Source organism: Tiliqua scincoides, chromosome 8 (genome assembly GCF_035046505.1).
Source record: "Tiliqua scincoides isolate rTilSci1 chromosome 8, rTilSci1.hap2, whole genome shotgun sequence".
Classification (NCBI taxonomy): Eukaryota; Metazoa; Chordata; class Lepidosauria; order Squamata; family Scincidae; genus Tiliqua; species Tiliqua scincoides.
Genome location: NC_089828.1, coordinates 28,294,713 through 28,363,826, shown reverse-complemented (window position 1 = coordinate 28,363,826; position 69,114 = coordinate 28,294,713). Strand labels below are relative to the sequence as shown.

Sequence of the window (69,114 nt, the reverse complement as noted above, 5' to 3'; positions counted from 1 at the left end):
CACAGAATGTGCCTCTTGGGGATGGAGTGGTGCTACATGTTTCCCAGTTGATTATAGGCATAATATAGCCATATAGCCTCTCAAGGCTATATTAAATATAGCCTATAGAAGCTATAGTCGAAATAGCCTATCAAAGCAGCTCTTGAATACAATCCACAAAAGGGTACTATCAGTAAGGGATACATGGATGTTTTTTTCATGGAAGTCCCTTCTGGCCCCAGTAGCGGGTGCCACCATCCAGGTTCCAAGCAATTTTTCCCTTCCAGAAGAAGCTGCACGTGGCCTTCAGGTGATGGTAAAGTTGTCAAAACCCAGAACCAGTTCTTCTCTTTGATGTGCTTTTATTCTTGAATAAAACCTTTTGACCTCCTTCCAAGGGAGGCTTAGTTTCTATAAGGTGCAATTAGTTCACATTACAAGCCTGATTTCATATCAGATAAATAGGGCAAGGCCATTGGCTGACTGAGGGCCCAATCCTATCCAACTTTCTAGCTCCAATGCAGCTGCAATGTACCACCATAGGATGCAGCACATGTCCCATTGGCATGGCTGCATCAGCGCTGGAATGTTGGATATGATTTGGCCCTGAGATTCTAGCACACTTCTCCACCACACTTCCTCTTCTATTCCCCTCCTTCCTTTTTTAAGATAAGGAACAGCCAAGGTGGCAGCTGGTGAATTACCAGGTAAGGGGGGGGGGCATTTGGCACAAAGACTCAGGTATCAGAAGTTATTGGGCTGGCCCTGAAAATAAAGCAATTTTACAATACTGTGTAACTACAGGACGTGCCTTATTGGCTACTGCAGGAGACACAAACTAGGACTTGTCCTTTATGAATGTGGCTTCAGCAGCAGAACTGAACAAGAAGGAAAATGTGAACCTTGCTTTAATCCAGACTTGGATGCTGGACGTAGGCTCAGAATAAAAGACACCCACATTTGCATTCTTTTGTGTCTTGAACACATGGTATGCCACAAAACACCTTTGAGGTCTAAAGGTTTCTGAAAACATTCGCCTATTTTTATTAAAACATTTATGTACCACTTTTCAACAAAACAAGTTTACAAAGCGATAGAGAAAAAAATTATTTATTAAACAGTTTTCATCCCACTTTGTTGATCCAAGTGGGTCTTTGACGTGGCTAAGGGTACAATCCTGAACTACCCTCAGGCCGATGCAGATCCAAGCAGCCCCACTGTGGCTGCTGCCACATTACCCAGGGTAAGAGGAATTAATTCCCCTTGCCCCAAGCTGAGCCTCAGCCAGTCCCCACCCTGTGCTGAATACGATGCAGGCCAGCCAGTCTGCCTTTTCCGGCTCAGGTGAGGATTGAGCAGATCCCTGTCACAAAGGAAGCAACCCATGAATGAAATGCAAGCCCGTATTGCAATGAGAACATATCAAAACAATCAGAAATGAAGATCAATAAAGCAGCAACAAAACTAGAATTTAACACCAATAGCGATAAATCAATAAAATGCAGCTCCAGGGACAGACTGTCAAGCACCACCAAAGCCAAATGCACGCTGAAACTATCGTATCTCAAATTTTATTTCTAGAAACAGGTAATGTGGGAACAAACTTCTCAGGGCAATGATTTTCCAGAGCTTGGGCACCACTCCCATGCACCACACATGGCAGTGGAACATTTATTTGGAGCTATTCTCAGGAATGGTATCACATCTCTGGCCTGACACAGTCCAAGGACCACACCACTGATGAGGCCCACCCATGCTTGTGCCTGGTAACTTGTCTGCTACAGCAGCTGTTTCCCACCTGCCCTCCCACACCACCTGGTAAGCATCCTAGGCTTACTGAATGATGTGGGGAAATAGCCGCACCGGTCTGTCATCCTTCCTGACACCAGCCATTTTTTAATTGCCAGATGTTCCATCCCCGATATAGCGTTGGGGGCTGGAACGCCTTGGAATTTAAAAATGGCTGGTTCCAGGAAGGAAGATGGACAATACAAAGGTTGCTCCCCTCCACCTCTGACTGATAAACTGCCGGATGCCTACCAGACAATAGGAGCAGGAGAGAAACCTTCACAGCAGAGGAGGATACCCCTTCCAATGCTTGGCTGGCTGGCTTCTGAGCAGGCAAAGGGGAGGGAGCTGGGACAGGCATGCATTTAAAGGGGGCCCCCAAGCATGACTTGCGCCTGAAAGCCCCCACAAAACTGATACTGACCCAGGTTAACTTGAACCTGAATTGAGGCAGCAGATTGGCAGAGGAGCCTGCCCACCCACTCCTCCTCTTTGCACTTCTTGGAGTTGAAGGAAACAGAGCAGAAGAGGAAATGCGGAGGAGAGGAGAGGAGTGTGGTGGGCTAGACTGTCACCAAATAAAGGGGAGGAAGACATTTGGCATATTTCCGCAGGCACTGAGAGGTCTTGGACCATCCCTAACCCTACAGACTTCAGAAATGGCGACTGGTGCAGAACACCACAGGCTGCCTCTGCACAGGTGTGAGAAAACTGGAACGCATCCAACCGCTATTGTGTCAAAAGTCAACTTCATGGCCCTGCAAATGGGATTCAGGAGGCTCCAGACAGTGGAAGCTCACACCACACAAGAGGGAGGCATCCCTCACTTGCCGGAGGAGAAACAAGCTCCAGAGGCAGTTCTATGCATGGTTTCAAGTCTATTTGAATGAGAAAGCACTGGAAGCCTTTTGGTGGGACTTTTACAGCATCTGTTTATTTAAAATACATGCTTATGAAGGCTCAGATAGACATCCCAGCATTATTTTCTCCCCAAAGCAAGCAGCATGCTCTTGGAGCTCCCCAAATCTACTGCAAAACTCACAGCTGTTTCTTCCTGGTTGGTAACATTGCTTCGCCTCACATTGTAATCTCTGCCCTGCATATGAAGCAGAACACTATCTGGCTGCAAGGCCACCTGATCCATCAAGTCACCTGAAACAATAATCTCAAGCAGCATATTGGCAGGGAACACCACCTCTACTCCTCCTTCTCCTACCACTTATTGATTCAAAAACAAATGAAAAAGAAGCATGAAGGAGAGGAGACTCTGACATGCTAGTCCACTCCTCTCCTCTCCTCCATATTTCCTCTTCTGCTCCATTCCCATCTTCTTTTTTCAATCCAGGGAGTAGGAGGAACATCCTACACGGGACAGCCGTGTGTATTAGCACACTGACAGCCAGTGTGCTAATAGGAAAGTGGGTGGCATTTGGTTTGCTATCTCTGGCACCCAGAGCTGCCTTGAATGGGCCCTGCTGCCGTAGTAGATCCTAGTTTGTTCAGTTCAAGAAACCTTTTTTAGCCATCCATGTCCACCAACAGTTGATCAGCATGGGCCCAAATCCTAGCCAACTTTCCTGCACTGGTATAGCTGTGTCAATGGGACATGTGCTGCATCCTGCAGTTGGGTGGCACTCATGGAGGCCTCCTCAAAGTAAGGGAATGTTTGTTCCTTTACCTCAAAGTTGCATTGCCCTTACACTGGTGCTGGAAAGTGGGTTAGGATTGCACCCATGGACTCTTAGCAAATAATCAAGTATACAGAAGATGGTAGGTGATCACCCCCTACATTCAATGTCTTTCTCCTCAGGTTGTCACAACTTTTAAAATGGTTCGGTTTCTGGGTTGTTAGCAGATGATTAGTAGGCAAGAAGATATCAGATGCCTCTGCCAGGTGATGAAAGTTATGGTTCATGCTAAGTTTCCATCCACAGAAGTCATTGTTGGGAGATAACTTCCTTGGTTCTTTGGGAAGCCTTGTCTTGGATGACAGATGGATGTGAATAAGCTTGGACATGTCTCAAACCGTCAGAAGAGGAATATTATTGATCTGCTAAAGACCCAGATAAGTCACTGAGAAAGGAGAGCTTGTTTTGCTTGATGGATGGGACAGCAAATTGAGTAGCACAGGAACATCACTGTCAAAAGGATCCCAGAAATAAGACAGGAGTTTTAAAACTGCAGTTATTGGAGGGAGTGAAGAAAATATGCTCCAGGAAAGCAATAAATGGAGCTAACTTTTATTTATTGGGCACAATTGTGGAAGGTCTCCAAGGGATTACCCCAGACCTTCTGATGCCCAAGCACTGCACCAAATGCCACTTCCCCTTATCTGACAGTGAGACACTCTGGGCCACTACTCTCCTCTTCTCCACATGTTCTCTTCTGCTCTGTTCCCCAATTCTTTTCTGAATCCAGGTAGAGAGAGAACAACAGTGGAGTGTACAGAGGCAAGTGCCACCTTCTGCTGTGTGAGGCAATCACCTCATGTGTGGGCTGGCTCCAAGTTCCCTGACACAAGCCTCACTGAACGAATGGGAGCGGGCTACGAGTAGTTCCTTCCCAATCACTGAGGTCGCCAGGTGCTGCCTTACCCTGTTCCTTCTTTTATGCACGTTTGCCCAATTGGAACTGAGGCTGAACTTTTTTCACAAGCTTGTGGAACTCCCTGCCCAAAGATTTTCACCATATGCCCATCCTGGACAACTTCCCTGACAGATAAAGACATTTTAATAATTTCATCACACTTTCCACTACACTGATGATCAGCACCACGTCTGTTTTTTATCCAAGTAGTGAAGGTGGTAGTAGTAGGAAGTACATACCTTATGTCAAACTATTTTGACAGCTGAAAGTCCCGCCCCTTTTTACCAGAAATCCCGCCCCCTAAGGGGTTCATGTGACCCCTCAAACAACTCTCCCCGTTCCCCTCGACCACTAGAGAGGGGTTTTGTAGCACCCCAACATTTGGTTTGGTGGGAAAAGGAGCCCCCCAATAAAGTGTTGGAAAGGGGTTCATGTGACCCCTCAAACATCTTGCCCCATTACCACCGACCACTAGGGAAGGGTTTTGTAGCACCCCGACATTTGGTTTGGTGGGAAAAGGAGCCCCCCAATAAAGTGTTGGAAAGGGGTTCATGTGACCCCTCAAACATCTTGCCCCATTACCACCGACCACTAGGGAAGGGTTTTGTAGCACCCCGACATTTGGTTTGGTGGGAAAAGGAGCCCCCCAATAAAGTGTTGGAAAGGGGTTCATGTGACCCCTCAAACAGCTCGTTCCATCACTGTTGACCAATAGGAATGGAATTTGTAGTTCTCGGACCACCATAGGGACCAATAGGGAATGGGAACAGGCCTGGGCATGCCCTCTGTATTTTAAGGCCCTGGCCTTCGGGGGGAGGGAGAAAGCCGATCAGCCTGATGCAGCCATGGCCTCCCCTCTGAAAAGCTCACCCGCTTTGCCTTCTGGGACCGAGACTCCCCAGTTGGAGTGCGAATCCCCTGCTAGGGAATTGACCAAGATGGAGAGCCCTGAAGAAGAGAAGGAGAACGTGCTGCCTTCTGAGGGGGGGGGGAGACCCCGGTCAGACCCGCGGATTCTCAAAACTACGTTCGCAAGCTGTTCAAGTTGGAGAGCTGCGATGAGCCGGAGACCCCAGACAGACCCACTGATTCTCAAAGCCTACCACAGGCACCTATGAAGAAGAAGCAAAAATGTAGGCATTATGAGGAGGAGGAGGAGGAGGATGACGTGTTACCGTTTCCATCTTTGAACCTGGTTTACCAATTTGCAATGGAAGAACCACCTGTACCTAGAGAACCTGAAGGAGAGGTAAATTATTGTGCTTGAGTGCATACGTGAGTGTGTTGCCTGAAATGTAAAAATCAAAAAAATACTTATTTGTGTTTTTTTTTCTGTAGGCTATTCCAAAGAAGGACGCTTTCAAAACGTTACGAAACCTATGTCTGAAAGTAAACCACAGAATGTGGAACACCTTCTAAATGTCATCAATTGCCATGACCCAACTGAAATCTAACCATAAAGGTGCTCTCATGATTACATCATCTTATTCACTGACAGGTGAAGACAGCTCTGAAGTTCAAAGCAGCATTAAGTATAACTGGAAAATGGGTGTATAATATTCTGTTAAAATACTAAATGGCAAGGTGTTGTAAAGTAATAGCAGCAGCTAATAAATAATGTGTCCCCATCCAACATATTAAACTGTCTTATACTCAGTCAGACCATTAGTCCAGTATTGTCCACTGTGGCTTGCTTTGGCTTTCTAGGGTTTCAGTCCTCAGGGTTCTCAGTCCTGACTGGTATGGACAGGGATGAACCTTGTACTGTACTGCTGAGCTGTGGCCCCTCCTCCCATCATCACAACACTTCAGATTTATCCAGGCAAATGAAATAATTGCAATGTATGTTGATCAGGTTTACCTGAATATTTTATTATTACTTGTAAGGGGCAGATATTGTGGTAGTCTCAACCTTATAAATATTATTTTAGTATGCATGATGTTTTCTTCAGCTTTGAAACTAATGGAAATTGTGGCAGTAGTTACAGGTTAGAATTTGACCCCCAGGTGGGAAAAAATAATGTTCTAAAGCAAGGGTGGCCAACCTGCAGCACAAATGCTACTAGTGGCACACTGACTCTTTCTGATTGGCATGCATGAAGTTGCCATATATTTTTGAAAAACTTTTAAATGATAACAAAGAATTATTACAAAAAATAGCAAAGAAAGAAAACTGCAGTTTACAGTTTGCTTGCTTTCTTTGCTACTTCTTACACAACAAACCTTCAAGTTTCTAATGCTGCAGTGTGCACACTAAGGGTGGCCACACCTACTGTGCTTGACTTGCTTTGACTGAAAAACAGGCAGTAAGGTCAGAAAAGAATTTTGAATAGGAGAGAAAGTCAATAGGGCAAATGCTAGAGAGCTGCATTTCACTAACAGGCATGTCACTTGCTTACCCAAGAAGTCTTGGGGTGGGCTGTGGAAGGCAGCAGGGGACAAGCGGGACAGCGCAGAGATGACCAATGAGATCAGCAAAGGCCAGATGGCCCAGCTGTGTGGAGATACTATCTTTGAGAAAATCAGTCACAAAGAGGTCCTGGCTAAGTTATCATCTTTGATAACAAGAAAGTGAGCAAGCAGAGGGGGGCTGGGCTGTGCAGAAGGGGAGTGAATACATGTTATATAGACTTTGGAATGGGTTCCACAAGGCCAGACTAAAGGTCCATGCAAGCTGTCTTTCTGGCCTCATCAGCAGTCAGCCAGGTGTCTTTGGAAAGCCCCAAATAAGCAACAGCATTCTCATGTTTTTTTGCTCCGTACCATCTGGTACTTGGAGACATACTGCTCTTGAACTTGGAGGCTCTATTTAGCTAGCTTGATAATCACTAAAAAAAGACATTAAAGTGGAGTGACATGTTCAAGATTTTCTACATAAAAAGTGGCACATCTTGTGCTGCGGGTTGGCCACCCTGTACTTAAGATTACAGTGTGGGTTCTTTGTTTCCTCACAAAATGTTAATTTCCACCTACTGATTAAATCTCTGCCTACTAGTTTCCTTGTATCTAGAGTTCCTCTTTTTAAATTTCTGTTGCTGCTTTTATATTATGAAATAGCTGTTTTATATTTGAATCTACTCTTATATTTTTAATTTTAAGTGTTTAATTGTTAAATATTTTTATTCAGATGTTTTATCTTCTACATGTTTTACTTTGATGTTGAGTACGAGAACAGTGGTATATAAATCTTTTAAATAAATATCTGTCATTGTATTTTTAATTATTTGTATCTTTTTTTGGAAAGCAATCCCAAACTGACTTGAACTAAGTATTTGCTGAAGTTCACCTGTGGCTCACTATTCTCTTTGTATCTCTCCGTATCTAATGAGAGCATAAATATGAAACAAAGCAATAACTTCCCCTCGCCTGAACTTGTCTCCCATGCCATGACACACATGTTGATTACATGTGATTTGACTGTGCCTTCTGACAAATTAATAGCAGGGCTTCATATTACAAAATGTGACACAGATTTGGATGCAACACAGAAGCCTATAAATAGAACGCACAATGCTAAAACATGGTTATATGCCTGATTAGATGCAAACCTTGGACTCAGAGGCTCCCTCTTCCCTTCTGCTTGGCTAGCAGGGAGGTTTAAAGCTTCTGATTTGATATAGAAACATGATCAGACATGATTATTTATTCATCTACATGATTAAATATTTGTGGTTATCCTCTAGTTTATGTTCATATCAATATTTGTATAAACAAATACTGATGTATATAAAGCTGGCACTAGAATGGCTGGGAACTTGTTTTGTTCCTCTAATACAGTGATTTTCATCCTTTTTCATCTCATGGCATTAAAATTGTCAAGCCACACCCATCAGATTTTTGACCATTTAGAAGGTACACCATGAGCCACAGGTGAACTTCAGCAAATACTTAGTTCAAGTCATTGGGGGGCTCCTTTTCCCACCAAACCAAATGTTGGGGTGCTACAAAACCCCTCTCTAGTGGTTGAGGGGAACGGGGAGAGTTGTTTGAGGAGTCGCATGAACCCCTTTCCAACACTTTATTGGGGGGGCTCCTTTTCCCACCAAACCAAATGTCGGGGTGCTACAAAACCCCTCCCTAGTGGTCGATGGTCTTGGGGGCAGTTGTTTGAGGGGTCACATGAACCCCTTAGGGGGCGGGATTTCTGGTAAAAAGGGGCGGGACTTTCAGCTGTCAAAATAGTTTGACATAAGGTATGTACTTCCTACTACTGGTGGTTCCTGATTTGTGTTGTTGTGAGTGTTTCATCATATTAATGGTTTTGTTATATTTGTATGTTGCTTTGAATATTTTCAGTAGGAAGTCAACACATTAATGCATCGAGACACAGACAAAAACAAAGAGCTACCCCATGAAGTTGGGAAGGACAACTCGACTTAACAGAGTGATTGACACTACAATCCTATGGACGCTTTTCTGGGAGTAAGTCCCACCGGGCACAATCACATTCACTTCCAAGTAAACAGGCACAGGATTGTGCTGTAAGACTCTTCCATAGGGTCTGTTGGTGGTGGGTACATTCCACAAAATGCGCGTGAGGGTGCTGCTGCATCTTAACTTCAAAGGGTGCTTTTCCTGGCTATATGAAAAGTTTCTATTTTTTACAGTGAAAGGTGGGATAAACATGGGGGGAAATACATTAGAATACCAGGGATTTATATCTTTCAGCCTATTATACAAGCTTATGTGCCTGGGATTCATTTCCGTGGACTATACACAGGGAGAGCTGCTGGAGAGCCAGGACACTAGCTATAATGCCACTTCTATAATGCATAACGGGAAGCAACATTCCTTTGTTTTGAATCTGTCCCGAATTATTTCTTGGTACAAATCTCCCTAGCCTCCCTGGTCCACCTCCTCTGTTTCCTGTAGGCATAAATGCAACTTTCTTTTCCAAGATAATTTTAATAAGCATCTTGTTTGGATGTCCAAGTGATGCCCCAGGTGGAGCAGAAAGGGAGGTTTACGGATGGGACTAGCTCACTGGTAGAGAACACATGTGTTCTGTATAGCTTGTTCCAGGTTAAGTCTCTGACATCTCCAGGTACGGCTGGGTCCTAGAGAGCTGCTGCTAGATTGTGCAGCTTTAGAAGAACTGGAGCAGTATAAGGCAGCTTCTTGTGTATCTATCTACCAAAGAAATGCTTCTTTTCAGAGCCAAAGAGGTGCACTGTATAGGAGCATGCCCATGCTCAGACCATGGATCCATCTAGCCTGGCATTGTTAGCACTGACTAGTAGCAGCTCTGCAGGATTTAAAACAAGGATCAGCTGGACAACTACTCTTCTGCGGAGCTACAGTTGCCCCCCTCCAACATCATTTTACAAACGGTATTTCAGAGAGATTTACTGTTGACTCTGCTGGAGAAGAGCACTCCTGACACTCAGAGAGCAGGCACTGCTTCCAATCTACATGCAGGTGACAGAGCAAAGTCAGTCTCCCCTCCTTTCTGACATATTGTGATTTGAGACCTCTCTGGCTCCACTGTTGCAGCTTCTGTCAGTAGTTGCAATATGAATCAGCATTTCTGAATGGATTTATAGTTCAGGCCATAGGAACAGGATGACAAGCAACAGATCCTTGGAATTGCTGATGAACGAAAATGTCTTGTGGATGTAATCAGGAAAGAAGAAGAACAGCAGTGTCTTGTGTGCTAGGTAGGGAGGCAGTGCTTTCCACTCTGCCTCAGGTATCAGGAAGTCTTGGACCAGCTCTGGGTTCAAACCCATATAGCGGGGGGGGGGGGGATGCTGCACTTCCTTACAAGGGATGCTGAACACCATGCTGTTTTTGATTACACTGATCTCCATTTTGGAAACTGAAACTCAGAGTTTGGACCCTCCTGCCTAGGCTGCAAACTCTTCATTCACAGCTGCAGAGCTGGCTTCCTCACTGTCAGAGCACTGCCCCTCATTTTCCTTTAGTTCAGGGGTCTTCAAACCCCGGCCCAGGGGCCAGATGCAGCCTGCAGCAAACCACTATCCGGCCCGCAGCCAGCCTCTTGTCCCCTGAATGCCTCTGGCCCACTTGGCCAAACGTGACAGGAACTATGCTCTGGTTGTGTCTGGAGGGTGTTCTAAGGGCCAGAGAGGTTGAATGAATGAGCCCATTCGTTCATTTATTCACTCATGTAAGTTTGATCTCTAATTTATTTGTATAAACTTTATATTCAAATTTTTTTTCCGGCCCTCAACACCGTGCCAGGTATTTGATGCGGCCCTCTGGCCAAAAGGTTTGGAGAGCCCTGCTTTAGTTGAACACCCTCCGCCTTTTTTTTTAGGCAAAGAAGCAGTGAGTGGAGTTTTCCAAAGTGTGTGTCTGGGGTTTTTTCTTGTGATTCCTTGTATTTAGGTTGGTCTTTTATGGGAGGAAAATGGTATGCTTCAAACAAATTACAACAAAAATAACAGGGACACATACAAACAATAAGCGTTTGTTCCCCTTTAATTTGTCATACACTTTAAGTAAATCATATCACCAGAGGTTGAGTGATGTGCATTTTTCTAAGTTGAAGTCACTCAGAGTAAAAATCAGATGATGTGTCCCAAAATAGCAGCCTTCCCTCATTTTGATTGTGGTGGTCTTTCAGAGCAAGACAAGGCATGTCTACTCAGAAGTAAGTGTTCAGTGGTTCTTACTCCCAGGTAAACATATTTAAGATTGCAGCCTTTGGATATGTAGATCAGCAAGCCTTTTGGAACATAACTAACCACATATACTTTCTTGTTGCAATTAGTTTGAGGCAAAAGGCTAAAATGACTGGGCTCATTTGGAATCAAGCGGTTTGCTGTGAGTGGCCTGACAAGGGACTCAGGCAGCTTCTCCTTTCTCAGCTCTGATGCTGCTGCAGCAGCTCATCGATCAGCCTGAAGAAGGGGCCTCTCTGGAGAGCAAACGCCAGCCTGTGAGCGATGGCAGCGACAGGCTGTCAAGAGGAGATTGACATGAATGAGACCAAGCGAAGCTGCTGGTGGAGGCATCAGCACATCAAGGGCTCAGCTTGTGGCTTCAGAGAAGGGGAGCAGTTGCTGGCAGGCCCACAGGCCTGTTGCTGTGGCCTGGCTTCAGCCTGCAAATGGGCCTCCCCACCCCACCTGGTTACTCCAGGAGCCCCACTCAGAAGCTGCTCACTTCGACCTTGCCACCGCCTAGCCCAAAATTGTGTTTGCCCATGTTACATGAGCCCCCGCCCTGTACAGCCTTCAAGGCGGCGGCCTCGAGTTAATTGTCCAACTGCTGGGTCAATCAACAATGCCAGCAAGTTCTAAGGTAACTTTACTAGCTCAAGCAACAGGAAATTATTGGTACAAAATATCAGCAGAGAAGCGCAAGCTCAAATACCTGGATGGCTCCTTTATAGCTTTGAACAGCCCCAACCTGATAAGGCTTCATGGACTCACCATCCTGAGCCCTACTACAGAGGAATAGAGAGACTGCTATTGAACTGGAATAGCAGTTGTCTGGGGCAGAAGGGATCAGAAACAAAACACATAAGCCAACTATTTCTTTCCTTCTTGACCCTTGAACTAGAGTCTAATGCCACATTTTCCATGACAGGTTTCCATGCCTTTTGTGCAAAATATTTTTCTTGCCACAGAGATGCAGTGGTGGCATTTAGATCTGCACCTGTCTAATTTCTGCCTGCCACTCAACCCCAAAGCCACTGTCTGCAGCCACTGAAGCAGAACTGCATTCTCTTCCAGCTGTACTGAACTTTCTTCTCCATCACCTCAACACAATTTACAATTGCGATTGTTGTAAGGCAGGGGTGCCCAAACCCTGGCCTGGGGGCCACTTGCAGCCCTCGGCAACTCCCAATCCAGCCCGCAGGGAGCCCCCAGTCTCCAATGAGCCTCTGGCCCTCTGGAGACTTGCTGGAGCCCACACTGGCCCGATGCAACTGCTTCCAGCGTGAGGGCAACTATTTGACGTCTTGCATAAGCTGTGGGATGAGGGTTCCCTCCGCTGCTTGCTTTTTTACATCTGTGATGCAGCAGTGACAGTGAAGGAAAGGCCAGCCTTGCTTTGTGCAAGGTCTTTTATAGGCCTTGAGAAATTGTGAGACCTTCATTCATTCATATAAGTTCCATCTCTAATATATTCTTTTATGTAAACTTATTCAAGTTTGAAATGTAAATTAATTCTCTTTTTTCCTGACCCCCGACACAGTATTAGACATGATGCGGCCCTCCTGTCAAAAAGTTTGGACACTCCTGGGCTAAGGGACAGGGAGAAAATGAGAAAAAAATTGCAGGTTGTAGTCCTGCCTTTTTGACAGCAGATGGCAGTAGTAGCCAAAAGGAGCCAGTCTGCCTCCTAGGAGGAGCGTTTTGGAAGGAGGTCACTGAATTTTTCTTAAGCAATCCTACAGACAGGAGGAAACCAGACATATACCTTGCTTATGGATCCTTCCCTGACACATTCAGCACTTTTACAGGCATGGAAATGCACTGATGGGAAAAGCTGGCTCCACTGCTGTGATAAAAGAGCACCCTTGAAACAGAACTAAGAAATACATTGGAAGTAAAATCTGAATCAGACCACAAGTTACGCTGAGAAGTTGTTGCTGGGACATCAAATGGCAGATCCTGATTTATCAAAAGGACTGAAAGGGAGGCAGTCCTGTCCCCTGTACAGCAGAATCTACGGGAGGTTACAAAAGGAGAATATTTACCCAAATCCTAAATATTTGGTCCTAATATCCCAAATATCCTTAATCTCAAACCCTAAAGGGAAAACATCTAGCCTCCTACAAGATTAATTGCCAAGATGGGAGTTCAAACTTCAGTTGTAACAGCTGAGCTTAGATTTGGTTTGTCAAGTAAGAAAGTACATTGTCTGTCTACAATGGTTCTCATTCTCCTCACTCACCCCCACAAACATGATTTCTTAACATCACACAGAAATATAACAGAATGTGCCTTAAGAGACCAGGATAACTGATTGCATTACCTGGAAATTCTGTGTGATCTTAAAACTTTTTGCCCTAGAATGGCATCTTCTAATGCTGCTATTTTTATTCTTTTCATTGTAGTTTGTATTTGTCTCATATTGTGTTTTTTATTGTTGTTTCATACTTGTAAGCCACTCTGAGCTACAGTCACGTAGCAGCTAAGAGGTCTGAGAGCTGTGAATCAGAACTTCCCATTTCAAAGCTCACTTGTGCCATAATTCATTTAGGTAGCCTTAGGCAAGCCACTCCCTTTCAGCCTAAGGTGCAATATAGGAATAATACTTATCTTACAAGCTTATTGTAAGAATTACATCAGGATAATTCATGCAAAGTGCTGTGCAAACTCAGGAAGCAACACACAAATGCTTATTGTACATATTAACATTACAAAAAATTATAAAGATACAGAAAAATATGAAGATAATTTGTGGGTGTGTTGTAGAGTGTTAAAGGTGGAGCAGCTAGTGGCTACACTAAGGGTGTACTGATGTGAAGCCTTTCCTACAAGCTAGTTAGTAAAATTGTCCCAGGTGACAGAACTTGGTGGATTGTTGCTGTATTGTAAACCATTTTTTGCCAAGGGAAGAATGGAAGCAAAAATTCTCCATGTTTAAAATCAGCAGTAAATTCTGCTCCAGACATTACACTTTCCAGCTGTAACAATAGAGGGTCAGGCTCCATAAAACTCCTCACAATGAATCACCATGTTACAGAGGCTCTGGCTAACCTGTGGTGAGCAGGAAACGTTTACCAACAGTATTGTTATTAACAATGTATGAGACACTGGCTCTTGGGGAGATTTAACTGTCTAAACATTTCATTCTGTGCCTTTTCTGTTGAATTATTTAAAACGACCTCTCTATTTAAGCTATGGATCTACATTAGGAATGCTATTGGAAGTAGAAAGACCCAAGCTCCATGTAGGCAGAGATGCATTTCTAATTGAGTTTTCTGGTTGCAGAATAGAGCACTCCTACAGTCCAATCATATGCACGTTAATTTAGAAACAAATCCCAACAATGGAACTTTCTCCCATGCAAGGTGCAACATGGTGGATATAATCACAGCCAAACCCTCATTTTTCCTAAAGGCACAACCCAAACACTGTGCGCTACACGCCAACTTTCACAATGCAGCTGGTGTAACTGGCTACTTTAGTGACTCTCAACCCAAATCCTGCCCCAAGTGATGCAGACCAGCATGAGGAAGCAGAGACCAGGACCAATAAGTCTGCAATTGTTCTCCTACTTTGAAATAGGGTCAGGGAACCCTGGTTGGAAGATTACTGTTATGTTGTAATTTTGTAATTACTGTTTGATTATTTTGTACTCCCTGTGTATAAAATGGACAGGGAGAACAGGCTAGTTCTGTTGCACAGAGCTCAGTTGATGAGCATTTCTACGAACCTTGTAAGTCTTGCATTGCAAGACTGTTCTAATAGAACAGGGTCTCTTACTGAGCAGAGAGAAATCTTCACTCTTGGGGCATTTAAAGAAAAAGCCAGACAGGCATTTATGGAGAACGCTTGCAACAGATGCTAGTCAGTCTCAATAAGTGTGCCATTCTGGAAAAGCCTGAGCTTTTTCCCAATTTTGAAATTTGTTTCATTGGCTTCTTGTCTTGTAAGTTAACTTATGAGAATGATCAAGACTCAAATGCATAATACAGGAGATGCAGGGGCAGAGGCTAGCATTCAGTGCTCTCCAAGCTGAAGCAGCAGGTTCTGTAATCCAGGTCAGCTACAATTAATTTATCTGTATATTGTAATTATTTTACAGTGTAAACCATTTTGAGAGTGTATCATGGGTTAATGAGCAGGCTGTAAATTTTAGAATATATTACTGGGCATATATGAATTGCCATCTGCAACCACAGAGTTTTAAAGGATGGAGTCTGTTTTAATTTTAAAAAATCAATAGAATGATGTAAGTTCTTTCCAATTCATGGGGCTATTTTTAGACCAGATGAGGCTGGTGTGCTCTGAGCCTTTTCAGATTTGCATTAAGTCCTTCGTGATTCCTCCACTGAAAGTTGGGCATATGCTGAGTCTGTGTGAGGTGTCACCAGTGGCGCTTGTCAGAAGAATTAAATCCCTCTAGAGTTTACAGCTCTGCTCCTGTCATAATATTCCCTTGAGCTTTCTGGCTAGATGGGAGTCTCTTTCTCTCTCCCCCCTCCGTCTTCCTGTGAAAGATTTAATTTTTTTGTTTACGTATGTATTTATGCTCACAGGTGCAGAAAAGAAAAAACAAATCACCACATCCAGATGTTCTGAAGCCTCTGTTGCATACATACAGTTCAGATTAAGGAGAAAAATTGCATCAGATAAAAGCAGCACTCAGGATGCTGTTTTCTGCTGAGTCGTTAATAAACCTATCATGTTTCACTGACAAGGATCTTGGATTTAATTTTCAGGAGGCCAGAAATATTTTTACACAACCCTCGGCTGAACTCATTTGTTATCAATCTTGCACAATGTTTCATCCAAAGTGAAGGTGGCCCAATTACATCCACTCCCTTTTTGAATTCTGTTTTTTTAAAAAAGCTTCAGCCGGAGACATTACAGTTTCAGGCATTGGTACAGCTACCATGTATTGAGCTGTCTCAGCTCATTACTGAATTAGTTGGACCTTGGGGAGCTTGGCTGAGGCTCTGTCTCATGCCCAGAGACTGATGTGGTGCTGAAACAAAGAAAAATGTGCCATGTGCCACCGAACGGAGCTCAAATATTTGGAATTATTGTCTGGTTTGCCAGCAGCAATTATACAAGTGAGCTCTCTAATCTCCTCTTGTTAAGCACAACGTTCTGATTTGTCTTTTTTCACAGGAGGGAGGCCATGACTGTGGCAGAGCATGTTGATGCAGCCCCAGTACATGCTATTCCTGCTCATTTCAATGGGCTTTGCACCAAACCGGTCCCAGTGAATTGTGCCCTGGGGATCAGATCTGTCTCTCCTCCAGCCTGCCACCCTTCATGCTGCCCAAAACCAGTGTCAGAGGATGCTGCTGTATCTTGCTACCCTGCAGGTCATGATGGCCCTGCTCACAGCATGCAGAGAGATGGTGGAAGGCACTGTGAAGTGCACAGATCTGTCCGCCACCAAGGCACATGATCCTGTAGGGTAAAGCAGAGACCTGTACCATTCTAGGTCTGTTTTTGTGTAAATATAAAAAGGGACAGTCAAGTTCTGGACTCTTGCAGAGCTTCAGCAAAACCTGTTGCTGTTAATCCTGACCAGATTGTGTCATTTTCAGGGAGGTAAGCCAGGGTACCTGTAGTTAGCCACTATGCTGTCATGAAACACATAGGACTGTTTTGAAAACAGGACTACTTGAAATGCATTGAGGTGACTGATGGAAACCATCTTGATGAGAAGGCTTTGGGCCAAACTTGTAGCCATTTGCAGACATTCACAGCATGGTGCAATCCAGTGACTGAAAACCTCAGTTTAAGTAAGACCATTTTGTGTTGGCAAGGGCTGTTCAATGCAGGGATAAAGTTTTTGGGCTAAACCACCCAAAAACAGGTCTATATGAATGTACAGACATTCATTCTTTCAGTCTGTGACCTGATCCAACTACTAGGAATGCCATGCAGTTATTTTAACTAAGGAATGAATCATACAGGGAGGGGGGTTTGAAGTTTTACAGGGAGGAAGTTTCATGCGATTCCAGTGCTAAACAAACTTTAACAGCATGTTAATTGTCTGTTCACCACAAGGCAATTGTTTAGACCAAGTCCATGTAACTGGTTAGTCACTTATAGGAAGTCACAGATAGGAGGAACATCTTGGAGCTGGGGAAAATGGGAATCTTCTACCCTAGGTGAAGGCCTTGACTATATCCAAAATGGAACTGGCTTGGTTGAACTGGTTCACTTACCCTCATGGTCACCTAATCCCTCGCACCTTCATGTCAAGAACTCTGATATTACTTTTAGATTGCCCAACAGGAACATGGACAGCAAAATAACTGCCTAATATAAAAACGCTTTAGATAATGGGCCAGAATGACATCAAAGACACCTCACTGGGTCATACCTGCTCATTGCTTATACACCCAACTGACCAGGGCTAGGGGACACCCAGAAGATAGTTTTCCTGACTTAGGACTAGCTAATGAGAAAGGCTGAAACTCTAGTGGCAATGAATCTACCCCAGCCCCCCCAGGGTCAGAATGGGACATAGCAATAACTGGTGCCAGTCGCTGTTGTACGCCCCAGTCTCTCCTTGAGGCACCTAACGGTCCATGGGAAAATGTGATGAAATGGGGGTGCATCTTTCTCCCCCATCATCACAAGGGCTGATGTACCTTGGCTCAAAAAGTCATCTGCTCAATAAACACATCAGATTGAATAGTGTGCCTACACCTTTCTGCTGTGGTTAAGCCTGAAGACAAGTTCTTAAACATGGCTTACTCTTTGATGCTTCAGAAGAAATGCTGAAGCATATTGAGAATACTGCTGAACACTAACCAGTGAACTTTTCCATAAATACATACACAGGACAGCAAAATAATCCATCATTTTCTTGCAAATATTTACTTCAAAATTATGTACATCAGTGTCTTAATGAATGTACAAATCATTTAATGTTGATTAAAAACAAACCTGAACAAGTCAAAATCACCTAAAAGATTCAGACAGAGAATTTTAATTAAACTCATTGATACTAGAAAGCAAGCTACTGTAAAATCAAGTTATGCATTCCTTTAACTACATTTCAAAATTATTTTCATGCCAAACCCCATCCCACAATTTCATTTCAGATTGTTATACAATTCACACTTAAAAACTGTTCAATACCTGATTTAAATGCTTCTCAGTTCTTTTTTATGTAACAGTTTCCACACTTCTAATTCAGTTCTGGATTTCTCCCTTTCTACACCCACTCTGGGTTTTCTGGGCTTGCTACCAATAAAAATACCTAAAAGTAACAACCCTAAAGATACAGTTCCATGAAGTAACCTAGTTTACACAAGTAGTGTGTCAGATTTCTGCACAGTTTGCACACTGGGAAACCCACAAATATATTTACTTTTGCTAATAAATTCCACTTTCACTGAAAGTTTAAGGTAAGTTTATAATCTTGTAAGATCACTCTGGTCCAGAGGCACAGAGTACCATACAGTCCTTCTGACATGCTGTGATGGGACAGGAATATAACATCCACTCTGGAGTTCACACTTCTCCAAACTGACAGTGGATCAAAAGCACCAAACAATGGAGTGCCAAATATTGTGGCTTTACAGGGACCTTATTCAGAATAAATAACTCAATATTTTTTCCTCTTGGCCTCACAAATTAGATTGCAGGCAACACTGCCAGTTTCTACCAACTTCTTTTACCTTACAAGGTCTTCCGAGATTATATGATAAGCAACAAAGTCCGATGCACAATCCACACCCATATAAGTGTATCCCACAACAACTGGTTCAATGTGTTGCTGCCTTTCTGGATACCATGATCAAATGAAGGCTATTCAGCTTCAGCTTGTTTCATCGCTCTCCTCTGTCTGGCTCACAGATGCCTCCACTTGCATAGGACTGTTCTCTGCAGAACCAGCTGCATCATCTGCTTGTTCAGAACCTAGCCCAGCTTTCTTTGCTGAAGGTGCAACTCCACCTTTCTGAAGAATCTCGGTAGCTTCATGCTCAAGGACCTCTGATGGAGTCAGAGGCTCCAGATGAACACTGCCTTGCTCGCTTGCATCAGAACTTGCAGATTCTGGTTCTCCTCTTCTCCTCAAAAACTGTTCAAAACTGACACCTTCCTCTGATGTCAGGTTGGAGCTTTTTTCATTCATGTCTGCAAGTCTTTCATCTGCATCAGGCACTTCCACAGCCTGACTGGAGACCTCATCATCTGAACTTTGACCACTTTTTGCTTCAAAGTCTGTGGGTTTTTCAGAGTTTTCCTCTTCTACACCATCATCGTCATCTGAATCACCACATTCAGTCCTTTCAGATGAGGCTTGGGGCTCTATATTAGAGTTACTCAGTGGTGAGGCAGGTGTACTTTCTTCACGTTTATCAGCTTGATCTCCAAGGTGGTCCTCCGTTGCTGCTTCTGCAGAGACTTTTGAACAGACTCTGAGTTCTGCAGTGGTGGCACTTTTGACGCTCAATGAGACTCCTTCACTTTCAGGAACTAAAGAAACTTCACTTTCAAGACTATTCCCATTTGCTTCTTCTGCAGAGTCTATGGGCTCATTGGGGCAGACTGCAGGTCCTGGACTGCTTTCTTGTATGGATCTGTTTTCTGCAGCTAAAGAGATTTCATCACCCTGATTTCCAAGGCTGCCTGGATTTCCTTCTTCTACAGAGTCAATGGGGTCTTTTGAGCAGAGTTGGAGCCCTGGACTGGATGCATTTTCTAAAACTGAAAGGGACTTACTTTCTTCACATGGGGCAGCCAAAGGAACTTCGCACTCTTGATTTTTAAGATTATCTGCATTTTCTTCCACAGAGTCTTTTGAACAGGTATGCAGTTCTGAAACGGAGGGATCTTCTACAGTTGATGCAGATTCATCCTCTTTGTACTCAGTTAAAGCAGCTTCCTCATTTTGATTTCCAAGGCTGTCTCTTTTTCCTTCTTCTGCAAAGTCTATAGGGTCTTTAGAGCAGGCTTGGACCTCTGGGCCAGAGGAGTTTTCTAGAACTGAAGGTTTATTTTCTTTGCCCTCAGCAGCTAACAAATCTTCATCAGTTTTATTTCCTAAGCAGTTTGTGTCTCCTTCCTCTGCAGCATCTATGGAGTCTTTTGAGCAGGTTTGGACATCTGAACCAGAGGAGACTTCTAAAACTAAAGTTTTACCTTCTTCGCACTCAGCAGCTAAAGGACCTTCATTCGCTTGATTTTCTGGCGGGTCCTTCCTTGTTTCTTCTGCAGAGTCACTGATTTGTTGGCTGAAAAAGGCAAAACAAAACTGTGTGCCACTGTGCCAAAACTGCTCAAACACCTCCTATGTTACATTTTAATTATTATTTTTAACCCTCAAAGTAAGTAGTGTTAGCTCTTCAGTGAACATGAATTCAGTCCATGAGATGAAGACACTCAATGTGTGTTTGTTCATGCTCAGTGTGAACAGCATGCTCTCACACTGTACTCCCTTCACCTTACCATATATCTTTCATGGAGAACTTTCCAATTTTACTCATTTCTCTCTGTTCCCTCCCTCCTTTTTGGTCCTGAATAGGAGCTGCACTTCGGGGTTGGAGTTGTGGGTGGAAAAGTAGGTTTTGTTTGGGGTTTGTTGATTGTAAATCCTCCTTATTCACAGACTCGGCATCCATGAATTTGCGGACATCTGTCCATGGCCTTTGCCAGACTATCTGGTCTCTCTGTGAAACTGGAAGTGACATTTTTAATGCCTTATAAAGGCATTGGGGCAAAATGTCACTTCCGGTTTCTCAGTTAAATCCAGAAGTGACCTTTTCACTGCCAGGCTCAATCTGAGCCCGGCAAAGGCCGTGGGTGGTTATCCGCGACATCTGTCAAGCTCAGAGGACCCTTCGGAAGCAAGCTCCAGAGGGCGGGGAGGAGGCGTTTGCCCGTATATACGGTTTCACTTAACTGCGGCAGGGGGTGGGGGGTGTTTCTGAAATGGAACCCTAACAGATATGGGGGGCAAGCCTATACTGCAAATTATCTCCTTCCATTCGGTACAGCCATTGTACACATTCTAATTTTTGAAAGACACAGTTCTTATATTTACCTTGCAGAAGCTGATGTCTCTTTATCTTCAGGTGAAGAAAGTCTTGAAATTTTCTGAAATATAAATGTTTTAGTTTTACATTTAACACAGTCAATTTTAAAAGAGCAATAGTCTTGTTTGCTACTGCTACATGTCTTCCTGCTTGCAACTGCTTATGGATTGCATGTCCATCTGCCCAGAGGGAGGTCTTCTGTGAGAGCCTGGCAACAGTACAGTAGAAATACCCCAGGCTGGAAATCACTGTTCTAGTTGATCCAATATCACACAGTCCCAGACACTGTGTTAAGGTATGCAACTACAAGCAAACCAGGAAGGGGGGGGGGAAGAAAAGAAAAATATATACCACTAGACAAGGAGAATATGGGCTCTGTAGGAACCTGACTCGACTTCTACAGGCCATGCTGTGGACCTTCATGAAGATTAGGGACTACATATTAGACAACTCTCTCCTACAAACATACATACAGCCTTGAACACTTACAAATGCATATATTTAAGTTCTTCAGAAATGCATACTGCCCTAGCAGGCCAGTGGCCTAAATAGAGCACACTCTTGAGGCTGCCTTCACTCAGTGGAGTTAATGGCAGACGACACTGGCACCCCACCCACCCCCATTAGTTCAGCAGCCTCTCTGTTCTGCAACATCTCTGCTTAGAAAAGGGCTTTCCACAGCATGGCAACACCATGCCCCAACACCAAGGCAGGGCTAGCCCACAGACAATGCAACAAGAAAACTTTCACTTTGTGTTGAGCAGTGCCTATGAAGGAGTGGTGAACCAATGAGGGGCCCCCATCTATCTGCAGCCTTCCCCCAGGACATTACCAACTGATCTTCTCTGGTTAATGCGCCAATCTTCTTCCCACTTGCTAAGAGTAAGCAAGAAGAGGACTGGGAACAGCAACAGCCCCCTTTTTTGCTCTCAAGGGAGTGGAGTTGGGAGAGAGAAGGAATGAAAAGAAGGTGCCACAGCTGCTACCTCCTTGCTCTCTCTGCTCATGCAGCTAGGGCTGAATCAGCAGGGAGAGGCAGGGCAGGGTGACCCCACTCTTTATCTCCTCTTCTATGCCATCTCCTTGCTTGTCCTTTGTTTAAAATGAACGGGAAAAGCCCAGCATGCTCTTCCCTTTCTGATCATTTTAAATAATTTCTGTGCACAGGATGAGTAAGGAGACTGCTTTGGGGAGGTGGTAAGAGACAAAATCACTGGGCCCCACTTCTCCCTGGCTGAATAAATACCGAGACAGTGAGGTGGTGGCATCAACCACACCATTCCACATGACTCTGTTATCTTCCCTTCTGATCTTTGCACAAAGTCACTCTGGGCAGCTGCCTCCACCTTAAAAATGGGGAGAAGAGTCTGCTGAGGCAATGGGTAGAGGCAGCAGCTGCCCAGAGCAACTTTGTGCAGAGATCTGAAGGGATGATAACATGGAGCTGAGCTGAACAGTCAGCTCCGTTTTTGACACAGATAGCATTTTCTTTACAGAGCTTGGAGGAGACCACTGACACAGAACATCATATAGCCTAACCTGATTCACCCTCAGTGATATAGAAGATTAATTTCAGAGCACATGCATGACAGGGATTAAAACTGATGCCTCATTCAGTTAGTTTTGTTAGGTATGAATAATTATACAGTTCTCAAAGCTGCCATTTGAGAAAGTTTAAAAGCTGAACCCCCATGGGTAAAGAAAACCATGGATAATGAAATCCACAGTTTTTAGAGCCCACCTGAGCTCTGAATGCAACTGTAGCCTTGCTCCGGTTGCATCCAGAACCATTCTGAGCCTTGGAGAGGCCACACACCAGTGCACGAGGCCTCTCCAAAGCTCAGAACGGCACCCAGAGCATTTTTCAACAACTTCTGGTTTTCAGTGAAAACTGGAAGTTGTTGAAAAAATGCTCCAGGCACCATTCTGTGCCTTGGAGACGCCATGTGCATTCAAGGCTCAGGAAACCTTCCAGATGCTACTGGAACAACGTTCTGGTAGCATCTGGGAGGTCTGCAGGGGGAGGGATCTGAGGATTCAGCATCTGCAGTGAGGCGAATCTGTGGTTAAGGAAGCCCCATGTGTAAACTGTACATTATTACGCTGTCCATAAATAAAACTATTATGTATGCATGTATATTTTTAAATATACATTTTTAAATATACAATACACACACATTCATATACACAGTGTTTTTTAACAAAAGATTTAGGCCAAAAGGGGTTTTACCTGACATTTTTCTTCATTTTCATTATTTGGTAACTCATTGTTCATTTGGCTAAAGAACAAAATAGTCAATTTTCAAACATTAGTGCATTGTAAACATCAAATCTTTTAAAAAGTTCTAATGAAGAATCATTTGTTTCCATAAAACCAATGAAATAACCTTCAAAAAGCGCTATGGCAGCAGCTTTTTCTTCCAGGATAGCCACCATAAGAAGATAAAACAGAACTTTGCTGGATCAGAGCAAGGGCCAATGTAGATCAGCTTCCTATATCTCTCAGATGCCTCAGGGAGCACACTGAAGATAACATGTTACCTGTAGTACTCCCTAGCATCTGGCATTCAGATACAGGCTACCTCTAAAAACCTGGAGGCTACAAATAGTCATCATGGCTTCTAACCTATGACTTCTCATAAAATCTGTCCAATCGCCTTTTAAAGGTATCTAAGCCAGATGACATCATAACTGCCTGTAGCAAGGAGTTCCACAGATTAATTACATGTTGGGTAAAGAAATATTTCTTTTGGTCTGTTCTAATTCTCCCACTAGTCAAATTTGGTGGGTGTCCCTGGAAACTTCCCTCTACCCACTCCATCAATCCCATGTATGATTGTATGTCTCAGTCATGCCACCCCCGACACCTTCTTTCTACACTGAAGAGCCCCAAATGCTCTACCCTTTCCTCATAAGAGAGGTCCCTCAAAGACCAAGCATTTTGATTGCTCTCTTCTGTACCTTTTCCAGTTCCAATCATACTGCTTATTTTTTCTGAGAAAAATCCTCTCCCCTATCCCATACCAAGTCATCATTCCACTGATCTCTCCCTCCATGATTTTTACTACTGTTCACTTCGGTATGATGGGCCCCAACTTTAGTAAATCATAAGACTATTCACATATAAAATTGAGTATGTTGTCCAATTTCACCAGCAAAAAGGACATACAGCGGGAGGCACTGAACACTTTACCACATGTTCATCATCACTTCAGACACTTGTCTCCCTAGTCCCAATCACTTCTGATATGGGAGCTGGGCTGGAAAAGAATTGTCTGAAACAATGGAATGCAGGCACGCAAGGTGGATGAGACAGGAGGATTCAGCTCTTCTCAGTGCAACAACACTTCCCAATCAAGCAGTGGTTCCAGACCTATTAGCGCTGGAACCTACTTTTTAAAATTACACACTATCAGGACTCATCTAGCTTCACAAGCCTAAAGAAGAAGAAAAGCCTCATCAGCTCAAACCTCTTTTTACTGTACTATGGTGGGGCGGGCTGCCTTATGGAGCACTTGTTGAGCTCCATGTGCAAAGGATAGGGACCATTCTAGTAGCCTACCACTCCTTCACCTGACCTTCCACATGAGCCAAGAGACAGTCGCATACTCATAAGTAAGCACAAACATTTGGTTTAGTTTTGCTTTCCATAGGGCTCAATTCGTGAGCCTGGAGAATGCTCCTTGGGTGTTTTGGGGGGGGGAGGGGGCTGTGTTCATCAGTCGGGACCATTCTGGTGTCGTTGGATTCCTCTCAGCCTGCCCTTCGCAATGGACTAAGGCACACTTGCCTACTCATGAGTAAACATGCAGTATCACTCAGTTTCGCATAGGATTCAGTGCATTTTGCTCATCTGCTATCAGCTTGTCAGCTGCAGTCTCAAAACCCACTCACAATCAGGTCGTGACCCACCAAGTGGGTTTGAGAAACCCTGCTCTAAGGATTAGATTCTCCCCCATACCCATGCACTTAATAAATGAATGGGACAAGACATATGGACAAAATGTAGCTTTCCCCATTGCGTCCATTTTGACCGTTAAGACTGTATGCTCCTCAGGGTGGGTACTTTCCGCAAAGAAAGAAGGGATCCACTAAATCCAGGAGGGTGCCCGCATGGCTAACCAGCCAAGTTAGAGAGGCTGTGAAGGGCAAGGAAGCTTCCTTCCGTAAATGGAAGTCTTGCCCTAATGAGGAGAATAAAAAGGAACATAAACTGTGGCAAAAGAAATGTAAGAAGGTGATATGGGAGGCCAAGCGAGACTATGAGGAACGCAAGGCCAGCAGCATTAAGGGGAATAATAAAAGCTTCTTCAAATATGTTAGAAGCAGGAAACCCGCCAGAGAAGCGGTTGGCCCTCTGGATGGTGAGGGAGGGAAAGGGGAGATAAAAGGAGACTTAGAGATGGCAGAGAAATTAAATGAGTTATTTGCATCTGTCTTCACGGCAGAAGACCTCGGGCAGATACCGCTGCCCGAACGGCCCCTCCTGACCGAGGAGTTAAGTCAGGTAGAGGTTAAAAGAGAAGATGTTTCAGACCTCATTGATAAATTAAAGATCAATAAGTCACCGGGCCCTAATGGCATCCACCCAAGAGTTATTAAGGAATTGAAGAATGAAGTTGCTGATCTCTTGACTAAGATATGCAACTTGTCCCTCAAAACGGCCACGGTGCCAGAAGATTGGAGGATAGCAAATGTCACGCCTGTCTTTAAAAAGGGAAAGAGGGGGGACCCGGGAAACTATAGGCCAGTCAGCCTAACATCTATACCGGGTAAGATGGTGGAATGCCTCATCAAAGATAGGATCTCAAAACACATAGATGAACAGGCCTTGCTGAGGGAGAGTCAGCATGGCTTCTGTAAGGGTAAGTCTTGCCTCATGAACCTTATAGAATTCTTTGAAAAGGTCAGCAGACATGTGGACGTGGGAGAACCCGTGGACATTATATATCTGGACTTTCAGAAGGCGTTCGACACGGTCCCTCACCAAAGGCTACTGAAAAAACTCCACAGTCAGGGACTTAGAGGACAGGTCCTCTCATGGATTGAGAACTGGTTGAAGGCCAGGAAACAGAGAGTGGGTGTCAATGGGCAATTTTCACAATGGAGAGAGGTGAAAAGCAGTGTGCCCCAAGGATCTGTCCTGGGACCGGTGCTTTTCAACCTCTTCATAAATGACTTGGAGACAGGGTTGAGCAGTGAGGTTGCAAAGTTTGCGGACGACACCAAACTTTTCCGAGTGGTGAAGACCAGAAGTGATTGTGAGGAGCTCCAGAAGGATCTCTCCAGACTGGCAGAATGGGCAGCAAAATGGCAGATGCGCTTCAATGTCAGTAAGTGTAAAGTCATGCACATTGGGGCAAAAAATCAAAACTTTAGATATAGGCTGATGGGTTCTGAGCTGTCTGTGACAGATCAGGAGAGAGATCTTGGGGTGGTGGTGGACAGGTCAATGAAAGTGTCGACCCAATGTGCGGCGGCAGTGAAGAAGGCCAATTCTATGCTTGGGATCATTAGGAAGGGTATTGAGAACAAAACGGCTAATATTATAATGCCGTTGTACAAATCTATGGTAAGGCCACACCTGGAGTATTGTGTCCAGTTCTGGTCGCCACATCTCAAAAAGGACATAGTGGAAATGGAAAAGGTGCAAAAGAGAGCAACTAAGATGATTACGGGGCTGGGGCACCTTCCTTATGAGGAAAGGCTATGGCGTTTGGGCCTCTTCAGCCTAGAAAAGAGACGCCTGAGGGGGGACATGATTGAGACATACAAAATTATGCAGGGGATGGACAGAGTGGATAGGGGGATGCTCTTTACGCTCTCACACAACACCAGAACCAGGGGACATCCACTAAAATTGAGTGTTGGGAGAGTTAGAATAGACAAAAAGAAAATATTTCTTTACTCAGCGTGTGGTCAGTCTGTGGAACTCCTTGCCACAGGATGTGGTGATGGCGTCTAGCCTGGACACCTTTAAAAGGGGATTGGACAAGTTTCTGGAGGAAAAATCCATTATGGGGTACAAGCCATGATGTGTATGCGCAACCTCCTGATTTTAGAAATGGGTTATGTCAGAATGCCAGATGCAAGGGAGGGCACCAGTATGAGGTCTCTTGTTATCTGGTGTGCTCCCTGGGGCATTTGGTGGGCCGCTGTGAGATACAGGAAGCTGGACTAGATGGGCCTATGGCCTGATCCAGTGGAGCTGTTCTTATGTACTCTTCTTTTTGCTCATGGAGTTCTATAACATGCCAATGTACACTGGTGGCACTGTGTAGGTATCACAATAATTATTGCTACACTTGAACGCATTAATTACACATATACCTAAAATTCTACAAACTAGTTGCATTCAATTTCCTTTGTAATTTTATTCAGACCCACAAAACAAATTCCTGCTATATTGCTGAATTTTTCTGTTTGTGCATTATTGCCCAGAACAAAGAGCTTTTCTGCAGTGTTGTAAAATATCAATATGGATCTCAATTTGTCACTTGAAAGGCAGAGTTCTCTGCAAATACTTACCCAGACCCCAGTCCACACTTTAGACTAACTATACATTATTTAAAAATGTATTGACTTCCAAATCACATTAAGATAAACAGCTTATCACATCACCATGATTGATTTTCTGTGTTTATGCAAGAACAGTTCCACTGCAAAGATAACAAGAACTACATGTCTCCCATAAAACCTTGTAAACTCATCAGTTTTAGTACACAATTTAACTTTTCAAAGGTGTTTTGCTTCATGAAAATTGCTGGTGATTGTATCTTCTTTGTTGATGTAGCATTAAAGTGAATTTTAATATGCTGAAGTATGGAACTATGCCTATCACATCTGCGTAGCAATGTTATTAATCATAAATTAAATAATTCATGACCCCAGTAATGCTGCTGCAACATACAAGGTACTTAGCTAAGAAGAAGAAGCTGCATTGATTTAATTTATGAAGGCGATTTTCCTGCACTGACAGGCTTAATAACTTGTCCCACTTTGGCCTAGGTTGAGAACATGCATCATTAGCACCTTTTCTGCAATACTGAGAAAATTCACCACAGATATATTTTAAAGTCAATCTTAATTCTTGGCAATTTCCTTTATAACTTTCAAGGATCACATGATAGATTGGGTTGAGGCGAATGTTTGCACAAAATGATGACTGAATCCGAAATACAGAGTTTTATTATCACTTTCATTAACTACTGCAAAGAAAGAAGGGTTCCACTAAATCCAGGAGGGTGCCCGCATGGCTAACCAGCCAAGTTAGAGAGGCTGTGAAGGGCAAGGAAGCTTCCTTCCGTAAATGGAAGTCTTGCCCTAATGAGGAGAATAAAAAGGAACATAAACTGTGGCAAAAGAAATGTAAGAAGGTGATATGGGAGGCCAAGAGAGACTATGAGGAACGCATGGCCAGCAACATTAAGGGGAATAATAAAAGCTTCTTCAAATATGTTAGAAGCAGGAAACCCACCAGAGAAGCGGTTGGCCCTCTGGATGGTGAGGGAGGGAAAGGGGAGATAAAAGGAGACTAAGAGATGGCAGAGAAATTAAATGAGTTCTTTGCATCTGTCTTCACGGCAGAAGACCTCGGGCAGATACCGCTGCCCGAACGGCCCCTCCTGACCGAGGAGTTAAGTCAGATAGAGGTTAAAAGAGAAGATGTTTCAGACCTCATTGATAAATTAAAGATCAATAAGTCACCGAGCCCTGATGGCATCCACCCAAGGGTTATTAAGGAATTGAAGAATGAAGTTGCAGATCTCTTGACTAAGGTATGCAACTTGTCCCTCAAAACGGCCACGGTGCCAGAAGATTGGAGGATAGCAAATGTCACGCCTATTTTTAAAAAGGGAAAGAGGGGGGACCCGGGAAACTATAGGCCGGTCAGCCTAACATCCATACCGGGTAAGATGGTGGAATGCCTCATCAAAGATAGGATCTCAAAACACATAGACGAACAGGCCTTGCTGAGGGAGAGTCAGCATGGCTTCTGTAAGGGTAAGTCTTGCCTCACGAACCTTATAGAATTCTTTGAAAAGGTCAACAGGATGTGGATGCAGGAGAACCCGTGGACATTATATATCTGGACTTTCAGAAGGCATCACCAAAGGCTGATCCCTCACCAAAGGCTACTGAAAAAACTCCACAATCAGGGAATTAGAGGACAGGTCCTCTCGTGGATTGAGAACTGGTTGGAGGCCAGGAAGCAGAGAGTGGGTGTCAATGGGCAATTTTCACAATGGAGAGAGGTGAAAAGCGGTGTGCCCCAAGGATCTGTCCTGGGACCGGTGCTTTTCAACCTCTTCATAAATGACCTGGAGACAGGGTTGAGCAGTGAAGGGGCTAAGTTTGCAGACGACACCAAACTTTTCCGAGTGGTGAAGACCAGAAGTGATTGTGAGGAGCTCCAGAAGGATCTCTCCAGACTGGCAGAATGGGCAGCAAAATGGCAGATGCGCTTCAATGTCAGTAAGTGTAAAGTCATGCACATTGGGGCAAAAAATCAAAACTTTAGATATAGGTTGATGGGTTCTGAGCTGTCTGTGACAGATCAGGAGAGAGATCTTGGGGTGGTGGTGGACAGGTCGATGAAAGTGTCGACCCAATGTGCGGCGGCAGTGAACAAGGCCAATTCTATGCTTGGGATCATTAGGAAGGGTATTGAGAACAAAACGGCTAGTATTATAATGCTGTTGTACAAATCGATGGTAAGGCCACACCTGGAGTATTGTGTCCAGTTCTGGTCGCCGCATCTCAAAAAAGACATAGTGGAAATGGAAAAGGTGCAAAAGAGAGCAACTAAGATGATTACGGGGCTGGGGCACCTTCCTTATGAGGAAAGGCTACGGCGTTTGGGCCTCTTCAGCCTAGAAAAGAGACGTTTGAGGGGGGACATGATTGAGACATACAAAATTATGCAGGGAATCGACAGAGTGGATAGGGAGATGCTCTTTACACTCTCACATAATACCAGAACCAGGGGACATCCACTAAAATTGAGTGTTGGGCGGGTTAGGACAGACAAAAGAAAATATTTCTTTACTCAGCGTGTGGTCGGTCTGTGGAACTCCTTGCACAGGATGTGGTGCTGGCGTCTAGCCTAGACGCCTTTAAAAGGGGATTGGACGAGTTTCTGGAGGAAAAATCCATTATGGGGTACAAGCCATGATGTGTATGCGCAACCTCCTCATTTTAGAAATGGGTTAAGTCAGAATGCCAGATGTAGGGGAGGACACCAGTATGAGGTCTCTTGATATCTGGTGTGCTCCCTGGGGCATTTGGTGGGCCGCTGTGAGATACAGGAAGCTGGACTAGATGGGCCTATGGCCTGATCCAGTGGGGCTGTTCTTATGTTAACTACTGGTGAGGGAGAAACAAAGAACCAAAAACCTCCCATTGCAAAAGAAAATATTAAGTCATATCACAACTATTCCAAAGAAGAGGAAGAATTACGAGATGAAAGATGTCCCTTTGTCACAATATTATATGCTATTTATGCACAGCAAATGTGAAATGAAAGGGACATTCAGGTGGAGATGGCATCATATCCGTGACAGTAGCTGCTCTGGTGATTCAGCATGTTGCTTTATTTATATCCAGTCTGTTCTTGAAGACTGAACAACATTTCTAGCTATTCATGAAAAGAGTCATTTGATTAAAATAGAGATTATGTTAAATTTACCTGATGAGATCACTATAGAGTCTAAGTTTAAATCTTAAGAAAATAGCTTGATAATTTTCTTGGAAGAACATACACATAAATGGATTCATTCTGCTGTATGAGGAAAGCATCTGCTTTTAACTGACAAAAAAAAATCTAAAACAACTTACTCAGACAAGTTTTCAGCATCTAGACAGTTTAAGGAAACTGGAATTAAAAAAAAGAATTCAATATTAAGAAATAACACAATATATTACAATTTTATATCACACGTACAAAGTATGCATTACATGCAAAAAGTATTTGAGGTACATACCATTTTCAATAATAACTTGGCAAGAATGGGTAGGTTTCTCATTCAAGTGTGTGGCCATCTTATCCAAGCCAGAAACATCAGTTACAAACTCACAATTAAGACAAACAACGGTGAAACCCCTGTGGGCCAGTGGTGAGAGAAAAAGTAAATGAGTACAAGTGAGACAAGGCTATAAACATACTTTGTCTTTAATACATTCAGCTACACTCAGGAGTAATCTCCACATAAAACGAATGAGCTTAAAGATATCCTACAAATCATGTTGCAATAATTCTTGTTCCTTTGAAGAGGACAGAAGAAAAGGTTGCTTGCTATTCTCTGCCATGATAATTTGAATGGCAACATTATACAGCCCCTTTCATGTACCTATAAGAGTGGACATGAAGATAGAATTAATGAATTCCAAACATCCTACATGATAACTAAGTAAAACTCAGCAAAATTTAGCAAATATCCAGTGAAATCACATCCCTAAGTTTTGCCAAGAAATCTAGAGTTTTGAACTGAATATTTGGGGCTTTTTAAAAAACTTGTTTCATTTACTCAAACCGGAATGTCTACTCAACATGAAACCAAAGCAGGGAGGAATGATAATAATTTTTCACACATGCTAAATCCACAAACAAAATTACCAGGTTGCAAAGAGAAAACAAGAAGTTACCTTAGTTCTTCTGAATGAGTCTTATAAATCCAAAATCTTTTACTTTGACGAGCACTATGAAAACTGCAAGAAAACACATTTAATTTAATTTAAACTGACACCTACTCCTGTTCCTAACCCCATAACCATGGTTAAGGGACAGTTTGCATCCATTTGTTACATTAATACATTCCTAACTTGCTTTCATCATGACACCCAAGTTGTGTACAGCCACCTAAATACAGGCACTGATCACACCTAGCTTGAGCAAGAGGTCTGTATCATGTGCGCGCAGACAAAAAACGGGACCCATCATTATGTTTGCCCCAACCCTGAAACCTATTTGAAATACTGAAAGCTTGGAAATTTGTTTTATAAACTTGAAGTCACAACACAAGGACTTGAGGTTGAAGATTTCTTACCTCATCATATGGTTCACGTACGCTTTACTGCAGCTAGTGCTGTATCGGCATAAACTACAGCGAACATAGGCTGGAAAGTGGCTTGCAAAAGTCCTGATATCCGAGTAACATTCAATGCATTTCTGAATTTCTGAACATCTAATACAAAACAGTGTTACCATTAGTATATTTAAAGTTATCTAAAGAATTCTCATTTTAAACCATTAATTGTTTGTTGCATTAAGATCATGTGGCCAGAATACAAAGATTTCAAGGTGCAAATTCCATCACTGGGGGGTCCCCACAGCATTCAGGAGCTGCTTTTCAGGGGATCCTCTGCAACTGACATCAATGCAGTATGAGAAGATTGGAGAGTGGAGAAGAGAGGTGGGAGACTGGTAAAACCCTGGGCTGTATACAGTATACAGCCCTTTGGATATCTGCCAATAGGTGTAATTCTATAATTTCACAATGCTGAAAGTGAGTAGGACATGCCTTTATATTTAAATGAGCAAATGAGCTGCAACAAAACAAAGTCAGACATTTCTCTCTCTCAATCTTATTCCTATGCACACTAACATACATAGACACATCGTCCTCTATACACACATTAGGCAAATCTCTCTCTCTCTCTCTCTCAGACACACACACACCCCTTAAATGACCATAAAAAACAAATTAAAAAAGCACAGTGGGAGTATACCATTAGTATGGTGGGCGGGGAATGACTGAAGAATCAATTGGGAATTTGCAATGGCACTATGGTGGATTTGGCTGCGCACTTTCAATCAACAATCCTTGCTATATGTCTCTTGATAGTTTGTCTTAAGTAGCACATCAAACCACTTACCGTAACTAAGTGCTGAAAATCAAGCAATCCATAGTTCATATCTACACAATCTAAGAAACACAGTACTGCCATATTTGAAATCTTGTCATCCTTAACTGATCTACTATAACAGGAGTGGCCAAACTGTGGCTTGCGAGCCACATACAATGTGTGGCTCTCAGAAATATGTTGGCTGAGCTCATTTTTGTATCACAATTAACATAAAAGGTAAATAAGAAATTTTCAAGCTTTGTGATTATCTACAGAGTATAAACTGAGAACCCACTGATTAAAACATAAGTTTAATGTGCATGGTGAGTAAATATATTTAAGAATTAAATGCTTCTTTAATATTGCTATTCTCAAACAACTCTGTTGTGGCTCTCAAACACCTGACATTTATCATATGTGGCTCCTATGTTAAGCAAGTTTGGCTTAACATAGGAGCCACTACTATAAGAATTTCCTGCTTATTTCTGGTCCTTGAATATTCACCTTCTACAACAAGCAAGTTCCAGAGCTGGGGAGACTCTCCATGTGGCATCTATGTCACAAACACAAAACCCCCAGTAACAGCACATGCCTCTTCAACACTGCCCGAATAGATGGCAACTCCCATCAACATTAATAAAACCACCAATCTTATTGGTGCGCTCTTATTGATTTTGATACACTCAGAGAGGTCTTCTGCCTTTTCATTTCTGCCCAGTCCAAAAATACTCTCCAGAAAGTTATTAAAGATTTACCTCAGATTATTTAATGCGGTATTTGCAATTTTATTGTTCCTTTTGTTGCTGCTGCTGCTCTGGCTGCTGCTGCTACTGCTGCTGCTAGTTCCCAGGCTTTGTTTTTTCTGCACACTCAACGGCTTCAATTTGGGCTTTGCTTTATTTGCATTCAATTTAGCATTATTCTTGGTGTTTGTCATTTTAGTGTTGGGAGACAACTGTAAAGTAGATGTGCTTGTGCTAAGAGAAGATGTGGTCGTTGTTCCAGGGTGAAGAGATCCAATAGAAGCTCTGATCGTTACCTATGAACATGACATCCCGTAAGCACTCTCTACAAGACATGCAACAATTTATCCTGCTGCACAGGTTCATCGTTCAATGAACACTGAGTTTTACAAAAAAAAAAGCACACTGCTAAGCACTACACACAGGGAGCCCAAAGCTGAGCAGTGCCATGCACCCTCAAACCACTATATCTCAGAGAAAATAGCTAGCAGCATGTCCAGCACAGACTCAATGTTCATTCAGTCCCACCTGGACTCTGTTTCAGATCACACAAAAAGGCAACACAGATTCATACACACACCACACACAGCATGGATAGTCTGCTTCAGGATCGGGGACATCTGAATCTGATCTGGCAACAGGGGACACCAAATCAGAAAGGATGTGGTAGGCAACATAATCCTATCCACTAACATTTATTTATAGCCTGTTCCAACTCTAAGGCTGGGGTTGTTAACAAAAGCAACTCCACCCTCCAGCAAAGCACAATAAAATTCCATAAGCTCCCTACATGCTAACCCAGTGTGAACAGGCAAGGGCAGCTCTACTTTTGTGCAAGACCACTCCTTTCGCCACTAACCACAAGCCTTGCCTATGGACTCTCCCTTCATCTAACCACACACTTCCCATACTCCAAAGCATCATAACTTCACAGGATTGCAACCTGCACAACAGTTCCAGCTACAACAGAAAAATACTTTGTTTCCATCATAAGTTGCTTATTTATCAACCGTGTTTATCATATAAATGCACTTATTATGAGACACACCACTTGTATGAATGCAACACCCATCAGACACAAGCAAGCTTCAAGTTATAAACTGAAAATCAGTAGACCATATACAAAGTCACAAATGGATCTTTGTCTATGGTCACCGGTGAGCTAAAGAACATGCCATGAGGGATGGAACCATAGCCTGATAGTAGCAGCATAAGCATTGTATGCAAAAGGTTCCATGTTCAATTCCCTTACAACCACAGGTACGGTAGGGAAAAATTCCTGTTGGAAATCAGAGCTGCTGCCAATCAGTGCTGATGATACTGAACAAGATGGATCAAGGATTTGACTCAGCATAAGACAGTTCCTATGCCTGCTAGCTGCAGGTACGGCCACAATTCAATCATATCCAAATCAAGTGTCAGAGTGACACTATCAGAAACAACCCTGGTGGTCCCAGGTAGCCAAAGCAAGAAAAATATACTTTAGCTGTGCACAGTGCTACCTTCTACCATTTACCTTCTAATCATGTTTCAAAACGGGCACAACATGATGCTTTATGCTTACCTTGGTTCCTGGAGGCAACCCCTCCAACTGAACTGGTTTTTTAAAGGTTCGGTGATGCTGAGATTTGTGATCCATTTTTTCTTTGCATGTCAGGAACTGAAGTCTGCACTTGGTACAGCGATGTACTCCTTTTTTCTTTTAAAAATGAAAAAAAATTGCAGTTAAGCCAGAATCTACCAATGGACAGAAATTCTAATGTCAGAATGATGCAAACTACTTGCATCTGGTACAAAACCCCTATTAGTTAGTAGAGGGTGGGCCCTGTATCCATGGATCAGGTCTGCGGGGATGCCTCGCGCGCACCTTCACCGGAGGCGAGGGCAGCTCTGCTCTCCTCATCTCTGGAAGATTCTCTGAGCCTGGAGGATTCTCTGAGCCTTTGTCTGCCAGGCTCAAACTGAACCTTAAAGGTTTAAAAAACATGTAACTTCTGGTTCTCCCTGAAACCAGAAGTGACATTTTTAATGCCTTATAAGGCATTCACAGAAAAACTAGAAGTCCTTGTGGCCTCTGCTGGGCTAAGAGGATCTCCAGAGGGGGAGGCAAGGTGAGCAGAGATCCCCTCAGCTCCGGAGGATGGGGAGGGAGGCATTCACCTGTATCTACTGTTTCACTTAAACCCATGGGGGGTTCTGAAATGGAACCCCTGCAGATATGGGGACATGCCTGTACTATGTTAATCACAGTACTATGATTAACTATCATACAGTACTATGATTATGGGTAGAGCCTCCATTTGCCTGAAGATAACATCCGAAGGTCGCCAGTTCCGAGGCTCCAGCACCGTGCGACCTTGAAGCAGCTGACAAGCTGAGCCGAGTTATTCCATCTGCTCTGAGTGTGAGAGGATGGAGGCCAAAATGTGAAACCAGATCAAGAAAGTAAAATCTGAATGTTGTGGTTCTTGTAAGATAGAACATTCTTTCAAAATTGTAAAAATCCCGACGGGGATTTAATAAGCCTGCCTGTGTAAACCGCCTTGAATAAAGTCTTGAATAAAGACCAAGAAAGGTGGTATATAAATACCTGTATTATTATTATTATTATTACTATGCTGATCACACTGTGCACAGGAACACAGGTAACTAAACGAACAGCTTCTTGAGGCAAACCTTAGCATAAGGAGATTTAAATCCCCCCAAAAGGTCTACTTAAATCATTAAGGGCGCAATCCTAACCCCTTACGTCAGTGTTTTCTAGCACAGGCATAGCGGTGCCAATGGGACATGTGCTGCATCTTGCAGTTGGGTGTCATTCACAGAGGCCTCCTCAAAGTAAGGGAATGTTTGTTCCATTACCTCGGAACTGCATTGCCCTTATGTCAGTGCTGGAAAGCACTGACATAAGGGGTTAGGATTGTGCCCTAATTTAAATAAAAATTGCCATTATTTAGATACTGATGAAAATAAAAGTGCATACCAACTGGCTTATCGGTCAAGAATTAAATACTTTGATAAAAACCTGATCTTATTTTATATTATAACAAAGGATAAAATACCAAGAGGTCAGGGATGGAACTGTACGTGAAACTTCTGGTGATTTGCCAGTCCATGATTCCCGGAATCAAGCTATTATATCATCATATGAACTATTGTGCTCTAAAATGACTGATAATGGTTTCCTCACAATTTACAACAGGGGCATAAACTCAGTTAAGAAATTACGTGTTTTGCATGATGACCAGATTTTAATTTTAAATCCCCTTATCTTTGAAAGGAAAGAAAATATAAATCAGACTTAAAAAAACACATCAAGTTTACATTTCTAAATAGCAATTTTTTAAAAGGCACTGATTTTTATCGACTCTGGTTACATTCCTGCCAAACCCTTCTCTTACTACTAGCCTCTGCCATATCATCCAGAAAGTATATATATATTTTTAATACTTATATTAGCTATAAGCAGCTGTAAGTGGGCATCTGGGGCTCCATGAACACAGCTGAATGCTTTTCAAATATTTTAATGGTCAGCAGATGTCAGGAGTCATAGCAGGGCATTGCTGAGTAGTCATTTGTTATGGTTTAGGCTCAAGCTGTACTGAAATTGTAACTCCTACCAGATGAAGTTTTTGCAGGTAAACAAGTGACCACAAAAACAATTATTAGACATTTCCACAAGTAGTATTGTATTCTTCTTGCCTACCATTTACACTCCAAAGGAAGTGAACCATTACCTGATGCCTCATGTAGTGATTCATATACGGTGCCCCAATTTTAATAACTTTAAGGCAAAATGGGCAGAGCAAGTTTTTTGTGTTTTCATGAACTGCTCTAAAGTGTTTTTCCACATCTGAAAATGCTGATGATCTGTAACTGCACACCTACGCATGAAAAAAGAGGGAGTGGGAAAGACTGACTTGTAAAAATTTTCTTTAGAAACAATAAGCCCCCCCCCACCCATGAACACACAGAGGTACCTGACAGACATATGGCATCTCCCCAGGCTTATGATTGTCCTTCATATGCTGCAAAAGAACTTGCTCTGTTTCAAAGGATAATTCACATATTTTACAGACAGCTAGAACAAAACAGAAGCAACAGTTAGAACAGTCATTTTCAACCACTGCGCTTTAGCACACTGGTGTGCCGTGAATGGTCCCCAGGTGTGCCTCAGGAATTTGTGGGAGGGTCATTTATTGGGTGCTGTGAGGCCCCCATTGACAGCACAGAGCACCCTGTCAATTGTCAAAAATTTGATGGTGTGCCTTGACCATTTTAGTGCCTTGCCAGTGTGCCATGAGATGAAAAAGGCTGAAAATCACTGAGTTAGAGCACAAAACAGAACAATGGGACAGAATTATTGGTGCCTTAAATTCAAACATGGTCCTGAAAGCAACGTTACCCGCCCTGTGGTAGTCCAAACATTTTTAATAAAGTGTAGCAGAACATTTTCCCACAAACTCAGGGATAAGAAAAAGGAGAATTGTTGTCAATCATCACAAGACCATTTTTCCACATGGTAACATCCTTTTTCCTATTGGACTTTGGTATGCCATGTTCCCAGCTACAGTCCAGAGTATGTGCTCCACAAGCAGAAAGTCCTTACTGCTACTTGTGCTCCCTCAATGCTAGCACTGACTACCTGCAAGTCCGTTTATGTGGCAAAATACATTTCTGGCTTCCAGGTGACTGTCTGAGTGTCCTCAAGGATAGAAAGCAATGCTGAACCTAACCATAGGGGTTCTTCCTGCAAAAAGTGAGAACATTCTTAGATAAGAGACTCATCACACCAATTTCAGGTGGCAGAAATTGTAGCTATTTCTGGAAACTTCACTGGAAGTAGGAAGTTTCAGTTTTGGAAGTTTCTACAGCTGACAAATAAACTGAACTATGCAAAACTATTGCTTTTAGTATAGTATGAAGGTTCATACTGAAGACAATGCATCTGTGTTGCAGCAGCGGCAGCAAAGGAAAGGTCAGCCATGCTTTGTGCAAGGCCTTTTATAGACCTTGAGCAATTGCAAGACCTTCATTCATTTATATAAGTTCCATCTCTAATATATTCATTTATGTAAATTTTAGATGTAAATTAATTCTTTTCCCCCCAGCCCCTGACAGTGTCAGGGACATGATGTGGCCCTCCTGCCAAAATGTTTGGACACCCCTGATCTATAAAGTAACAATTTGTATTTTTCCCACACATGAAATATACACCGGACATTAGAAACATGCTGGTAAGATGCCCTGGTGGTACTCATTAAAAATACAGACTTTAAAAGGGAGGCAGGGACTGAACAAAAAAAATCTGAGACTTCAGGATCAATTACCTAACCTAGAAGAATAATTTAACTTACTAAATAATTTAACTTACTGGATGATTCAAAGGGGGTGTGAGTACTTTCTATATGGCATTGCAATTGAAAAGGTGTAGGAAATTGACGGTAACAGTGCTGGCAGGTGGTGTGACTTTCCCAGCTCTCACTATTCTGCTTCTCAAACTCCAAATGATGCTTCATATGGTTCATGAACCTGAAAATGACAGGGGAAAAAACAGCTTAACAAGCCACATTTAAATAGAAAACATCATTTGGAGTGAATTGGGTGAATGCTGAAGATATTGCCCTAAAGCACCATTTTACCCATTAAGTAAATTACTTGTCATAAAAAGCAGTTGATAAATGGCATCCACAGTATGTTCTTGGAAAGCCTCAAACACAGGGATAGAAATGGACAAACAGTAAAAAAAAAAGGCATCAATATCAACATCCATAACTTTCATGAAAAGCATGCGCCAGATCTTAAGAGATCTTAAATGTAAATAGGTGTTTGCAGGCACTAGAAGGTCCCCCGTCCCCGTCCCCTGCATGATGGACTCTTGGTTAGGGCCAGGAAAGAGGGAACAGCTCATAGCAATAGTTGTCATGGGGACTGAAAGCATTGAGGGGAAGAAAGGGAGAATGACAATTGAATAGATAAGAGTAACAAGAAAAAGGAAGCAGGTGTGGTTAGCAGAAGGGAGCAAGGTGAGAAGGTGTAGAGCAGCAGTCTCCAAATTGGATACCACCACGCAGCTGAAAAGTTTTCCCTGTCGCAGCCAGCACTTACAGTTCCATCCCACTGCTGCTGCTTCTGGCACCCAATCTCGTCACAAGGACATTCTAGGCAGTTTATTGCCAATAACCCCAGCAGGCTTTGCAACAGGATAACTGGGTAGATGCAACTGCCCAGAGTGTTCTTGTGATGATAGCATGTGCCAGGAGCAGCAGCAGCATGGCGGAACCATAAGTGCTGCTCGCACAGCGGAGGACTATCTCTGAAAGCTGGATCTGGATTGCAGGCTGGGATTTAGAGAGCCCTGGTGTAGAGCATACATCAAAGGACAGAATGACAGTAAGAGGTAGATAGTCTGGTAGCTTGCAGGATAGAGTCAGTGAGTTTAATGCCACCAACCCTGGGCAACAGCTGATACGTAAAAGACTTTGCCAAATATAGGATTGTACACACACATCAATTAACACAGTAGTGTTTATATTAGGAAAAAGCACTTGTTTACTAGCCTTAGGTGTTTGTGTGGGTCTTTCCAATGATATTTGTTTTTAAATTTAAGCCATGGCTTTCAGATGCAACACAGAGCAGCTTCCTCAGAGGAACAAGCATTTCTCAACTTTCTTGGCATTATAGTTTTTTCTCTTCAGACTTCTCAAAAACCCTAGTGGAGTGCTTCCCAAAGCATGGGTCACGAGCCTACCCACAGTGGATCACAATGTGGGCCCTTCCACCATCCTTGCGCTTGTTTGGTTCCAAATAAGAACCATTCCAGAAGCCCCTTACCTACCAGAGCCTCCGGAGGCTTCTCCTGGCTTGATGACCCACTCAATAGGCCTCTGCAGGTCTCAGAAGCCTCTTCTAGTTTGCTTCTGAAAACTGGAAATTGCTTACTGAGGCTTCTGAGGCCACAGAGGCCTGTAGGGTGGGTTTCTGGGCCAGGAGAGGCCTCTAGCCCCACCAGGAGCATTGTGACCCACCACAAAGGATGAGGTGGGTTATGGAACTGCAAAGTTTGAGAACCTCTGGTCTAGTGTAAAAACTCAGACCCATTCTCAATCTCTGCTAACCTGTTTTCAGAATGCTTTCAGAATGAAAGTATATTGTTAAAAGAAGAATCAGTTCATGGAAGAAGATCAGCTTCACAAAAACGTACATAGATAGATAGCAAATGATGGCACTCTGGGTCATGTTCAGGCCAATGCTGGGTCTAAAATTAGGGTTTTAATTACAAATATATCTTGAAAAGGTAAATACCTTAAATTATTTTTGAGAAGTTTCATGCAACTGGCACACTTAAAAGTTGTATGCGTCTTCTGCTCCTGACGCACCTGCTGGACGTTACCCTCGTATTTGCCATAATAAAAGTCATTAACCAGCATGATCAATTTTCCTTTTTCAGTTTCAGCAATCTTAGTTGATGTACCTGAACAGTCTGTTTTGGTTATTCCCAGAAAGGTATGTACCATATCTGGGCAGCAATACTGAAAGAGAAGCAAGTTCAAATTAAAGAACTGAAAAGCACTCTCTTTTAAGAAACTAAGAATACAAAAATATTTGTTATATTTTAGACTAGTTTCCTCAGTTTCTGGCATTTGAACTCAGTATAGATCCATACACAAAAGGTGTACGTAGAGGCAGATGATTAAAGAAAATGTACTACAGTAAGTGCCATACATTTCAAATAACTTTCTTCTAAGCAAATACACCTACAATTGTGATTATTACTTGAACTCAACTATTTTTATTTCCACATAATGCAATTAGCAAATATATTCATAGAGTACCAAATTCCCCACCAATCATACAAAAACATATTTAAACTATATAACATAATAGCTGACACCAGCTTTGATTTCAGTGGAATACAGGCAATATACAATGCACATAAAGAATTTAGAATAATAAGTTCACATATAAAATTCCTTCATAAGAGGTCTATAACAAAGCTATAATGTTTACAAAGAAAAGGATTTCTAAGTAGCAGATCTAAGCTGTAGAAAATTCCTCATTTTTATGCACTATCCCAGGATTGTTTTCTACAAGCTTATACCAGTGTCCTCAATATTCTCCTCTAGCTGAAAATCAAAGCACATATGTATACATTAAATATAAAATATAAAATAGGTGAGTAGTCTATCTTTCAAAAGTTAAACAAGACAAACTGTAGCTTAGAACAGTGGTTCCCAAAGTCCCCCTCAGGAGTAGGGAACCACTTAAGTCTTTGTGGAGGCAAGGGGGGATGGATGGCGGTAGCACAATCCCAGGATTGCACTGCTGCAGGGGCTGCTTGGGTTTCTTTTCTAACATACCTTCCACAGCTTCTGTCTCGGGGGATGTGCAGGGAGCCCCGCAGAGCCCGCGGCAGTGCTGCCCAAGCCTCTGTAAGTGTACAAAAAGTGGAAACCGCTTCCAGTGTCCGATTGCATGTTTTTACACTTACAGAGGCTTAGAGAATTATGTGGAGGGCTCCACTGAGCACCCCGAACCTCCTGGAGAATGGTACAGCAGAAGATAAATTTTGAAAAAACCCTGATCAGCCCTGGCAGAAGCATGATCCTGGGGATCGCATTGCTGCCATTCCCCTGCCCCTTAAGGGGCCAGACCAGAGTGCTTCCCTGGCTGGTGGGTCATGACCCACCAGTTTGGGAACCACTGTCTTAGAAGAAACCATAAAACACCGAACACAAAAACATAAGACACTGACTTAACACAGCCAAAAATAGTAGTCTTCAGCCTGTACCTTTATTTTTGAAACAGTATCAGCTTATTCAAAACACGACAGCAATTTGGCAAAATCAGAGTCCTGAAGTGTAACTACACCAAGTTTTTTCCCCCCCCTCTTTTAAAAGCATTATTAAATATTTAATGTCACATATTTTGTTACCAAAAAAAAAAAGATCTTTACCTTCATATGATTTTTTAATGGATCCAAAAGATTGAAATGAATATTACACTTTGGACATGCTTGTGGAAAAGCATTTTTGCCTGTTGCAACACCTGTAAAAGTCAAGATACACATTATCCAAATATATTGCACTTGATTAGAAATCCTCTTCAATTGTTCTTACAAATGTTGTAAAGAAGCATGTGAGAAACTATGACAAAACACACAAGTTTACCAACAAAAACAAAGACAGGCAGGAGGTCTGATCTAAAGGGTAGAGCCTCCGTTTGCCTGAAGATAACATTCGAAGGTCGCCTTGATCGCCAGTTCAAGGCCACCATGAACGGGAGACCTTGAAGCAGCTGACAAGCCTAGCCAAGTTATGCTGAGTTATTCCACCTGCTCTTTGGCTGCTGTCAGCCTATGTGGGAGGAAAATGGAGGCCAGAATATGATACCAGATCATAAAAGATCCATCTGAAATGTTGTGGTTCTTGAAAGACAGAACCTTCTTCAATTGTAAAAATCCCTATTGGGATTTAGTATAGCCTGCCTATGTAAAGTCTGAGGAGAAATCTGAGGATCAAGAAAGGCGGTATATAAATACCCGTATTATTATTATTATTATTATTATTATTAAACACTAAGGCTGCAATCCTATACACACAGGAGTAAGTCCTACAGAACTCAAAGGTTTTACACTTCTGAGTAGACATGCATAAGGTTCAGCTGTTAGACCTACTGTTACCTGCAACATCTAATTTAAGAAAAAAAATCAAGCAAGCAATGTTTTGTGTGTGCATCCTTCAACACAAGACAAAACACAAAAATTATAACCATAATTCCAAAACAGTACATAAATATTATAAATGTCTAGTTCCTATTTATTTCTGTGTAATTTATGCAGAAGTACAACACAAGCCCCGTTAAAGAGAATGCAATAATTGTGCACAATGAATAACATCCTTTACATTTTACATGAGAACCTGGGACACATTTAGGAGGGGGTCTATAAAAAATTTTGCCATCTTAGTTTTAACAGTAAGCTGGTTTATGCTCTCTCTCATACTCATGGAAGGTGATCCAACACACCTGGGATAAAAACCTACCTCTGCCAAGGATTCACTGTAATGTCTTTGGCAAGTCATTCTCAGTCTCAGTTCCCTATCTGTAGAATGAGAATGACTGGGGCTACCTCACAGGGTTGTTATGGGGACAAATGCAATAGCTATAGTGCTTTTTGCAAATTTAAGAGAAGTATACAGTAAATAACAGCATATACAATGTTACCATTTCAAAGCAACCTCAAAAAATATACTAAAATACTTGCATTGAATTTGATACTTACTAGCAGTGAGGCATCAAAGTGCATCATCTTTTGCCCTCACTTGCATAACCTGTATCATCATGTTTCTCTCATATGCTGTAAACTTGTAAATTGCCACTTAATGGTTTGCCTGGGGTAAGAATCTTCTTCAGGCAACCAAGTACTGATGCTTTGGTAAACTGGAAGAGAGTCTTCCTTTCAGGCTGTCATGTGCCAAACATATCTAACATACGTGTCTGGACAGGTGGGCTAGTAAAAGTTCTTGTGGATTATTGCATCTTTTTTTTGACTTGCGGCATCCAGAACATCTTTATGCTGAACATTAGTGACACGTGCTTCCATATGAGTTGCTTCCAAGTAGATGCTATTTTAGAGAGAACAGTTGGAATCCATCTATACTAAGTCAGTTGCTAAGTTCTTAGCCTTTAACAGATTTATACACTTGTTTGGAGGAACCTGCTAATACACATTGGCCCAAATCTCTAGATCCAATACTACCACGTGCTCTCTGGTTGCTCTAGATCAGGGGTGTCCAAACTTTTCGGTACAAGGGCCACATCACATATCTGACACAGTGTTGAGGGCCGGGAAAAAAATAAGTAACAAATACACGGAAGGCCGATGTGCTGAGAATTTGATTGAATACAGTACGTGGGTGGGTGTGGAAGGAGGAGGGGAGCAGAGGGCAAAACTGATTTGCACAGGAAAAGGGGGAAATGGATTTTGAAGAAGCATCAAGCAGCCTACGACGCAAATCTCAAACTTATTTTGTCTCAGTTTCTGCTTCGTTTTAAGTTTAAATAGCATTATAATTATATTGATATTCCAGGTGTCTCAGAATCAGAATATATCTCATTCAATCAAGAGACGCTAAATGTAATGCAATGTAATGACATAATTTCTTTCCATTACATTGCATTAAAATCAGCACCTCTAGTGGCTAAATGTAGTATACCTGGATGTGCATCTTTTTGAGTTATTTTTAGCCTTGAGATGCTGAGGAATCTTGGGGGCCAGATAAAATCCTCCCTAGGGCTGGATTTGGCCCCCGGGCTGGGGTTTAGACACCCCTGGTATAGATTAGAGAGTTTGTCTTATTTATCCCTCAACTTCTAAAGTCTCCCCATGCTGGTACAAATGCAGCCAAAATGGCAACACTTGCAAAGATGATGGAAGCTTCTTGATACTTACTTCACTCCAAGGTTTGTAATATTCAAACAAGCAAGGGAGGGACAAAAAATCCCCACTGCTATAATTTTTAGGAACTCTAAGGACTAGATTAGTCACTCTTCCTTGTGAGAGGTCAGGATGGGGAGGGAAAGAACTTCCATTTCTAGTGTTTGCATTAGCGATAATCTGAACTAAATGGAAGGGTCAATGCAGTATATGCAAAGGTTAGGTGACCCCACCCACCCCCAGATTACAAACACCCACAGAGAAAGAAAGCAGACAGGGCTGGGATCATTTGAGAGAACGAGAAAGGTAAGGCTGCCTGTTCCAGGTGGCAGACTACACCCAACCCTAGCAGACTAACAGTGTGGCCCAGAATAAACTTACTCTGAAGTAAGCCCCATTTAGTTCATTGGGACTCATTCAAAGAAAGATATCCATACAGGAATATTTTGCTGCCAGTCCCCTCTTGTATTTCGAAACTGGTATTCCTTACCTCAATATTAAGTTGTGCTCAGTCTTTCAGCCTGGCACAGGGACAGTTTTAGCACCATTGTACTGTACACAAATTTTAAAATTTTCCTAGAGACAATTGATTGCTTTCCTTTTCAGGAGCGTTGCCCTTTTGTTTTTCAAGGTTAAGATATTTGTTAAATTTGCATACTCTTTCCAAGAAGAATTTTAATGGGCAAGGCAAAAAGAATCATCCTACCTTTCTGAAGTGATGAGGTGTCACTTGGAGATTTGACTGATGGTGAAACAGGTGAATCACTTCCAGACACTATTTCATTAGTCTTAGCCTTTTTGGGAATAATACTGTTGACCTCGGAAGTAGATGGTCGTTTGGACAAACCTATACATGGGTTTAAAATGAAATAGCCCTCACATTTTCAAAACATTACATTGTTGCACATCTTTTTGGTACTTCAAGTCCAGCACAGTCTCACCGACCCCTAAAACTGACCCAAGCAAATTCTTCACTTGTACTTTTCTGTCAGTCAATACTCTGATTCCAGTTGCTCCAAGTAGCAAATATATGTTGTCTAAAGTTTCTCAGTGTTCCCTCAATCTGACTATCCAGAACAGCACTTGCCCTAAAAACTGTGACAGATCAGGAGAGAGATCTTGGGGTGGTGGTGGACAGGTTGATGAAAGTGTTGACCCAATATGCAGCGGCAGTGAAGAAGGCCAATTCTATGCTTGGGATCATTAGAAAAGGTATTGAGAACAAAACAGCTAATATTATAATGCCGTTGTACAAATCTATGGTAAGGCCACACCTGGAGTATTGTGTCCAGTTCTGGTTGCTGCATCTCAAAAAGGATATAGTGGTAACGGAAAAGGTGCAAAAGAGAGCAACTAAGATGATTACTGGGCTGGGGCACCTTCCTTATGAGGAAAGACTACAGTGTTTGGGCCTCTTCAGTCTAGAAAAGAGGCGCCTGAGGGGCGACATGATTGAGACATACAAAATTATGCAGGGGATGGACAGAGTGGATAGGGAGATGCTCTTTACGCTCTCACACAACACCAGAACCAGGGGACATCCACTAAAATTGAGTGTTGGGAGAGTTAGAACAGACAAGAGAAAATATTTCTTTACTCAGCGTGTGGTTGGTTTGTGGAACTCGTTGCCACAGGATGTGGTGATGGCATCTGGCCTGGACGCCTTTAAAAGGGGATTGGACAACTTTCTGGAGGAAAAATTCATTACGGGTTATAAGCCATGATGTGTATGTGCAATCCCCTGATTTTAGAAATGGGTCAGAATGCCAGATGCAAGGGAGGGCACCAGGATGAGGTCTCTTGTTATCTGGTGTGCTGCCTGGGGCATTTGGTGGGCTGCTGTGAGATACAGGAAGCTGGACTAGATGGGCCTATGGCCTGATCCAGTGGGGCTGTTCTTATGTTCTTAACTTGGTTCAAAACATGTTAGAATTAAAAGGGATGCTGCTCCTGCAGACTCAGAACCACTCAACTTTGATCAAGTCACCTCAATTCTGTAAATTAGCTTTCCAGAAATGATACAAACTATCAACAACCATTCCATAACCCAGAAGAACATCCTTTGCAAGATCACCATGAGTTGAGTTATCACATTGATTTTCTACTTTTTTTGTCTCACAGCACATTGACAAGGTTCTAAAATTATCAAGGTACACCATCAGTTTTTAGACTATTGTACAAGGCACACCATCCTGATGGCGGAGGGCTCACATCTTCCAATGGCCCTACTAATAAATAACCCACCCACCCCAAACTCCCACAGCACTCCCGCAGATCATTCACGGCTCACCAGTGTGCCACGGCACAGGGGTTGAAAATGGCTGACTTATCAAGTCACACCAATTGCACAAATGTTGTTTGAATAAATTACAAATGATTGCTTTAGGAAATGCATGCCATTCAATATCAATACAAACATCAAGACTTTATTCAAGAAAGAGCTATCCAATGTTGCGTACTAATGGTCTTACTGAGGAGGCACCTTTGGCTGATTTAGGTTGCAATACTAACCAACTTTCCAGTACTGACCTAGCCATAATGCCACAAGGTAACAAACATGATGAGATCCAAGGAAAGTGGGGCCTCTGAGCACAACCTGTTTGAATAAACCAGGATACTGTATCAAACTGGGATTCCTGGTTTGATATCCTGGCTTGTTCATGGACTACAGTTAGAACAACGGATTTACAAGGTTCAGAAGCAATAGCAAATTCTAGTTGGTTTCAAACTAGAACTGGAATCTTCCTCCACACGTACCAGAAAAGGGAAGGGGGAACACCTGCATGTGACATGACATGTGAACCAAGCCAATATGTCCCAATTCAACACTCATAACAGGAGACAGTCTGCTACAAATAAACCTAGCTAAATCTTTTAATTCTTAAAGGTTATGCAAAGCATCTTCCTTATTACAAAGGCTACAAAAGGGATGAATGCCAACTGCTAGGACTAACCCATACAAAAAGTGCTGCAGGTTTTTCACTGAAGGAAGGTTGTTAAAGCCACACCTCACTGTTGCAACAACCTGATGACAGTTTCCAGAATATCCCATATTCATTTTGCCAAGACTAAAGACTGAACCACCTAAATTCTGTTTGCCAACCAATCACTGGCTCACCCATATCTCACTGGCAAGCTGGCAAACACTTCAATTGTTATTAGATACTAGGAGAAGCACACTGCAAAGTTTGTCTATATACTTGAAAAGAACATTACAGTCTGGTCACACAGTATTTCTCCTTTAGAGGACTGTAACTTCTACAGACAGTTCCAAGGTGTAAGACGCTCTATGTTCTAACACCTTCCACACAAGCTAAAGAAAAGATTGAGGCATCTCTATCACCCAAGCACTTTCCCCATAATGCTGACAATGGTCACAATAAGATTTTGGTTTTTATATCAGTAATGCTTGGGGAGGCTTGAACAATTGGCTTTCCTCAGAGTATCACTATGATAAATCAAGTGTTAGTGGAAATTTATCATCACAGTACTAGGGCAACAATTTGTGCACTGCCAAGAGTTCTTCCCCACATGAAGAGGATAATACACAATCATAATTTTGGAAATGTTTTGAGTAGTTCCATCTAATCTTACAATCACATACCAATGGTTTATTTTTAAAAATTACGTGCTGCTTTCCTTTACAAAATTAAAAACAGCTAACACCATGATAAAAACCATCTCAAAGATTTAAAAAAATGTAATGTTGCAACAATAGCAGAGACCATATAAAACAGTAGCAGAAAATGAATATTGAGCTCCCAACAAACAGCATAATGAAAAATGTACCACCCAACTACCTCCCTCTAAAGGTTCTCTCCCTCTAAAGAACTTTTTATTCTAATAGAACAATCATTCATTCATAAGGCAATTATAATGCTGGATATCATACCTGTGGAATTCACTGTTGATCCACTCTGGCACGGCGACACTCTGGAATTTTGCCTTAACTCAATGACCATGTTTGGAGCACTTGGTGTAACCTATGAAACATGTGTTAATTAGCTCAGCTGAAACATTCCAAGCGGTGAATGGCTCTTTTCTGGCTTTTTTCAAAAATATATGGATAATATGTTCTAATTCTACAAACTTGTTCAAAGTTTCTAGTTACCCAATACTGCTTTGATAAACAAACACACATTTCAGGAATTGTCAGGAATACAGTAATTATAAATGCAAATTTTACTGATTTGATCAATAAATCAAAGCATTAACAGCAAATGAAATATTTCCTTATTTCTCCTTTATATTAATATATTTCTACACTACTGAACACTGCAGTCGTGAGTGCCATCATACAATTGCACTAACAAAACTAGACTGACTCAACTAGGAGAGCTGTCCACAATAGGCTTGCTACTGTACCTTTCAGAAACAGGCATCAGATGCTCAAACGTAACTTCCCAGTTTACCCCAATGAAATAACCCAAGTAGTATCTCACAGGAATTCTGGTGCACTGCAGTTTGCCACAACAGCATTGCAGTCATGTAAGTTTGTGATCTCAGGCAAAAGGTCACATTTAGAGCAAAGCACATATAACAAGCCATTACTTTCACAGGCATGGATGCCTACAGCTTTCATTGGACTCCTCATTATGATGATTTAGCTCCAGTCCTGAATTTAGGTTTTCTATACCTAGCTCTCTATTTCCCCACCCTTCCTCTCAGTTTAACTACAGCAACTCTATTAACCCCCAGTTTGCAGCAGACAATTCAGTAATATTTCCGTATTTGGACAAATACTATACATGCTCTTTTCTCTGAAGTGATGGAAACTCTCACCAAACACACCAGACAAACCTGCCTTAGTGTGCAAAGATAGTATTTCCTAGGTTGCTCTGGTAATCTCAGAAAAATAAGTAGAGATATTTTAAAGCGGTGGTTCTCTTATATTTAGCAGAGGGAGAACAATTATCCCTATACCTCCTAGCATTAGCCTCTCTCCTTGTGACTGTCTGCTGGTGTCTTTTTTAATCTGTTGATTTTTGACTTTTTTCTTCACTGCAACCCTCTTTGAGACAGGAAACCTTTCTTCCCATCCCCTATCTTATTTGTTATGTAAACCACTTTGTGAACTTTTTTCGTTGAAAAGCAGTACATCAATAATCTAAATCGTAATAAAGAATCCAGGCCCTGTCAGAAGGCCCATCTGGCTAAGGAGAGAAACAAAGAAACGAAACACATTGAAGTGCAATAGATACTTCATTATCTATTAAGATAATGGAACATTAAGATACTAAAAATGATCAGCCCATCAGATAAGAAAAGAAGCACAGTAAGGCCCAAAGACTTGGGTAGTATGTCCAAAGTTGAAAGAAAAAAAAATTCAGAACTTCTCAAGACTTGAAAAAGATTTGTCCTTAGAAAGTCAGACTACATTAGAAGTGTTATGTATTCAAATGCCACTAGACTTGCTGATTGATGTGCTTGAGACCACTGCGCACCAAGAAAGGTGCCCCCAGTGCAAAGAGTGCTTACAGATCTGACAGGGAGCCTCCTCCCCGAAACCGTGCCCAGGTCTGCCATGTCTTCTCAGACATCCAGGCGCAATGGGGCAACAACTCGGAAGTGGGCTTGCTGAAGCGCAGTTCAGGGGAGATCAGCAGTACAAACAGCAGGCTCCCCAGCAGAACAGTAAGAGCCATTCACACAAGGGAGGGATAAGGTGGGGTGCTGGACCTTGGCCCACGGGCCTGAGTCTGGAGAGCCCTTTGCTTGATGAACTTTGCAAAGTGCACAGTACCTGAAAGATGACAACTAACTCTGAGGTGGTTATCTACAATGCTGACCTTTTTCAGACATTGGCAAGCTCAAATGCTCAAACTAAGGATGGGGCCTAAAGCATCTTATTACGTTTAACAGCTTATCAAAAGGTCCCCCTCTAGATTTACAGCACTCAGACAACTTTGGAAATTAACTGCACTACCCAAAATTAACAAATTCTCAAAAACAGATAATATGCTTCAATGGCTGAATTAATTTAACTACACTGTATTCTATTTTGAATAATAACGTACTTGCACTTAAACTGTGTAAGCCATGTAAGTAGTTACAATTACTGTTAGAAGTACATTGATTAATAATTGAAGCTAAACGAGACTTGAAAGACTTCCTCATTCACTCAGTTTTCTTACTGAGATTATTCTTATTGAATATGTTAAGTTTCAGGTCAAATGTGCTACACTAGGAAAGCCACATGATCTTCAAAGCCCCTAGTACTGAAATTACTGAGGAACTTTCCAACAACAAACCAAAACAAAGAAGGGACAATACCTACCCGATTTAATGCTACTGGCTGTGCTGTTACTGTAGCCACTGGTCTGGGTGCAGTCTGAGCCAGTACAGGTATGTTGAGGTTCCTTGATAAAGACTGTGGGGCAGATCTGTTAATTGGTGGAGATATTCCAGCATTTGACTTGGTTGCCTCCTGTGGTAATGAACATCCAGAAAGAGGTCTCTGTGGTACATGTGAAGTTCCTGAAACACTGCTAGCCCTTGGCTGTGGTTGAACAGCTAGAGTGCTAGTGGCAGGTCTGGTTGTCGCTGGAAACCCTGAAGAAACACCCATGGCTGCACCTGCCACACAGAATTATGAAATGTTACTATACAGTATCACATTTTAATTGCAATAGTTTTAACTTTTAAAGCCATCATATTGAGAGCATAATACCTCTTTTTGGTGCACCATTCTGCATTCCCATTCGTGACGAGTTGGGATTAACTCTGTTCAATATATCTGTTAAAAAGTGAAGGTCATCTCAAGTTCATATATTAGGTCTCCTACAATTTCCAACTAAAGTTACACCCACATCATAAATGCAAGTGACTATTTCCCCACTATGGATGTAAATGAGTTCTAAAAGGAGTACTTCTGGTAGTCTGTAAGTTAAAAAGTTCACATTGCTGAAATTAGCTGCTAAACTTCTTTTGATTATCCTTAGAACAGAACCTCCAAGCATCTTGACTATGTCCCTTCTGTAAAATAGCTGCAGCCTGAAAATTTGTTTGTTACCACATTTATTAGAATGCTATGTCCCATTAAAGTGGAATCTACCTTTGAGTCAACGTGTACTAGTCTGATTTAAAGCTGGGACATTCCCAAACTCAGTCCTCTATATTCAAGGGTTATCTGAAGGCAGGAAAAACTGACTGAAGTTAATGTAATAGAACACAGCTTATTTATCAGAGGGAGATACCAGAGAATATCTCCCTTAATTAAAAAGCTCCAGTTCCACTAAGAAGCAGCCCCAATGCAAACACCTTAGGAGTACACAGAATTGCTGTTAAGAAGCATTTGTATTACATACAGCTCTACGTGGAGATCCTGCATGCAGCCAACACGAACTGCATTATCATAGCAGGTAACATAAAAATTGTGATTTTAAATTAAAATATACATTAAAAAACCAAAATAGTAGACAATAAAAAACCCTGAAAAAACTACTACAATTTATGGCATTAAAACACCATTTACAGAAGTCACCCTCCAGGCATCTATTAAATGCCTGGTGAAACAGGCAGATTTTTAAAATTTCTTGTATGCAGCAGAGAAGAAGCATCAAGAACTTTCCAAAGCAGGGTGTTTCAGAATCTGTGACCTGCCATAAAAAAGGCTCTGCCCTGCAAACATGGCAACTAAACCTCAGGCAATGACAACCAAAGAGCAGGGCCCTTCCAGAAGATCACAACAGGCTGATAGAATCAAATACTATAGTATTTCTGCACAAGCTTAGTAACACTCTGCATATGCCTGAAGGTTTGTCAGTCAGTGCAAACTGGCCAAAGAGGTCTTGATGTCCTGCTTGCCTTACTGAGTTACTTCTCATGCAAACAGGTCTCAAACACTTATTTAATCACCAGGCACAACAGCTGCTATAATAGCAAAAAAAAAAAAAAATTAAGGTTATTTGGTTTATAAGTTTCTGCTAAAGATGGGACCTTATAACTGCTTCTATGGGAATAGGAACTACATATTTACACTCTTCCTTAGAAACTAAACTAGCTGGAGATATTTACTGGAATCTAGAACTTGCTACAAACTAAAAAAACTTGTATGAGTAAATTATTATTTGCAGTAGGAATTCTCAGAACCTGGTCTTGTTTGCCAACCTATAACTGATCGTTTGTTGTGAAAGCCTGTGTCTCAAGTATCAAATTAAGACAAGTCTGCGCACATTTAATAAAGAGTATTGTTCCAAGTCAGTAGAGCTTACTTCTGAGTAAAACGGATAGCAGATTGCAATTGATCTCTGTAAAATACGTCATATGACAAAGACATTTTGGCAATTGTTTGGAAATAATGTTTCTTTGGACAACTGAGGAAAATATATACAGTATAAGCTGCACTTTAGATATCAACTTATGATGACAGGACTGCAACCTTGATTTATTATAGTCTAGGCAAAAATTGTTAACAGGAACAGTAGCACGACAGGAAGAATAAAAAAGTGTATAAGGTTTTCTGTACAAGGTACAGAAAAAGGGGAGATGGTCTGCAACAGAACCTTGTCAAAACTGTAGCCCAAAAATGCATAATGGCCCCTAAGCTGGTCTGCAGGGTAACTAACATGATATACTTTAAGCCATTTCTGCCCAATGTTGCATGTATGCAACAGGGACTGAATGTGTACACCTGTGGGCCAGGTAAAAATGGATTAAGCCAGTCAAACATACAAACGGCTTCAACTATTTCTTATGCTGAACCAAGAACATTATTAACATTACGAATCCCAGCAGTTACAAGGATTCTTAAAAATATTTCTAAATTGTTCTGTCTTGAAATTAAAATCACGGGGGAACACTGAAGAATCTGAAATCGTGCCTCTAACACAGAGGCTGTTATGTGCAGAATCCAGATTTTTTCACTTTCATTTCTAAAGTCTGGTTGCAGAAGAAAGCAGAAAACATGTGGAGAGACACTGATCTATTTCCAGTGGAACAGACACACAATGCATTATAGCATTATGCCAACTAAGCTTTTGAAGTCAATGTATTTACAGCACAAAAACATACTGCAGAAGGGGTTCAATTTTGGAAGCATAACCACAGTTCTAAATTTTCATCAGTTCAAGAATATTGAAAGATGCCACTTTACATGTATTGGTTGGTTTAGAGCTCAAGATCTCCCCAACGAATATAGGTTCGTCGTCGTCATCGTCATCATCCACCACAATAGCTTTCTCTTTTTGTTGCCATGGTTCAAGTTCTTCTTCCTCACATTCCATAAAAAGCTCTGCCATTGTGGCACTAATTAAAAAAAAAAGTAAAGCATTAATAAGGCAAAGACAGACAGAAAGTAAGTTAGCAGTTGTAGGTGAGGTAAAATAAGGTTGATAAATCTTACAATTTTTTCTACAAATATTTCAATGTATGAAGCTGTCTTATAACAAGTCAGACTACTTAACCATCTGTCCCAGCAATAACTATTTTGGCTGGCAATAATTCTACATACTCTCAGACAGATGTACTTCCCAGCCAGTGCCCAAAATTCTTTTTAACTGGAGATGCCAAATGTTGAACTTGGGACTCTGCAAGTACACGCTTCTCTCTTCTGGCCCTTTTATCCTCACAACTAGCCTGTGAGGGAAGTTAGGATACAGGATTGGGACAGGTCTATAGTAAACCATTGATCTTCATGGCAGGGATATTAAACCCTGTTCCTAATCTGTCACTAATCACTATACCACACTGGTTCTATTTACATCATATAAATAAATTCCATTTACTTATACTGTAGTTGGAAAACATTTAAAAATTCCTTGTTTCAGTTTCAGTTCACTGAGCACCTTGCCACAGTTTTTCTCCTTGGGAGCCAGTTGTCATATTCCTTCAGACTGCCACTTCCTCTGAAATTATTCTTGCTTTAAACCAGGGGTCTCTAAACTTTTCAGCCTAAGGGCCACATCATATATCTGGCATAGTGTCGAGGGCCAGAAAAAAAAATTAAATATAAAATTTAAATACATTAGAGATGGAACTTGAATGAATGAATGTGCAGGATTTCTCCAAGCCCCAACACAGCCCAAGAAAAAAAGCACACACTTAAATGGGCCCCCATTCCCCCACCTCACAAGCACAACTCTGGTTGCGTTTGGTCAACTGGGCCAGAGGCTCTCAGGGGATCACAGGCTGGCCACTGGCCAGATAGAGCCTCTCTGTGGGCTGCATCTGGCCCCCAGCCCAGGCCAGGAATGTGGAGACCCCTGCTTTAAAGTATCAAGTGATTGTCCACATTTTGAAAAAGCAGATACAGGTCAGTCTCATTATTCCTGAGGGTTAGGTTCCAACTGGATGGCAAAGCACTATAGCAAATCAATTTAAAAAACAAAGCCTTTGTTCTGGAGATTTAAAAACAGCTTTGCTGACCTTTATAATGCACACAGAAGCAATCAGTGTCTCCTCAGGCACTTTGGCTTCACTAGGAGGCAGCAATCCCTCCCTTCACCAGAAGCCCCAGCAAGGGGGAAAGAATGGAGAAGGTGATTATTGCTGCCATTTAGCCTTAATTCACTTGCTCAGGGGAAAGGGAGGAGTGAAGCCTGCAGAAAGAATGATTGATGGTCAGCCAGCTGCCCTCTCTGGCATTATTAAAGGAGTTTTCCTTTAATTTAAAGGGCCCATCCCATCAGCTTTGAGACAGAAAAATCTGTGGATACTTAGGTTATACCTGTAATCACTTGCATGACTGTCTCTGCAACAGTTTAAAAAAGGGACCCATTTTTTTCCCTTCTCCAGGGATCAGCACATTCATTGCAAGGGGCCATTCGTGTTGAGTCAAATCCGTGTATAAAAAATCCATGTATAACAAGGCTGGACCTGTATTTGCTTTTGGTGATATGATTTAAACTTACTTCAAGCAGACAGAGAAACCAGGTTAGCTTCTTTACCAGCAGGGTAGCTTATTTACTTGTTTAAAGCTTGTTAAACCTCCTTTTCCTTCCATAAATCTTTTCAGCCTTCATTTGATCTGTGGCTTTGCAATTAGCCCTTTTTCTGCATATCTTTTTCTTTTGTCTTCATGTATAACAAAGACTGAATATTCCATGTTTAATGGCTACTTCATGCATGACCATTTATATCCAAGAGACACTAAAGTAGTACAAAGACAAAACTCTTGAGGGAGAACATTCCACAGCATCTGGGTCACAAGTGCAAAGGCCCTGCTCATCTCACTCAAAAAGAAGTCACAGAACAGAACCTCATCAGCCATTCTTAATCTCAAGAACTTAAAGAAGGTGATCTTTGAGGTCAAAATGTGAAATTGGGCTCAGAAGCTAGCAGATAGGCAAAGCATGTGGTCCAGAACAAGCATAATGTGCCCATACTGACCCACACTTGCTAATACATGGGCAAGGAGGTCTAGGGAGCCTGCAACCCCCTCTGCTGCCCTCCCCAAGGCTTCAGAATGTGGAAAAAAGGGGAGAACCCACTTTCGGTTTTCATCCTGAAATGGAAGTAATTTTTTTCCTTTTTCCACATTATGAAGCTGGGGGGGGGGGCTGCAGGCTCCTAATTCCCCCTGAAGAGCTATAGCAACTCCCAGGTAAGTGAAAAACCCATCCCTGCAATCATAGCACTGACATTGCTGCACACACACCCTCATGAAAAGATTTACAAGGTTCCCAAAGTCCTTGTTGGACAAGGACTTTGGGAACCACTGCATTAACCTTTTGGGAAAAGCAGGATTCATTCTGCCACACAGCAGCGGACCTAGGGCAAACGGGGCAAATACCCCAGGTGCTGGGTCCACACGCCTCTAGGATAGCGTGGGAAGCCTCACTGAGGCTCCCAATGTGGTCAGAAACTGCACTTCCGGTTTTCCAGAAGTGCAGTTTAAGACCATGGGGAAGCCTCACAAGGTTTCCCCAGTTGGTCCTATAGTTGTGCAAGGCTCCTTCACGCACGCTCCAAAGGTTGGGGAATGGTTTTGTGCATGTGGGGGAAGGGCAGCTTTGCAAACTTTTCGGGGGGGGGGGAGCGGAGAGATCCACCAGGGATGCTACAACAGCTTTTCAAATGCAAGTCCCTTTGTTTAGGGTTTAAAATGTAAGTTTTTGATGGAATAACAACAGCTATTCATTTGGAAAAGAAAATGTTTTAGTATGGGGATAATGTTGAGGGAAACTCTAAAGCAGGTTCCAAAATGGCAATGAGTAAACATAGAGAATACTCTGCAAAGCAGTTGAGAGTTTGCTTCTGCCCAACCACAAGCTAGCATTACTACCACCCACTAGCACTCTAGTTCATATCTACCAACAATTGCCAAACTTACAACTGCTGCACAACGAAAAAGTCATCCTCATTCGAAGTGGCGCTTACCGCTCTGCCTCACTGTTGTTGATCTGTACAGAGCGACGCTCTGGGCAGTCGTATCTGCTGCCCATCGCCCCAACAGGCTCTACATCCAGAGTTCCAGGCAGATGTGACTGCCCAGAGTGTTGCTCTGTACAGATCTGGTGGACAGATTAGCAGTAGCATGGCGGAATGGTAAGTGCTGCCCATGGACCATTGTTTGTTGAACACTGATCTATACTGTAGTACCTTTTACTCCCTCCCTCTGTAGGGATGAACCCCAAGCAGATTACATCATTAAGTCAAAGATCAGAAGAGACTCCTATAAGCATCTTCCCCTAATATATTGTTGATTTAAATTGTAAGCTGCTTTGAAGCCAGTCTTGCTTAAAAAGCAGGGTATAAAATAAAGTCAACACTTACACGTTTTACTTTACATTTTCACATTACACAGGACGTGCTGGACAAAGAGATGGAGGAACTTTCTTTGAAAATATAAGAACTAGGAGTCAAGGTTAGCAGTGATTAGAACTTACAGGTCCCATTAAGACTAAAAATAGTGGTAAAGAAATATTTTCACATTAGCAAAGAAGTAAACACCATTTAAAATCTCCAATTTTGTACCTACCAGGCTTTCTAGCATTACTCTCCACGTCTGCCAATTCAAGAAACAGTACATTATGTTTCCCTTGTTTCTCCATCCTACCAAGGATCTGAGTGTTCCAATCACACCTTGAGACTACCTTTGGTGATGTGACTTGGGGAGAACAGACAAACTACACCGCAATTAATTATTGAGACACAGGTTTATGAAATTATTCACTATGGTAAATAGTTAAAACAATTAAACTACTAGCTTAAATTTAACTTCACACCTGAAGTTTGGTTGCCATGTGATAAAAAACCTCACAGTTTATGTTTACTTGCAATAAGTTCCACTGTGTTCCATGGGGCTTATGTTTAGATAAGTGTGGATTGGTTTGCTGCCCCAGTCAATTAATCATGAGTTTCAATCAAATCTGTATAGATGTGTATGAATAAAGCAACTGCTTAGAAATGAAAACAGAATACCTTTGTGCCTTCAAATTATGAATAATTTTTAGGAGAGGCACCCTTTCCTGTAAAAGTGATGGGGTAATGACTCTTCTAAAATGTTTAGATGTTTAAATGTTTTTCAAAAGTTATGCCCAAGTAATTAGGACACCTTTTTAGTTGGCCAAAAGTTATTTAATTACTTAACCTGCTCAATTAACGTATTCAATCGACTGAGAGCGCAACCCTGTGCATGCTTATGAGAAAATTCCCTCCATGTCCACTTACTCTGGTTAGTGTGCACAGGACTGAAACCTACCTACTGAAGCCTTAAAAGTGATTGTGGGAAGGAAGTATAACACTGACACCTGAAGGCCACACAATGGTGTACCTGGAGGGGGACAAATGCCCCAAGCACCGACCCTCCGGGGGTGCCTCCTTGAGCCTCACCCCCCTGCCCCGCTCTAGGGTGCCCGTTTCCTCTCCTCCAGAGGGCGCTCTAGAGGCAGCATCGCAACTCCCAGCATGCTGTTTCTCTAGGGCGCCATTTCATTTCCTCCAGAGGACAGGAAATGGGCGCCCTATAGAGGCAGCGCGCTGGGAGATGGTCTGCCTCTCTAGGACACCGTTTCCTGTCCTCCTATAAAGAAGGGAGGGGGGGCGGCTCAGTTTAGCACTGGATTGCTGCTGGAGAGGCAGCAGCTTGCTGTCTCTCCAGCAGCGATCCTGGGTGCCCCTCAGAGGCGGAGGGGAAGTGGTGCACCTCCTCCGATTTCGGAGGAGACACATGCTGCTTCCAAGGTCCCCTTGGAGCCTTTTGCACTGCTTGTAAGCAGCACGGAGGTTTCCATTGGAGCAATCTGGGGTCACTGGAAGCGGTGCCCAGCAGGGAGGCACTGCCCGCCTGTCTTGGATGACGCTTCCAGTGGCCCCAAACCGCTCCAATGCACCCCGCTTACAAGCGGTGCAGAAGGTTCCATTGGGACTTTTTCCAAAGGGGGAACGGAGGAGGTAACCACATGGAAATAACTATGGTGACGATGACGTCACTGCAATTACTTCTGGGTCAGGGGTAGGGGCGGAAAAAAGGGGTGTGGGAGAGGAGAAAATTGGGGGAGTTGCCCCAGGTGCCGGGACCCCCAGGTACGCCACTGAGGCCACAGTCTTTCAGGAAACTCCCTCCGGACAAGGGGAGGGGGGAAATCAAACCACCACTTCCTACTAGTCTCACACCTGTACACAGTGTTGTCCACTTAGCTAAACCACCAAGTGCTATTCTTCATCATCCCTTCCCTGCTGACTTCATCCACCATGAAAGGGGGATAAACAGAAAGGGGTTTGAATGCTCCCTGCACCTTTTCCTTTCCTGCTGCAAGGTCCCTTGCAACATTGCCATCCCCCACTTACTCAGGAATATGCACAACTTCAGTAATTTTAGTTTGATTCCATTAGTAAGGGGTAAGCCCCACCCAGGAGAGTTAATAAATGGGCAACCCAGCTAGGTATGAATCACTTGTTTGAAAGCAGCAAAAAAACAAAATCTATCTAGCTAAACCTAATTACTTACTACAGGTTACATCTTGAGGTCCCTGTGTTTTGAGAAAAAATCAGCTGAAATTAGATGAATTTCAACCCCATTATGACTTTGAGCATATGTAGGATCAGGGAATCACTGGAGTTCCCAAAACTTGTTGCCAGTGCCTTCAATCTTGCAAATGTTTACACTGCAGCCTAGAGAGTTCAAGAGCCTGCCCAACCTAAGCAAATCCTTTCTGTTGCTAAAACTGATGGATCTACACCATAATGACCTTCATACAAGGAAAGTGTTGCTAGTGAAACAGCCCTGAACACAGATCATTACTGAGATATTTGAAGCTTTGTTTCAGGAGTTTGTTTTTTTTTTCCAGGCTGAGCCTTTCCAAGGGGAGAGAGGACTGCATGAAAAATGCATATGCAATTAGACCAAGTTCTTCAGGAAAATAAACTTGTTTCCATTCCTTCCCAAGCAGCTTGGGCCTAATGTCCAGGAACTGATTTATCTGTAACTGGATTGCACCACCACAGACTGCAGGGGAGTACTCATACAATGGAATGAAGGCCCAACTTTACAGCACTGTTGCAGCCACAATGGAGCTCTGAGATAAGGGAACAAACATCCCTTTGCCTTAAGGCCTCCCTGACTGCCCCTCCCCCACTGCAGGATAGAATGCACACACCATCAGCATGGCTGTATCAGGACTGGAAAGGTGGATAGAATTGGGTCCTACCAAAAAGGCCCTGCATGTGGGAAAACTAGCATGTCAAGGAAAAGGCTGAACTGGAAGACCCTCCCTGACTGTGTTATACACTGGGAAGGGTTCCTTTGAACTCAGAGACAGCCCAGGTATAAATGGAGATAAGAACCTAAGAGTCCTGCTGCATCAGGCCAAAGACCCAGCTAGCCCAGCTTGCTGTATCTCATAGTATCATCAGGGAGCACATAAGACAACAAGAGACCTGCACTCAGGTGCCCTCCCTTGCATCTGAACATAAGAAAAGCCCGGCTGGATGCTGCCAAAAGGCCTACCTAGCTCACCTTCCTGTATCTCACAGTGGCCCATCTGGGAGCACTCAAGACAAGAGACCTGCATCCAGGTGCCCTCCCTTGCATCTGAACACAAGAAGAGCCCTGCTGGATGCTCACCTTCCTGTATCTCACAGTGGCCCATCTGGGAGCAAACAAGAAAACAAGAGACCTGCATCCTGGTGCCCTCCCTTGCACCTAGCATTCTGAGAAACCCTACTTCTAAAACCAGGCTACTGCACGTACCCATCATGGCTTGTAACTGGTGATGGACTGTTCCTCCAGAAATCTGTCCAAACCCTTTTTAAAGGTCTCCAGGTCAGATGCCACCAGCACATCCTGTGGCAAGAAGTTCCACAGCCTAATCACACGCTGGGTCAAGAAAAACTTTTCCCAATAGAAACCTAACGCAAGAAGAGCTTTGCTGGATGAGGCCAAAGGTCCATCTAGCCCAGCTTGCTGTATCTCACAGCGGCCCACCAGGGAGCACACAAAGAGACCTGCATCCAGGTGCCCTCCCTTGCACCTGAACATAAGAGCCCGCTGGATGCAGCCATAGGAGCACCTAGCCCAGCTTGCTGTATCTCACAGTGGCCCACCAGGGAGCACACAAGGCAGCAAGAGACCTGCATCCTGGTGGCCTCCCTTGCACCTGGCAAGAGACTGAACTGGCAAGGGTGGTCTTTGGGGGATGGGACCCCAAACACCAGCACAACCACCACTAATAATAACAACAATAATGCTGCCCATACCAAAGTGCTGCAACTATGGGGGGGGGGGAAGATGCCTTACAGGTGGGTGAGAATCGCCCCTTTCCCTGGCACATGCTCAGCCAAATGCAGCCCCCCCACCCCCAGCCTGAGCCTGTTATTCCCCCCTGCTTGAGGGAGGGCTGCTGTGGAGCAGGAGGAGCAGGCGAAGGCGCTCCCCGAGCATCCCTGCAGGCTCGGCCCAGCCTGAGGAGAGCGCCCACCAGGCACGTGAGGGGAGAGAACCGACCCCTCGGGCCACCCCGCCCGGTCAGGCAGGGAACCGAGGCCCGCGTGCCGGCCCAGCCGCAGCCTCAGCCCCTGCCCGCCACAGGAGCGGGGGAGGGGCGAGCTGGGGGGGTCACGACCGGGCCGCGCTCCCGGCCAGCCAAGATGGCGGCGTCGGCCCGTTGCGGAGGCGACAATCCCCCTCAGCCCTAGAGAAGATGCCAGGCCGAGCCGGGCCCAGAGGGGACAGAGCCGAGGAGACTTACCGGTCTGCGCCTGAGGGAGGGGCGGAGGCGAGCGCCCCGCAGCCCGGCGGGAGGACGGCTGCCTGTCACGGGGCTGCCCGGGCGCCACCACAGTCGCTGCCTGAGGGGAGGCGGGGAAGGAAAGGGGCGGGCGGGAAGGCGAGCCAGCGCGAAGGGGCTGCCGGGAGAGAGGCCAGGTCGGCCCCACTCAGCCGCTGCAACAACCGCGGCAGCGCCGCCTTCCTTGCAAGAGGCGGGGCGGCCGCGCAGAGCCATGTGGCCCGCTGTGTCTGTACACACGCAGCAGGGGCCTGCCTTGGCTGTAACCCCACCCACACTTTCCTGGGAGCAAGCCCCATTGACTGTAATGGGACTGACTTCTGTGAAAGACAGGCACAGGAGGGGTCTCTGAGGCAGGGCCTCCCCAGTGCAGTCCTTGAAAAAGCACCACCTGCCACTGTGTGAGGCACAGGATGGGGAGGTGGGTGAGACAGAGCCTCCCCACCAGAGCCCTTTGAAAAGCAGCACTACTGTCATGTGAGGTGCAGGGTGGGGGGGCAGGTGAGGAAGAGCCTCCCCAGTGTAGTCCTTGAAAAAGCACCACCTGCCACTGTGTGAGGCACAGGGTGGGGAGGCGGGTGAGACAGAGCCTCCCCACCGGAGTCCTTTGGAAAGCAGCACCACCATTCAATGCGCTCAAGCATTCACAAGCCATGTGTTCTCCAGGCTCTTTGCACTCTGTGCATAGGTTATGGGTGCTTGGGCACCTCGCATGGCGGTGGCACATTTTAAAGGACTCCAGTGGGGAGGCCCTGCCTCACCACCCACCACAAGTCCCTGGAGTTCAAGTGCAGCAGGCAGGCTGACACTCTCCCCACCCCATCCCTAAGGCGCCCTGAACCCTCTCCCCTCACTGGTGTGATTGCCTCTTTGCCACACCACTGCTCAAAGAGCACAATGTCAGCATATATGTATTCATAATATGTAACAACGATTGCATCAGGCACCTAGGCAACTGTTGGGCCTAGGTTGGCAAAAAGGGGATTGATGTGGCCCATTGTTACTGGTGCTGCTGCCACCGCTCTCTGGATTTGAAAAGGGAGCGGAGTGGAAAGAGGTGAGCAGTAGGCTAGAGCAGGGGTGTCCAAAGTTTTTGGCAGGGGGGCCACATCATCTCTCTGACACTGTGTCTGGGGCCAGGGAAAAAAAGAATTAATTTATATTTAAAATTTTAATAAATTTACATAAGTTTACATAAATGAATATATTAAAGATGAACTTATATGAATGAATGATGGTCTTGAAATAGCTCAAGGCCTATAAAAGGCCTTGCACAAAGCAAGGCTGGACTTTCCTTTGCTGCTGCTACTGTATCAGAGACATGAAACAGCAAGCAGTGGAGGAAGCCCTCATCCCACAGCTCACGCAAGAGGTCAAACAGTTGCCCTCACGCTGAGAGCAGTTGCATCAGGCTAGTGTGGGCTCCAACAAATCTCTGGAGGGCCAGAGGCTCATTGGAGACTGGGGGCTCCTTGAGGGCTGTACTGAGAGACCTCAAGGGCCGCAAGTGGCCCCAGGGCACCCGGTTTGGGCACCCCTGGGCTAGAGTGTCAGAGATGCTCTAGCCCACCACTTGTCTCTCCTCCAAACTTTCTCTTTCTTTTTCGCCTTCAGGAAGGGCAGTGGCTGGTACAGTTTTGGGTAAGGAAAGAGGGGGTGGTCTTTGGCTTGCTACTTCAGAAGGCTGGTGTTGGGGGGCCAGTGCTGAGGAAGTGCAGAAGCGCATCTTCAGGCTGAAGGAAGCTTCATCTGTTAAATATCTGCCTGGCTGTTAAAAGACACAGGAGCCTTGTTGAGATCTTGGGTAGCCTGCCCCCTTAGGCCTTAGACTGCTCAGCACTGTTGCTCTGATCATAAATTAACAGCACAATCCTATGCATGTCTACTCAGAAGTAAGTCCCATTTATTTCAGTGGGACTTACTCCCAGGAAAGTGAGTATAGGATTGTAGCCTAATAATATATACCACTTTTCAACAAGAGTAGATGGATGGATGCCTTGCCCTCCTTACCAAACTGTGCAGCCATTTCTGAATGTTATGTTGCCTTATGAAGTCCAATTGCATCATCCTTAGTTGCTGCACTGATGCATGGACTGCAGACTTAGGGCCCAATCCTATCCAACTTTCCAGTATGGATGCAGCCCCACAGTAAAGGAACAAATGTTCTCTTACCTTGAGGAGGCCTCTGTGATTGCCAGTCCACTGCAGGATGCAGTGCCTGGTCTGTTAGCATGCCTGCACCAGTGCTGGAAAGTTGGATAGGATTGGGCCCTCATTTTGCAGACTGAGTGGAAATGGTAATATGGAAAGTTACACAGGCATTAGACTACTATAATGTCCTCATACTGTCCTCATTTTGCATTATACAGCAGACCAAATAATGCCATTAGGCATACATAGGTGACTCTTGCATTGCACACTTATTAGAAGTTGTTCAAAGCAGTCCTTCATACGCTTTTGAATGCTTTTTAAAAGGTAAGTTTTAGGATTAGAGATGGAAAGTATACATTCCTTAAACAACCTGTATTCCTAAAGAAAAAGGAGACAGAAATTGAATGTAGTTTAATATAACATTTTCCAAACACAGAAATTACTCAGCAGTGCTGATTCAGGTTTCTGCTGAATCTATCAAGGTTTGATGTTGAAAGTAACATAGCATCTCACTTCAGGAGCACTGTGCACCATTCAATTAATATGATTTGACTTGGCATTCTCAGAGAAGCTCACCTGAGTTGAGCAAGTATTATTTTTCAGTCACACCTATCTTAAATCATTTTTTGAATTCATTCTTTTCTACACTTTGCACTACACCATAATTCATTTCTCCTAATGATGTTTGGCAGTGACTATGACTGCCTTTTCATGTGACTGCCAACTAAATTTACATGTCTAGAATGTTGGCAACCTTCAGTCTCGAAAGACTATGGTATCGCGCTCTGAATGGTGGTTCTGGAACAGCGTCTAGTGTGGCTGAAAAGGCTGATTCGGGAGTGACAGTCCCTTCCACACCGGGAGCAAGTGCATTCTGTCCCTGGTCTGTCTCCCTGGCTATGGGCCTTCCTTCTTTGCCTCAGACTGTTGGCCAAGTGTCTCTTCAAACTGGGAAAGGCCATGCTGCACAGCCTGCCTCCAAGCAGGCCGCTCAGAGGCCAGGGTTTCTCACCTGTTGAGGTCTACTCCTAAGGCCTTCAGATCCCTCTTGCAGATGTCCTTGTATCACAGCTGTGGTCTACCTGTAGGGCGCTTTCCTTGCACGAGTTCTCCATAGAGGAGATCCTTTGGGATCCAGCCATCATCCATTCTCGAATTAGGAAACCTGGGATGGATGGTAACCTGGTTCAGGGATGGATGAGGTGGAGATGGACAAGTTGGCTTCCAGGCTGGAGGTTAGAAGTGGTTTTGCCATTCTGTCACTACTATATTCTCTTTAATAGGAAATCTAGATTTTAGTACCACTGCATACCAAACAGTTTAGTTCTACTGACTTTGAATGCTTACAGTAAAAAAAAGTTATTGACTGAATACCAGCGACCATAAGTGTAGTTTTTTTTTAACCCATAGGGCTCATTAACTGCAGCCTAGTGAAGATAATGTGTTGGCAACCTTCAGTCTCGAAAGACTATGGTATCGCACTCTGAATGGTGGTTCTGCAACAGCGTCTAGTGTGGCTGAAAAGGCCGATTCGGGAGTGACAATCCCTTCCACACCGGGAGCAAGTGCATTCTGTCCCTGGTCTGTCTCCCTGGCTATGGGCCTTCCTTCTTTGCCTCTTTGCCTCAGACTGTTGACCAAGTGTCTCTTCAAACTGGGAAAGGCCATGCTGCACAGCCTGCCTCCAAGCAGGCCGCTCAGAGGCCAGGGTTTCTCACCTGTTGAGGTCTACTCCTAAGGCCTTCAGATCCCTCTTGTAGATGCCCTTGTATCGCAGCTGTGGTCTACCTGTAGGGCGCTTTCCTTGCATGAGTTCTCCATAGAGGAGATCCTTTGGGATCCAGCCATCATCCATTCTCACAACATGACCGAGCCAACGCAGGCGTCTCTGTTTCAGCAGTGCATACATGCTAGGGATTCCAGCTCGTTCCAGGACTGTGTTGTTTGGAACTTTGTCCTGCCAGGTGATGCCGAGGATGCATCGGAGGCAGCGCATGTGGAAAGTGTTCAGTTTCCTCTCCTGTTGTGAGCAGATAGTCCATGACTCACTGCAGTACGGAAGTGTACTCAGGACGCAAGCTCTGTAGACCTGGATCTTGGTATGTTCCATCAGCTTCTTGTTGGACCAGACTCTCTTTGTGAGTCTGGAAAACGTGGTAGCTGCTTTACCGATGCACTTGTTTAGCTCGGTATCGAGAGAAAGAGTGTCGGAGATCGTTGAGCCAAGATACACAAAGTCATGGACAACCTCCAGTTCATGTGCAGAGATTGTAATGCAGGGAGGTGAGTCCACATCCTGAACCATGACCTGTGTTTTCTTCAGGATAATTGTAAGTCCAAAATCTTGGCAGGCCTTGCTAAAACGATCCATGAGCTGCTGGACATCTTTGGCAGAGTGGGTAGTGATAGCTGTATCGTCGGCAAAGAGGAAGTCATGCAGACATTTCAACTGGACTTTGGACTTTGCTCTCAGTCTGGAGAGGTTGAAGAGCTTTCCGTCTGATCTGGTCCAGAGATAGATGCCTTCTGTTGCAGTTCCAAAGGCCTGCTTCAGCAGGACAGCGAAGAAAATCCCAAACAAGGTTGGTGCAAGAACACAGCCCTGCTTCACTCCGCTTCGGATGTCAAAGGGGTCTGATGTGGAGCCATTGAAGACAACAGTGCCCTCCATGTCCTTGTGGAAAGATCTGATGATGCTGAGGAGCCTGGGTGGACATCCGATCTTGGGGAGAATCTTGAAGAGGCCGTCTCTGCTGACCAGGTCGAAAGCCTTCGTGAGATCTATGAAGGCTATAAAGAGTGGCTGTCGTTGTTCCCTGCATTTCTCCTGCAGTTGTCTAAGGGAGAATACCATATCAGTGGTGGACCTGTTGGCTCAGAATCCACACTGCGATTCTGGATAGACACTCTCTGCAAGTACCTGGAGCCTCTTTAGTGCAACTCGGGCAAACAGCTTCCTACAACACTAAGGAGAGAGATGCCGCGGTAGTTGTTGCGTCACCCCTGTCACCTTTGTTCTTGTACAGCGTGATGATGTTTGCATCCCTCATGTCTTGCGGTACTTCACCTTCTCTCCAGCAAAGACAGAAGATTTCATGCAGCTCAGTGATGATGATCTCTTTGCAGCACTTTAGGACTTCAGCAGGGATGCTGTCTTTTCCAGGTGCCTTGCCAAAGGCAAGGAAGTCCAGGGCCATGTGAAGTTCTTCTAGGGTTGGTTCACTGTCAAGCTCTTCCAGCACAGGCAGGCACTCAATGTTGTTCAGCGCTTCTTCGGTGACTACATTTTCTCTGGAGTAGCTCAGAGTAGTGCTACACCCAGCGTTCCATCTGCTGCACCCGATCCTGGATGACCTCACCTGCGGCATACTTCAGAGGGGCAATTTTCTTCTGCGTTGGACCTAGGGCCTGCTTGATACCATCATACAGCCCCTTGATGTTGCCCGTGTCAGCTGCTATCTGTATCTCGGAACAGAGCTGGAGCCAGTAGTCGTTAGCACATCTCCTGGCGGCCTTTGCTGCGAGCAGCTCGGAGGACCTGCAGGTTGCGCTCACTGGGACAGGCCTTGTATGCTGCTTGAGCTCTCCTCTTTTCCTCAATGACTGGTGTCAACTCCTCAGAGTGGGCTTCAAACCAGTCTGCCGCCTTGTTGTCTAGAATATGTATGTCTAGAATATATATGTCTAGAATATGTCTAGAATATGTATGTCTAGAATATGTCTAGAATATGTATAAACATAAGCATAATATACTGTAACCTCCATGTTCATGCAGAACAATGTCTCATGCTGCTAAATCTCTGCTCATATCCAGATGAATGTGTCTCTGGATGAGAGCTAGTTGTGCTTCCAAATATCACTGGAACACCTACTTCTTTCCAAGCGTTTGGTAAGCCATTAATGCAACACTGTCTCAGCTTTACCTAACCAAAGGTGTATACTGCCAGGTACAGCATTTGCTTTATATGCAACAAGTCACTAGTTCAATCCTTGGCAGCATGTCCAGGTCGGGCTGAGTAAGACTGCTCTCTGAAACCATGGAGAGCCACTGTCAGTCAGAACAGAAGAAAGTCACAAACAGCAATTAGTACATCCACCAAGTTAAAAGTAACTGTGCTACCTCTTTAGTCACAGTTTGGTCCTACAATGCACTTAGAATTATATATGGAAAGCACCAATCATAAAAGTTGCACCAGCATGGCCAAAAGCACTCAGTCTGTTAATCCTCCTTGCCACGCACCCTTGTCACTGAGAATTACAGATAACGAATGGCAGTTCTCTTTTGTCTGCTATACAAATTAAGATGCATAAACTAAAATGCTACCCTGTGTAGATGAGGCCATTCCATCATCCCAGCTCTACCAGATGCCCACAAACAATACATTAAGTACAGTTCACAGTGAAGCAAGGCACAAGTTACACACATGAACATCTACAATATGGAAATAACTGCTTTGCAACTAAAAGTCTTGGAGATATCAGGTAAGGACACTGTGGAAAGTTTAGAAGAGACAAGTCATAGTATACAGACTTTGGCCAATGCAATAAGAGTGTAAAAGAGATGCATTAAATGCTATCATTCTTCACTATCATTCTTCACAATCAGCCTGAAGAAAACACAGGTCATGGTTCAGGATGTGGACTCACCTCCCTGCATTACAATCTCTGCACATGAACTGGAGGTTGTCCATGACTTTGTGTACCTTGGCTCAACGATCTCCGACACTCTTTCTCTCGATACCGAGCTAAACAAGCGCA

General features: G+C 43.5%; 1 protein-coding gene across 2 annotated transcripts; it reads right to left on the bottom strand.

Annotated features, from left to right (window-relative positions):
* Positions 1 to 17,839: 17,839 nt before the first annotated feature.
* On the bottom strand, positions 17,840 to 62,268 carry ZNF280D (zinc finger protein 280D). Of its 2 annotated transcripts, XM_066636232.1 has the most exons (20): positions 62,167 to 62,268; positions 54,132 to 54,283; positions 51,708 to 51,773; positions 51,315 to 51,613; positions 48,930 to 49,020; positions 45,744 to 45,884; positions 42,557 to 42,648; positions 40,906 to 41,132; positions 38,975 to 39,132; positions 37,581 to 37,681; positions 37,338 to 37,484; positions 35,165 to 35,299; positions 33,613 to 33,896; positions 32,059 to 32,196; positions 31,658 to 31,720; positions 30,997 to 31,115; positions 30,851 to 30,887; positions 23,244 to 23,292; positions 21,022 to 21,074; positions 17,840 to 20,212 (listed from the first exon to the last, which is right to left on the bottom strand). In XM_066636232.1, exons 2-20 carry the CDS (start codon positions 54,274 to 54,276, stop codon positions 18,793 to 18,795), a joined length of 3,765 nt encoding a protein of 1,254 aa, XP_066492329.1. In that variant the 5' UTR covers positions 54,277 to 54,283; positions 62,167 to 62,268; the 3' UTR covers positions 17,840 to 18,792. The 2 variants fall into 2 exon arrangements, with proteins under 2 accessions (XP_066492329.1, XP_066492330.1); XM_066636233.1 differs by lacking the exon at positions 51,708 to 51,773.
* Positions 62,269 to 69,114: the final 6,846 nt, after the last annotated feature.

What these genes read in the sequence shown, in the direction of transcription:
- ZNF280D (XM_066636232.1), bottom strand. Translation starts at nt 54,276, where the DNA reads ATGGCAGAGCTTTTTATGGAATGTGAGGAAGAAGAACTTGAACCATGG. An exon ending in CACCCCCTTTGAATCATCCA is followed by an intron (nt 37,682 to 38,974) that starts GTAAGTTAAATT and finishes GTTTTGTTCTAG; the next exon opens with CTGTCTGTAAAATATGTGAA. An exon ending in AGATGCCATATGTCTGTCAG is followed by an intron (nt 37,485 to 37,580) that starts GTACCTCTGTGT and finishes TTTCATGCGTAG; the next exon opens with GTGTGCAGTTACAGATCATC.